This window comes from Dermochelys coriacea, chromosome 4 (assembly GCF_009764565.3).
Source record: "Dermochelys coriacea isolate rDerCor1 chromosome 4, rDerCor1.pri.v4, whole genome shotgun sequence".
In the NCBI taxonomy this organism is placed as follows: Eukaryota; Metazoa; Chordata; order Testudines; family Dermochelyidae; genus Dermochelys; species Dermochelys coriacea.
Window position 1 is genome coordinate 144958020 of NC_050071.1, and position 60948 is coordinate 145018967.

Sequence of the window (60948 nt, forward strand, 5' to 3'; positions counted from 1 at the left end):
GGAGAACTTGTGGCACCTTAGAGACTAACAAATTTATTTCAGCATAAGCTTTTGTGAGCTACAGCTCACTTCATCGGATGCATACTTGTGGCACTTTAGAGACTAGTACTCCTTTTCTTTTTTTCACTGAACATTAAATCCCACCAAATGAGGGTAAATCCATCCTCATCATCGTATCTACTCATTATACTCCACATCTGAACATAGCCATTATATGAACAACATACCCCCATATCTCAATGTCTGTACTTTGACCCGATAAACTTTTACCCCCAATCGGGGAGACTGCAGATTATGTATTCCTTACGCCACCCGTTCCTAAACCGAATTTCGCACTCCTTGATAATCTGTTCTTTATTCCCTGATAACCAGGAACTTCTATGCTTAAACTCTGTACTGTTTTCTTTTTACTTCAACGTCATCTTAATAAAATGATTAAATCTGTATGTTTGAGGTGTTAGGACAGCTGAAAGGACACCTACTTGTATGGCAAGGAAAGAGAGCAGCCAGGTAAAAGCTGAGCCAGCAATCTGACAGGTAAACAACTGGGTCAGCAAACTAACCTTAGTGCCAGGCAGAAAAAAGTGTTCATACAATATAATGAATACCTCTGTAACAGTGTATTTAAGGCGTGCGCCCAAATGTGGGGATGCACTTGCATTTAGCCCTATGCTGGGCCCCATTTTGGCAGACTGATCACTCACTGAATCAGCAAATAACATCCTTTTTCAGCTCAAGAGTCTGTCTGTGAATGCAGGCATTCTGGGTGGCGGAAAAGAACCGGTCTACAATAGGGAACAAAGAGGACCCAGAGAATTACAGACCAGTCAGCCCAACTTTGAAACCTGGAAAGATACTGGAACAAATTATTAACCAACCAATTTATAAGCACCTGAAGGATAATAAGTAACAGCCAACGTGCATTTATCAAGAATAAACTGTGCCAAACCAACCTAATTTCCTTCTTCGACAGGGTTATGGCCTAATGCAGGGGAAATCAGTAGACATGATGTTAGTAAGACTTTTGACATGCACACCTCTGGCATGGCTGCTTATCTTGTGCCGGTCTATCACCAAGGCCATGTCTCCCGAGTGAGCTCACAGGGGCCAACGCACCTGTGCTCCTGTAAATTCTCTCGTCTGGCCGTTCTATGCCGGCGGGAGAGAGCTCCCCCATCGACATAATTACTCCACTCCCAATGAGCGGCGGTGGCTATGTTGGTGGGAGCAGCTGTCCACACTGCCACTTGTGCCTATAACTTACCTTGCTCAGGAGGGTGGTTTTTTCACACCACTGAGCAGCATAAATTATACCCATCTAAGTGGTAGTGTAGACGGTATAGGGCTTTGCAGACCCCAACCGGCCGTGCTGAGGGCCAGCCGAGCCCTCCAGGTACAGTGGGCAGTTTCATGTTGTTGAACGATATGTGTCTGTTTTATCTATCGCCCTATGTTATATTTTGAACTTTTCTTCCAACTTTATTGGATCCCTGGTGCATTCGCTAACAGCACCAACTTTCCGGTGGGGGCTCTGCTGCAGTCTGGGGGAGCTCCATGATGTCCGACAACCAAACTCATATTGGAAGAATCAGTGGGACCCCAAACCTGCTTCCCTGGGGGCAGCACTGCCCTGCCACCCTTCCTCCCCCTGGCCACGCTGCCAGCATCCATAGGTGCCAGGCTTGGCAAACCCTGCTGCCTCTTCACTGCACACAACCCAGCCCCTGCCAGGACCCTGCCCCCTCGCCCCAATCCCCTCCCTCCCCTGGCCCCTGCCCCGACCCCAATCCTCTCTCCTGGCCCCTGCCCCAATCCCCTCCCTCCCCTGGCCCCTGCTTGACCCCAGTCCCCTCCCTCCCCTGGCCCCTGCCCCGACCCCAATCCTCTCTCCTGGCCCCTGCCCCAATCCCCTCCCTCCCCTGGCCCCTGCTTGACCCCAGTCCCCTCCCTCCCCTGGCCCCTGCCCCGACCCCAATCCTCTCTCCTGGCCCCGCCCCAGTCCCCTCCCTCCCCTGGCCCCTGCTTGACCCCAGTCCCCTCCCTCCCCTGGCCCCTGCCCCGACCCCAATCCTCTCTCCTGGCCCCTGCCCCAATCCCCTCCCTCCCCTGGCCCCTGCTTGACCCCAGTCCCCTCCCTCCCCTGGCCCCTGCCCCGACCCCAATCCTCTCTCCTGGCCCCTGCCCCAATCCCCTCCCTCCCCTGGCCCCTGCCCCGACCCCAATCCCCTCCCTCCCCCGGCCCCTGCCCAGACCCCAATCCTCTCCCCTGCCCCCTCTCCCCAATCCCCTCCCTCCCCTGGCCCCTGCCCCGACCCCAATCCTCTCTCCTGGCCCCTTGCCCCAATCCCCTCCCTCCCCTGGCCCCTGCCCTGACCCCAATCCCCTCCCTCCCCTGGCCCCTGCCTGACCCCAATCCCCTCCCTCCCCCGGCCCCTGCCCAGACCCCAATCCTCTCCCCTGCCCCCAATCCCCTCCCTCCCCTGGCCCCTGCCCCGACCCCAATCCCCTCCCTCCCCTGGCCCCTGCCCAGACCCCAATCCTCTCCCCTGCCCCCAATCCCCTCCCTCCCCTGGCCCCTGCCCCGACCCCAATCCTCTCTCCTGGCCCCTTGCCCCAATCCCCTCCCTCCCCTGGCCCCGCCCCTCTGGCCCCTCCCCATCTCACTCCTGGCCCCGCCCCCGGCTCTCGTTGCCTGGGTTGGCGCCCCGCCCCCTCCAGCCCTTCCCCTTCTGGGGGGGGCGGGCTGCCGGCGGGGGCGGGGCCGTGCGCGCTGCCCTCAGCTAAGATGGCGGCGGCTTCAGGCGCGGGGCGCTGAGGGCGGAAGCGCGGAGCGGCCGGGCCCAGCCGTGCGGGGATCGGGGCCGTCGGGCCGGGCCGGGGCCATGGCCTGTTACACGGCGAACTGGGACCCGCTGGGGGAGGAGGCGTTTTACCGGTCAGTGCCCCCCCCGATCCCCCTCCTCTGGGCCCCCCCGATCCCCCTCTCCGCACCCTCTTGGTTCCCCCTCTGCACCCCCCGATCCCCCCTTCTCTGGGTCCCCCCGATCCCCCTCCTCCAGGTCTCCCCTTCCACACCCCCTTGGTCCCCCCCTTTGAGACCCCCTGATCCCCCTCTGCACCCCCTTGGTCCCCCCGGATCCCCCTCCGCACCCCCCTGATCCCTCCCTCCTCTGGGCCCCCCGATCCCCGTCCTCTGGGCCCCCCTGCTCCCCGATCCCCCCCTCGCCCGCCCCCGTCTCCCCCACTGCCCCTGACCCCCCCCTCCTCTGGGCCCCATCGCCTGCCCCCCACTGCCTCCAATTCCCCTATTGCGCCAGGTCCCTTCCTTCATGCCCCCCGTTGCCTGCCCCTCCATTCCTCCGAACCCCCCCATCTCCCCAGACCTCTGCTCCGTCCCCCTGAGCTCCCCATTGCCCACTCTGGGCCCCAGGCCTCCCTGGGCCTCAGGGCCAGGCCTCCCCTTTTCTGCCCCCCATTGCCCACCCCCATCCTCTGGGTCTCCCCCATTGCTCCAGGCCCTCTCCTCCAGCCCCTGAATCCCCCCGTGCCCTAGGCCTCCCCTCCTGCCGCCCGAGCCCCCCATTGCCCCAGGCCTCCCATTGCTGTCTGAGCTTCACATCACCTGCGCCCCACAGGCTTCCCATTGCCCTAGGCCTGCCCTCGGAGCTCCACATCACCAGCCTCCCATTGCCCTAGGCTTTTCCTATTGCCTGCTCCCCCTCCCCCTGGTCTCCCCTTTCTGTTCCCAGAGCCCCCCCCATTGCCCCAGGCTTCTGCTTCCACCCCCAGAGCCCCTCTCTATCTTAGGGGGCCCCCTAACTCCCCCACCTTCCTTCTCCTGCTCCCTCCCCTTCTGGGTGCCCCATGCCGCTCTGCAAACACAGCTTGAGCCATCCCCTTGCCCACCCCATCTGTCCTCTGAAGTACCCCCAAAGTGCACCCTTGCCCAGCTTCCTTCCCTACAATGTGCCTCTTCCCTCTCAAACCCCAAAAGCTGTCCCACACCTTCGCCCAGCCCAGCTTTCTCTCCTAAAACTCTCCATCCTTTTAACACAAGCCTGCCAACCCCCTCTGCTCCCAGGCAGGGGAACAGGATCAGCGCTGTATAGATTTTTATCCCCTCCACCCCAAATTTCCTTTTGTGAGACCTTCCCAGCCACACCCTACCCTGCACTTCCGCCTTCCCCACATGGTCCTCAATTTTCCCCTAAACACCCTGCATTGCTGAGCTGGGAGCCCTGAAGGTGCTATTGCTGGTGCTGACCCTTTTCTGCAAGCAGTAGCCAGCGGTACCAGTCAGTGGTGGAGATACTGAAGTGGTTGGCCCACAGATCCAGTATGGCAATGCCTACGCCCCTAGGAGCGAGGCTGCACAGCAGTGGTTCTGCGTGTGTTTGTGTACCGCTCTCTCCATCTACAGTGACACCCACCACTTGGTTCCAGGTTTTCCCACCTTCTGTGGCAGCAGGGCCAGGAAATGTGTCCAGCACTTCAGACTAGTGCAGGGTTAATAAATGCCGCAAAAAGGAGAGGCATGTCCCTGTACACCCCCCACCCCCCAATCAGCCAGGATACCTTGGGTATTGTATTAGCTTTGCAAAGGTTTTTTTTCTGCTTTTAGCTTCAGGGAGACACTTGTGGGGTCAAAATAATGATCTATGTGGTGGTTTCTTGGGAATCTCTGCGAACTGTGGGGGAGGGATAGCTCAGTGGTTTGAGCATTAGCTTGTTAAACCCAGGGTTGTGAGTTCAATCCTTGAGGGGTCCATTTAGGGATTTGGGGCAAAAATTGGGGATTGGTCCTGCTTTGAGCAGGGGGTTGGACTAGATGATCTCCTGAGGTCCCTTCCAACCCTGATATTCTATGATTCTTCTATGAAATCTGTAGATTTTAAAACTTAAGGCCGGTAACCCTACCCTGTTGCAGTCAGAGGATTTTATAACTGTATGTACACAGGACTTATTTCACCACCAGTGAAATGCAGCCACCTCCGAGAGGGAACGTGACAGCTGATTAACAGCCCTGAGTAACACTACAGAGTAGCTCAGAGCCAGAAGTGAACACAACCCCATAGCCCAATGGCTCTCAAACTTTTTTTACTGGTGAACCCTTTCACATCGCAAGCCTCCGAGTGTGAGCGCCCCCCCCATTATAAATTAAAAACACTTTTTTATATGTTTAACACCATTATAAATGCTGGAGGCGAAGCAGGGTTTGGGATGGAAGTTGATAGTTCATGATCCCCCCATGTAATAACCTCGTGACCCCCTGAGGGGTCCAAACCCCCAGTTTGAGAACTCCTGCCATAGCCTGTTGAAACTGCAAAGAGAATTTAGGGAGGCCGAATGAAGTTACCCAGACTGGAATTTAATCATAACACTGGGTCTTAACCCTTTTACATCAGGTGTTGGATTTTCCTTGGATTATTTGTCTGCAGCTGATCAATAAGGTACTCTAATTATGGCAGGTTTCAGAGTAGCAGCCGTGTTAGTCTGTATTCGCAAAAAGAAAAGGAGGACTTGTGGCACCTTAGAGACTAACAAATTTATTTGAGCATAAGCTTTCGTGAGCTACAGCTCACTTCATCGGATGCAGTGAGCTGTAGCTCACGAAAGCTTATGCTCTAATAAATTTGTTAATCTCTAAGGTGCCACAAGTCCTCCTTTTCTTTTTGCTAATTATGGCAGTAACCACAGTTGTCAGCTGAGATAGAAAAGGAGGGAGAAGGTCTCCTGGCACTGAAATTGCAGGTTACTCCTAGAAGGAGCCAGGGAAGAGTTCCCAGCCACTGAACAGACTTGCATTATCAGACCAGGGTGCACCTTGTAGATCCCCTCCCTGAGATCCCCTCTGTCTCCTCACCCAAGCCCTGGAAGCTGTTTGCTTTTTGCTCGGGTGATAAGAAAGAGGTAAGAGAGGCCTGACTCAGACTGGGAAATACCATCCCTGACAGAGCAGCTGGTAAATAACGGATACCGAAAATATTCCAGGTAATGGTTTGAATCCTGAGTGTTGCGTGAACCCGCTGAGCTGGGCTGAAGGCAGGGTGCTGCTCTGTGGAACCCCATCTGTTTCTATTGTTAATTACCCTCCCGGCCTGTCATCCTGTGCCCTAGAGGTCAGTGGGGGACCCTGCGAGTGCCGGGGGCTGCTGGCATGGAGTTTATAGTAGGGTTGGGTCTTGCCGAAGGAATGGCTCTGGAGCTGACGGGGAAGGAAGAGTGAGTGATCACTCTTGGGTCCCTACATCTCTCGTTTGTTTGCTTTGCTGCAGGAAGTTTGAATTGTACAGCATGGTGTGGAACCTGAAGGAGGATCTGCGGGATTGCCTGGTGGCTGCTGCACCTTATGGGGGCCCCATTGGTACGGCCAAGACAAGCAACCTCTCCTAATGGAGAGAGGGTTGTGGTGTGTGTTGTGACACTTTTGGATGTTCTCATTTTCCAGAAGCTGCTAGCTCTGCTCCAGGCCAGGGTGGGGGCCCAGTTTGCAGCAGGTCCATTTAGATCCTGAGGTGCCAGTTTGCCTCCCTGACCACGTGTGTCCCTCTCCCCAGGGCAAATAGCTCCAGGACTAGAGCTTTAAAGCAGGATGCATTGATTTCAATCAAAGGGATCTAAATCACTGATTGTAATCATGGTTTAAATGAGTCAGCAGGAAACCTTCGTTTAAATCATCCATTTGAATCCTATTTTGCATTTGTACTTTCAAGTTATTTTCTTAAATAAATGTTGATTCTCATTGGTTGGTAACCATTTAAATATGTAGATTTCCAACTAAGTTTAGCTTTTACTCTAAACTTCATGCTTCTTTTTGCTAACCAAGAGGCGACACTGTATCTATATGCATTTAAATAAGCAATTACATTTATTCATATTCTTAATTTTAACATTTTTTATGATATTGGAAAATGATGAATGGTGCATTTCTTATTTACTAGAGGGTTAATTTTTTATTGTGATTTGGCTCAAGCTTGATTTGGATGGAAATTCAAATTCAATTAAAATGCACAAAACCAGCATTTAATTTTTATTTAATTAAGTTAAAAAATACCTTAAATGGGCTGGATACATAAGAAAAAAGTATCAAAGTTCATCAAAACATGTTTTGCATTTAAACGACATTTATTAAACAATAATAGGGATGGTGTCCATAGCATCTGTCTACCAGAAGCTAGCAATGGGTGATGGGATGAATCACTTGATGATTACCTGTTCTGTTCATTCTCCTTTGGGACACCTGCATTGATAACTGTTGGAAGACAGGATACTGGGCTAGATGGACCTTTGGTCTCACCCAATATGGCCGTTCTTATGTTCTTATTAAACAAAGGAAGTAAATATTATCTTAGTGAATTGAACTGCTTGTTTCTGGTTACCAACTCCTGTGGGATTTTAGAACTAGTAGATTTCATCCTCTCACACCTTGTTATCTTCATAGATTGGAAGAGGAAAACAAGCTTTCCTGATTTTTCAACATGCATTTGGTTTCTTCATTTTGAATGAACTAGTCACTGAACTGGACTAGTTGAATAAACTGAATTGAAGAAAGCATTCTCTGTACTTGCTGTCAAAAGCCGGTTTAGCACTTCAGCAAACACTGGTTCCCAGTGCTTAGCCAGTGACTATACCAGTTCCGTGCTTTGACTTTCTTAAAAATCTCAGCAGCAAACATACTACTTAATATTGTTTTTTGTATTTAATTTATTTTTATAGAGTGTAGTAAGTTTAGGCCTTGGTATAGGTTGTCAGTTTCAAATTTAAGATTAAATAGATTTAATTTTTAAAAATAACCTGCATTTAATTTCAGTAAAAAAAATTGATTTTTAATTTTTTTAAAGAAAATAATTGATTCCCCCCCCCCCCCCCCCCGCTTTAAAGTGACCCTCTGCTAGAGTCTCGGTAGGGAAGAGGTTATTCTATGCCAGCCTTTGTGCAGAGTGCATCTCAGCTAGACTTCTTACATCTTCCTCTGCAGCCAAACTCCACAGCACAGGGTCTAATGGGGAGAACCAGGAAGGAAAACTGAGCAAACTAGTGACACTGTCTGAGCGGAACTGAGGGGCCAGGAAGGATTATGTGAATTAGGTGTGTGAAATAGTGAGCTGCTCACCCATGATGCAGGGGAGGAGGCTGAGTCTTGTCCCGCTGCAGTCCTGGGGAGCACGGGGCCTTTTCACAGTCTCCTGAGAGCAGGGGGGTTTGGGTTTGGGTTCCCTGTTGTTGTTTCACAGCAGATTCTCTTGCAGCTTTGCTGAAGAATAACCTCAGGAAAGAGAAGTCACCCGGCTCCCGCCCGCTGCTGGAGATCTACTCAGCCTCGGGCGTTCCCTTGGCCAGTGTTCTGGTGAGTGCCTCGCTCGGTGTGGCCAGCTAGCGCCAACTCCCTGTGGGCCTGTCCTACTGGTAGCACCTGGATGCAAGCAATATCCTTTTAGCTCCACCATGTTCACTTTTATTTCCTTCCTGTGTGTCCCTCCGACGTGTCTTCAGGAGCTGGGACTGATTGGCTTGCGGTCTGGGGCGGGAAGTCTGGAGCACAGGGCTTTCTAGGCTGAACGAAAGCAGTGACGTATGTTGTGGTGTCCCGCCTCCAGCAGTGGGCAAGGCCTGGTGCTTCAGATGCCAGTCTTACAGTGGTGCATGGGAGACGGGGCTAGACACAGCCTGGCAGCAGTCAGGAGACGTCCTGAAGCAGGAGGATGGATTATCCAAATTCTAGCTATTTATTTCCACTGAAGCCCACAATGAACTCCATACTGAACAGACCTACAGGCAGGCTCGGACCCTGCCTCCAGGAGCTTGCAGCTGGGGTGGACTACGACTTATGAGATCTTCTCTTCCACTGCCTTCCTGTGAGGCCTTGGGCTGGTCATTTAGTGTCTCTGTGCCTCGCTTCCCCATCTGTCTGGTCTGTGTTGATTTTAATGCTCTGGGACAGGGGCTTTCTCTGACTGTGTGCACAGTGGGGCCCCAATCTCAACTCAGTTCTCAAATGGCTTCTGTAACAAGAAATGAATACCACAGCCTGGGGGAGCCAAAAATAGTGCCCAGGGTCTGAGTGTGAGCAGTGAGGGGGTAGTGGTACCAGCAGTGATGGAAGCGGTGAAGTGGGGATGTAATGGCCATGGGACGTTGATGTCCTGGAGGAGACTGACTAAGAGGCTGGGAAGGGAGGGACAGATCAGCAAGTCAGCAGCAGAAGGACAGCACTTGAAGCTGCACGGCGGGAAAATAGGGAGAAAAGGAGGGGGCCTGTGGGACCCCCTGGAGATGGGGATCAGCTGGAGGGAGAGGAGGAGAACCAGGGCAGGGTGGAGTCATGAAAGGCCAGGGACAGCCAGTTGCCAAGGAGGAGGGTATGATGGCTGGGGTTGGGGCAGCAGTGGCTGGAGGCCCACAGAGGTGGCTTGTGGCTCCAGCTCTGCTGTGCTGGCCTGGTGTGAATTCCAGCTTTCCTGTCACTGTATGAAAGTGACCCCTCCTGGCAGTGTGACTGATGTGCGGGGCATGGTTCTGTCCTTCCCCGCAGTGGAAGAGCGGCCAAGTGGTGCAGCTGGGTTGGACTGCCAGCGAGGACCTGCTCTGCATCCAGGAGGATGGCACTGTCCTCATCTACAACCTCTTCTGTGAATTCAAGCGACACTTCAGCATGGGCAACGTGAGTGCGGATGGCGCGGGCTGGGTGGCTTTGTTAGCAGAGGGAGGCTGGACTGGTATTTGGATCAAGAAAGTGAGAATCAGGACTCCTGAGTTCTGTTCTCTGCCCTAGAAGGGAGTTGGGGCTGGGAGCGGGGGTTCAGGAACCCCGGACTCCTGGGCTCTATTCCCATCTGTGGAAGAGATTGTAATCTTGTGGTTAGAGCATGGAGCTTTGAGCCAGGACTCCTGGGTTCTGTTTCATTATCTGCCATTACTTGCTGTATGACCTGGAACAAATTAGTTCCACTTGGGACTTCATTCTCCTTCATTCTCCCACGGGCTGGTGTGAGTCTGACTCGGTTGCTGTGTGTACTGAGCTTTAACTCCCAAAAGGTGCTAGAGGGGGCAGAGGGGCGGGTACTGTGTTCCGCTTGTCAACAAACTGGCACATTATACGCCTTTGATTCTGCGCTGTGGACGGTGAAGCTCCCAAATCCATCCTTCGCCTGGATCCGCACATGAGTCACTGTGTGGGCCCTGGGAGGGGGCAGGCAGGAAGCTGGGCACGGCTGTCACTAGGGTTGCGAACTGGCCTGAGGGACCCTGGAGGAGCTGTCAGCCGGTTAGGGCCCCGCTCATCTCGGAACATCCCTTTGAACAGAAGAGTGAGCTGTGTGTGATTTCAGGTTGGCTGGGATGGTGGGTGTCCCTTGGGCAGAGCTCCCACTGAGCCTTTCCTGAGGAGACAGGGTGGAGCTGGGCTCATGGTACGAGCTGGAAATACGATTGTGCAAATGGCATCTCTGCCATGCTTCTCGTGAGCCCTGCCAGTGCCAGGACACCAGGGTTCCTGCTGGTGCTGGGATCTCACCCGGGCGCTGTGCTCTCCCTGCCTCTTGCACCGTGACCTGCAGTACCATGGTTTAGCTGACAACCGCGGTGAAGAGGCTCACCCACCCCTAACAGGCTGGTCGGAGTGAGACCTAGCTAGCGGCAGTGCTGGCCATGGCTGTGACTTGGAGCTATGCGGTAGGGTGAGAAGGGGCTGCCCCAGTCCCTGATCCGGCTGTGTTGTAGTTCAGGGTCTCATTCTCTGGTCCCCTGCTAGCGATCCCATATTCTCCCTGGCGCTGAGCTCTCCCGCCTCCGTGGTGGTCCCTGGGCCATGCCTCTGTCTCTCTGTCTCGTGGCTCAGGAGGTCCTGCAGAACCACGTGCGGGAGGCAAAGGTTTTCCACACAGAGTACGGCACAGGTGTGGCCATTCTCACCGGAGCGCACCGCTTCTCCCTCACCACCAACATCGACAACCTCAAGTTGCGCAGGATGCCGGAGGTACCAGGTACGCTGCCCCCACCCCTGCCCTTTCCTTCGGGACTCAGCAAGGGGCCTGACCACCTGTGTCTGCCCTCTGGCAGGTTTGCAGAAGCTCCCCTCCTGCTGGGCCGTGCTGTCCCAGGACAGAGTGACCATCATCTTGTTAGCTGTTGGCCAGGACCTGTACCTCCTGGACAACACGTCCTGCTCCGTGGTGGTGAGTAAGCAACGGGGAAGCAATCACTGGTGGGAGGGGCCAGATCCAGAGCCCTGGAGACTGAAGGTCTCTACCTCCCCGCACAGCTGGTGCAGCTCCAGCGGTGCAGCACCCTCCCCAAGCTTGCCCTCCCCTTGTGTCCCTAGGGGTGGCCCTGCCGCTGCTCACACTCTCTGGGGCTCTGCCCTTTCACAAGCACTAGTGATGTGTTCGGGGCCAGTCCCTCCAGCCTGCACCCCGCTGAGCTGCCGCTCTGTCCATCTGTGCCTTCATCACCTCTGTCTTGTTCTCCCTGCTTTGTAGACTCCACCTGGAATCAGCCCCCATGCTGGCGCTTACGTGCAGATGGCAGTGTCCTTCAACTACTGCTACCTGGCCCTGTTCACCGACACTGGCTCTATCTGGATGGGGACGTCCTCCCTGAAGGTGGGTGATGCCCCTCAGGTGCTGCCTGTCTGTCACCTGCCGGCTGGGGGAGACTGTGGCTGCAGTCTGCTCTCCTGAGTCCCCCAGAGCCTGTGGTGCAAGCGGCTGGGTCTGAGACAGCCTCAGTAGTGCAGTGCTGGCTGGGGACTGCCCAGCTTCGGACTTGGGCCCAGCAGGCTTTGGGCTCTTGGCCAGGGCAGATGGAGCAGAGCCTTACCCTGGTCTCCGTGTGGACGTGGGGGCACAGACAGCACTGTGGTGCTAATGACCAGCTCAGTGTGGCACGTGCTGCCAGGGAGTTTCCTACAGCTGCCCCTGGCGGAAGACCCTGATGTCCCCTCTGAGCTGGGCTTGTGCCGTGTGGAGCAGAGCCTGCTCCCCTCTTATCCCGCAGCCATGCCTCCATGTAAACCGGATCTCTTCCCCGCAGGAGAAGCTGGGTGAATTCAGCTGCGATTTCCGAGCTCCGCCCCGACAGATGGTTTGGTAAGTGGGGCTCTTGTTTTGTTCTGGAATGGGGCATCTTCTGTGCCCCCTTCCTCCTCTGGGGTGCTGGCCCAGAGCAGTTACCTCGCCAGCGGCTGTGTGGCTCCAGGACTGTGCTGATGCTGCCATGGGCTGAGAGTGACTGCGGAGACTGGCTGGCTGGCGGGGAGGGTTTGGACCATCTGCGGAGCGGCAGGAACGGGCTTCAGCAGGCCGGGGAGTTTGGCTGAGAGGGGCTGTGGAGCTGGGCACAGCCGCACTCCAGTGTGTCCTAAGGGAACAGACATCTCGTTGCGACAGGTGCACGCGCCCACGGAGCAAGCAGCGGGCAGTGGTGGCGGTGTGGGATCGCCGGCTCCTGGTGGCTGGGAACTCCAAGGAGTGTATTCAGTATCCTTTGGAGCGGGGCAGCAGGGCAGATCCTGGGGTGTCGAGGCAGGAAGTGTTTGGGGGGCTGGGATCTGATGATTGAGAAGCACTTTGTGGCCTCAGGCCATTTCCCCAGGGGCTGCTGTTACGTTTTTGATGCTTTGCCATTTCCCTCCACCGCAGCGCCAGCCATCAGGATCCTTGTCCTGATCATCACGTTACTCACATTCCTCCTACCCCTGGATCTACCCTCTTGCCCCTCCCGGAACAGCCCCCCACCCCCGGTGCAGGGTTTAACTCCTCAGAGCTCCTAGATGGCATCACGTCCCCTTGGTCCCTGTTCAGCCCAGCTGGGTGAGACGGCAGAGGTGCCTTACTTGCCATCTTTGCTCGGGCATCAGCCACTCAGCTCCCCACTGCTCCCTCCCCTTTCTGAACGCTCCAGGCCTCGCTGTCTCTGCCAAGGACAGAACTGCCCTGCTAGGGATGGGCTGCTGCTCCCCCGTGTGATGTCTTTGCACAGACGCGCCAAATCCCATTGGCCCCTCTGCCACTGGCCCTCACTGCTAACTCCTATCTGGCCTGCCACTCTCTCGCTGGCTGGCATTGTGGGCTCCTCCCTTCCGCCATGCAGCTAGTCCCAGGGCAGCAGTTCACACTCCTCCAAGGCTGAATCTCTGCCATGGCTGCCCATGGTTCTAGCCTGACTCTCTCTCCCTCTCCTCCTTGGAAGTGACTCTGGCCCTTTGATTGGCCTTGGGTCAGGCTCTTAGTCGTCCCTGAACTGCAGTGCCTGTTCCGAGTCAGAGACGTGAGTCGCGGGACCCCCGGGGAGGAGCAGCCGGGCAGTCAGAGCGTGGGATTGCGATCCAGGAGACCTGGGTTTGTGCCTGCCTCTACCGCTGACTGGGGCTTGTCGGAACGTAGGAGCTGCCAGACGGGCTCAGCCCCAGGGCCTGATGCGCCCCCCACAACCCGCTGCCCTAGAGGAAGGTATAAGAACCCTGCCGTAGCCAATGGGGGTAATCGGGGGGGCCCCCACGAAAGTCTCCTCCTGCTCCCTAATAGGTGGAGATCGCTTGATCTCCTGTCCCAGCGTGTTCGCACTAGCGAGTACCACTCCGCAGGGACTCGGTCTCTGCCCTGGGCCTCCATTTGCCCCTCTCCCGAGCAGAGATGCCGCCCCAGCCTTGTGACGGGCTGTGGGGCAGGGCTGGCTCAGCGGGCTCCTGGAGGCATGCTGCGGAGCTGTGGATCCTTAGTGGAGAGCGTAGGTTTGTTCTGGACGAGGATTCCTACCTGGTGCCGGAGCTGGACGGGGTGCGGATCTTCTCTCGTACCACGCACGAGTTCCTGCACGAAATCCCCGGTGAGCCTGCGGGGGTGGGGATTCGTTTGCTGTTGGACGCGGATCTCTGAATTTCGAAACCCGATTGAGATCCAGGGAGGGAGGCAGCCTGAATGACACGGGGTCTGCTGGATGCTGGATTGAATGCCCTCCTTGTCCTTAGGCGGCCGCCAGCGCGGGCTCTGGAGGCGAGGGAGCTGATAACCTGGGGTAGAATGTCCAAAAATGCCTTTCTGCCTGACACCCCCACCCCCGTGCATGCAGCAACCCCTGTTTCTGGCTACTCTGGTCCTGGGCTTCTACGCAGCCCTGCCCACGCCCCTGAGTCCCAACCCCTCCGCCCGGCTATTCCAGGCCTGGTGCCCCTTCCCTTCCCTGCCCAGCCCCGCCCATGCCCCGAGTCCCAGCCCCTCCCCCCGGCTATTCCAGGCCTGGTGCCCCTGCCCCCCCCAGCCCAGCCCAGCCCAGCCCTGCCCGCGCCCCTCAGTCCCAACCCCTCCCCCCAGCTATTCCAGGCCTGGTGACCCTGCCCCCCCCTTCCCCGCCCCGCCCTGCCCACGCCCCTCAGTCCCAACCCCTCCCTCTCACTATTCCAGGCCTAGTGCCCCTTCTCCGCCCAGCCCTGGACTTGGTGGGTGGCCTTGGGCAAGTCACTTCCTTGGTCCATGCCTCAGTTTTCCCATCTGTGAAATGGGGCTATTGGTTCCCAGGTTCCTCCTTAGATCTGCGTGTGTGTGTGGGAAGGCCTGTGGAAGGTGCATGTGGGGGTGGCTCACCCCGGTCTGGGGCAGTGTATGAGGATGTTTCGTCCTTGTTTCAGAGGCCAGTGAGGAGATCTTTAAAATCGCTTCCATGGCGCCTGGGGCTCTCCTGCTGGAAGCACAGAGAGAGTATGAGGTAAGGGACGCTTCTGCGATGGCATCCTGCCATCTCCCAGCCCCGTCCCTGCCTTCCCCTTTGAAATCAGCTGGGGCAAAGGGACAACCAGTGACCCAACAGAGGAGCCAGGGAGTGTCACAGCAGCCAGTGGGTCCCACAGAAATCGCATCCAGAGCTATCCCAGCCCCTCCGTAGCCCAGTAACTTGCAGGGACCAATGGCCAAGCCAGAGGGGAGCCTGGCTCCAGATAGGGTGGTCCCTTCTCTTAGGGATCTCTCAGATACAGATAAATCTATAGATCATTAGTGGTTTGGTCTTAGCCAGCAACAATAAAATAGCAAGACAGGAGCCAGTCAAGCTTGATTGCCTTTATTAATAAAGTTGCCTTTGTTACTTAAGAATAGCACATACTAACAATGGAAATACAGTACCCAGTCCTTGCGGAACCAAACTTGCGCCGATGGCTGTGAGATCCCAGGCCTGCCTGGTTCGCCCAGTAACTCAGCGTTGCATTCTTTTACCAATAGGCTGGTGACAAGCCATAGCTGCCTTTCGTACACACATGGCAGTTGCACGTTCCCTTTGTCTGTCACGTGTTGCAAATTTCCAAGCATGTTGCACTATCTGGATGTCCCATGCTAATGGGGTCAGTGCATTGGTGGTTGTGATCAACAGGATATTATACTGAGCATCTAAACTTTCCACTCTCAGGAAAGGTTACACCCCTTATTGCAAACGATGCGGAAAGCTCGCTAGAGGTTGGCTCACTTAATAATAGACCTTTTCTTAGCCATTAAGCCAAAGGGCCAACAGCTGACATCCGTGAAGGGGCTGCGCAGAGACAGAGCAGCATGTCTCATACTCCTTGCTCCAGCCTCACTCCTGTCCACTCCTGCCCTGCTCCAAGGTGCTGGTGTTAATCGGCTGGGGCCGGGCTCGCTCTGCAGTCCCTGCAACTCCAGTCCGTGCAGACACCAAGGTGGTTCGAGTTCAGGGTGGGGGTGGGTGTTCTCGATGGAAGGCCTCTGTGGAATTCAGAGCCTGGGGGAGCCAGCTTTGTCCCCTGAGGATGGGATTTTAGACCAGTCTGTTGGCACAAATCTTGCTCTCCAGCTCTCAGCAGTGCCTGGTGATGTGCTTGAACTACTGCTTAACCAGTGTGGGGCTGAGGGGCCCAGCCCTTGTTCTGGAGTAGGTGGCACTGAGATGGCCTGGTGATGGCCAGACCCTGCTGCTTGGTGCAGGTCCCACAGTGTGAGGCACCAGATTGAGGGAGGCTGGAGAGCATGCTGGAACAGACTCTACTCAGTTAAACGTGGCTCTTGGGGGTGCTGAAAACCCAGCCCCCGCCCCCTTTTATTTTTAAACTAAACTCTGAAAATGACTCATTGAGCTGCATGGGGAGGTGGATTCCCAGCCTGACCCCACCGTGCCAGGGTCAGAAGCACCATGGCTCTTGAGTTCTGCCCAGGCTCAGGTACCCACTCCCAGCTCTTCCTAACCAGGCAGCGTCCCCAGCAGGGAATCCCTGTGTCTGCCAGCTCATCCCTGAGAGATCCCAGAGAAACAGTGCTGCCTCTGCCCTGCACCCAGTGCCTGACCCCCTGGAGCATGGCCTGGGTTTGCTGTGTGTTGCTGGGGCCGGGAGGGAACAGGAGGCCCCTGCGTTCCCGCCTTAGCAACCGGGCGCTTTGAGCCCTGGGCAGAGCATGAAGAACCTGCTCTGCAAACAGCCTGGAGGCAGAAGCGATGCAAGGGACAGGAGCCTGGTAGGGCTCCAGCCGCGCTGGCCCCTCTGCAAGCCCATGCTGGTCGTGGCTCCTCTCCCCATCGGGCGAAGGTTGCTGTCGCAGAGATGTCCCTGGCCTGACGCGAAGGGTTCTCTCGTCCCCACCCAGAAAGAGAGCCAGAAGGCGGACGAGTACCTGCGGGAGATCAAGGATCAGAATCTGCTCTCGGAGGCAGCGCGGCAGTGCATCGAGGCGGCTGGCTATGAGCATGAGCCGGAAACCCAGAAGTCTCTGCTCCGGGTAAGTGGGGAGGCAGGAGGTGGGAGGACCTGGGGTGAGGGCGTCTCATGGCCCGTTCCCTGAGCACCGGCATGTCTCCGTCCACAGGCCGCCTCGTTCGGAAAGTGCTTCCTCGACAAGTTCCCCCCGGAGAGCTTTGTGCGGACATGCCGGGACCTGCGTGTGCTGAATGCCATCCGGGACTATCAGATCGGCATCCCCCTGACCTTCGCCCAGTATCCTCCACTGGCTGAGGGGTGGCGCTGCCATGGATCAGGCTGGATCTGCTGGGGGAGGGAGTGGTGTCTGTAGCTTGCAGGGACAAGGGCCCAAAGGCCCCACCCCAGTGTAACTCCATGGAAATCAGCAGTTACACCACAGATGAGTTTGGCCCTGGGAATCAGGATTCCTGGGGTTCATTCCACTGCCTGTGCTGTGCAGGAGGTCAGACTAGGGGATCTGGGGACCCCTTCTGGCCTTTGCACTGTGAGAAGAACATGCAAGCTGAGGGGAGAGATGCTGTGACTGCCCAGGGGGTTGTTCCGCATGATGGGAGCCAGAGCTCGCCAGCACAGCTCAGCCCCCGCTGTTCCCTCTCCCTGCTGCTCCTTAACAGGTGCTGTAGATACAAACAGCTCACCATTGAAGTCCTGCTGGACAGGTAACTGCCCCCCTCCTGGCTGCACATGGGACCACTGCATCCCAAATATCCCCTCAGGCCAGGGCCAGGGTCACTTGTGTTACTGCATCTGAAGCCCCTGCTCTGACGTTCGGCTCAGACTGGCCCTGCCTGGTTACTCAGCCCCCTTCCTGTCCCCATCTGTCCATCCATCCAGGTGCCGGTGGCATTTGGGGCACAACCGTATCCAGCTTTGCTCTGAGCTCTGCTGGGCCAGGGCTGCTGCCACCTGGCCCACCTGCCCCATGACGGTCACTGTGCAGCTGTGACCTGCCTTTGCAGAGCTCCCTTTAAGGGACCATCCCCCCCACAGGCACTGATGTCCTGGGCTCTGTGTTGGCTGCCCATGCTGTCATCTCTGCTTGGCAGCTTGTGTCCCGTTGGTCTCCCTCCTCTCTGCACAGTCTCGTAGAAGTGCGGGGAGCGTTGCTGTCTGCAGCGTCCAGCAGCCAGGGGTCTCTTGACAAACCTCCACGACACGCACCAGCCTCTGCCAGTGTGGTGTGCGGCAGGCAGCCCCATCAGAGGACTGTAACTAGCTTCAGTCGCCCTGGCTCATTCCGGCCCTGTGCCTGCTGGAACTGGGAACAAGGGGCCCAGGTGCCATGGCATCCTGCTACGGTCACTTGCCACTGGGAAGAACCGGCCTTGTTCCACAGAGGCCATCGATCAGTCACTGAGTGGAGATGGCTGAGTGCCCTGCCGGCATGACTCTGGGCCGGGCACGTGCAGGTGGAAGCCTATGTCTCACTCACTCCCTGCTGGGCGCCACAGGCTGAATGGACGGGAGATGTCCCGGGCTGCTTTCTGCGGGGCCAGCTGGATGACCCCACCTGCTTTCCGGCAGGGGAAGGGGTCTGTGCGGCCCTGCGCATCACTGACAGCTGCTTAAAAATAAATAAAATTAAAATCTGCAAGCTCCCCCAGGTTACTGTTGGCATTTGACCCCCCACTTCCCTGGGCTCCCTCACTGCATTTACCCCCTTCCCGTTCACTCCCCTGGGCTTGCTTCCCTTCTCCCCGGCAGCGATCGCTCTTTTACCCGCCTCGCCAGGTCAGCTGCTGGGGGACCTTTCACCCCGAGCGTTACAGCTGGGTCCTCTTACAGGGGCACTGCCCTAAATATTTCTCCCTGTCCCCTATGGGGAAGTGGGAACTAGTGTCACCCCATCATGGCCCTTTACGTGCTGCCCTGGCCAATGCTTAGGGCGGTGCCTAGCAGAGGCGGGTGGGGCATGGCAGGGAAGGGCCTCTCTGGGGAGCTCCGAGGGCTCTGGGGAGCTCCGAGGGCTCTGGGGAGCTGCTGGCGCTCTCGTCTGGGGGCATTTGACGTTCCCTTTGCCTGTGTCTCAGGTTAGTTCTGCGAAGGCTGTACCCCCTCGCCATCAAAATCTGCGAGTACCTGCGCCTGTCGGAGTTCCAGGGCGTCAGCAGGATTCTGGCCCACTGGGCCTGCTACAAGGTAGGTGGGGAAGCCAGAGGGGGGCAGTTCTTGGAGTGCTCCCTCTGGGTGCCAAGAGCTGGGCCCAGACCTCCCCTCCCGCCCCTCCAGGTGCAGCAGAAGGACAAGTCTGATGAGGAGGTTGCACACGCCGTCAATCAGAAGCTGGGTGACACCCCTGGCATTTCGTACTCTGAGATCGCTGCCCGGGCATACGACTGTGGCCGGACGGAGCTGGCCATTAAGGTGGGTGGGGTGGGGCGGGAGCATGGCATTTGGCAGGGTGGCTGGTGATACCACCTGGCCCCGTGTGCCCCTGTTTAACTCTGCTCGCGGTGCTAGAGCAGAACGCGGGTACCTCTCCCGGCAGTGCCCACTTGCCCAGGGAACGGCCCTGCTGAAGAAATGGAGCCTGCTGGCCCAGCATCCCTACCAGCACGTGGGGCTGGGGTCTGGCTTCATGCTGACCCCAGAGGCCTGTGCACTGAATGGGCTTCTCTCTTGGGGGCAGTTGCTGGAGTACGAACCCAGGTCCGGGGAGCAGGTCCCACTGTTGCTGAAGATGAAAAAGAGCCAGCTGGCCCTGAACAAAGCCATTGAGAGCGGAGACACAGACCTAGGTACAGCCGTGCGAGGATGGGCTCCCTGCGGCTCCGGCGGCCAGGACACGCTAGAGCCTTTCTGCTCCACCAGGCCCAGGTCTCTGGTGTTTGAGCCATTCTGGGCTGGCTGCAGCGGCCTCTGGGGAATGATATTGGGTCTTGGGCCCATTCGCACCCCAAACCAAGTGGCCAAGAACTGAATGGGCCAGTGCCCCCCGCGACCTGCCCTGAGGAATCCCTGCTGGCACTCCCCCACCCAGACCAGCTCAGGGCCAGGCTGAGCTTTATAAGCTACAAATGATGATGCCTCACAGCCCCTGGGCAGAGGGGAAGCTTCTCCACTCCCACCCACCCCACCTCTCTGAGCTCAGCAAATCCTTTTCCCCACCCCCCAGCTTTTGCACCCCACATTCTGGGCCCTGCTGAGGGCTGGCTGGCTGAACCTCCCTTCGTTGCTGTATGTTGCTCAGCTGCCCTGGCCACGGGGGGCAGAGGTGTCTCTCTGCACCCGTTGCCCCTCTAACGCGGTGTCTCTGCCCCAGTTTACACCGTTGTGTTGCACCTGAAGAATGAACTGAATCGTGGCACTTTCTTCATGACTCTGCAGAAGCAGCCAGTTGCTCTGAGTCTCTACCGCCAGGTGAGAGGCTGTAAGCGGGTGGGGCTTGTGGGCATGTTAAGCTGCCAGGGCACTTACAGGGCTGTGCTGCCTGCTGTCGCCCTCCACTGGTGCTGTGAGAGAGGACCTGTGCTGTGCTGGGGCGGGGGGGCTGAGTGAGCAGGGCCTCCCGGGACCGTGTCTCTGTAACAAGCCCATTGACTCTCATGGGGCGAGGGGGTGTCGGCTGTAATCCTGTGTATCATGTCCCAGTTCTGCAAGCACCAGGAGCTGGAGACACTCAAGGACCTGTACAACCAGGACGACGATCACCAGGAGCTTGGGAACTTCCATGTCCACTCCAGCTATTCCAGTGAGAAGGTGGGTCTTCCCGGAGCTGGCGGGGCCTTGCGGAGTGGAGGAGGGGGCTGCCAGACTCCGCTGGTGTTTGCTGGAGGATCCACCCATCTGAGACAGGCTTGCTGGCCTCCGAGGAGGGTGGACGAACTGGTGCAGAGGAATAAAGATGTGCTGAGATGGGAGATGCCTCTGTGGCGCCGGCCTCCCTGTGGTGCAGGGGAGGACTCGGGGCCCGACACTAAGGGGGCGCCGGCCTCCCTGTGGTGCAGGTCTAGGGGGAGGGGGGAGAAGGCTGCTCATGTGAGGAAACAAAAGGATCAGTGGGAAGATTGGAAAGTGCTTTCTCCTTAACCCCAGCCTTGGGGTGCCGGGACAGGAGTTGGGTGGCTCCTGATGTGCGATGTGGAGTTCTCCTTCCCCTGAGCCTGGACAGGCTCAGCCTGGGCTGGCCCCAGCCCTTCGGGGCAGGCACAGCTGAATTGCCTACTGGGCAAGGGTATGCCCTGCCTGGCACAGAGCCCGAGCGCTCAGCCTATGGGCTCCCTGCGCAGGGTGCACGTCCCTCCTCTCCCGTTCCCTGGGAAGACCCTAGTTTGCTGAGGAGGGGTGCACAAGAGCAGCCTTGCCCTTCTCTTCCCATGGTGCAGGCTGCACAAAGACAGGGGGACTTGGGGAGGGAACTGGGCTGGGTGGGCGAATCCCTCGGGACTGGGGTTCTGTCGGGTTGGTCGGTGCCTCTGCAGCAATCTCTGCCTGTTGCTTTGAGCACAGTGAAGTCTCCATGATGCACGAGGGGTGGGTGTAACTGCCTGCCCACTCCCCAAGTCTGTTCAGTCTCCTAGCTGGTGGCGTTTGCCAGGAGGTTGGGGCCACTGGGGGTGAGTTTCCCTTGTCTGGGCTCCCAGGAGTTCCCAAACTTGTCTGGCTCCGCTGGGGAGGCTGGAAGGAGAATTAGCTGCCCAGGGATACTGGACAATAAGGAGCTTTTTGACCGTTGAATGAATAGCAGGAAGATCTCAGGTCCCAGAGCCCAGGCTACAGCTCCCACCCCATTGGTAGGTGGAACCGTGCCTGGGGAGCCAGCTGCCAGCCCTGTTCCTGTCTCATGGGAGGTGGGCGAGTACTGCAGAGTTGGGACCGTCTCTTGACCGTTTGTCACAAGTCCTGACCCACAGGCACCTCCACCTAGAAATGCTGGCTGGCTCACATGGCCGCCCCACCTAGTGATGGTAGGGAGGCTGTGACGAGCCTGGGGGTTGCTGTGTCCCTTCCAGCGGATCGAGGGGCGTGTAGCAGCGCTGCAGAATGCAGTGGACGAGTACTACAAGGCCAAGAACGAGTTTGCTGCCAAGGTGAGCATGGCTGGGGGCGTGGGGCCAGCTGGTGCTGCCTCTGGCCAGGCCTGGCTGCAGAGGGCCTTCCTGCTGTAGTTAGGGGCTTGGGGCTCGGCTGGGAGCAGTGCTTGGCACTGCCAGGTGGGGACCCGGGCAGCAGGGGCTCAGGAGGCAGTGTGCTCTGCTGAGGGGGTCCTGGAATAGGGCGGGGGGAGGAACTCCCCTTGGTGCTGGGCTGTGTAAATCCCCTTGGGAGCCCTTCATGTCTCTGGGGATGCCCTGGGGTGGTAATCGCCAGGGGCGGGGTAGCCTGGCTCCTGGAGAGAGACGCCCCCAGGGAGAGGCCCAGCCCCTCTGAGGAGCCCAGCCCTGGTGTCTGCTTCCCAGGCCACAGAGGATCAGATCAAACTGTTGCGGATGCAGCGTCGCCTGCAGGACGACCTGGACAAACCCTACGTAGATTACTCCCTGCATGACACCGTCTACGGCCTCATCTTGGACGGCAACCACAAGCGGGCGGAGCAGCTGTACCGCGACTTCCGAATCCCCGACAAGAGGTCAGTGCGGGGGGAGCGGGCGGGCGCTGCTCCCAGGAGGCCTTCTGGCACCAGATGAGCCATTCCAAGTACACGCAACTCATCCGGAAAGCCCCTGGTCAGAGGCTGGGGCAGGAATCTGTGCTAGGGCAGGGTGCCGTGGGAGAGCGTGTACCTGTGATGAGCTTCCACTGCTGCTCTCTCACCCGGCTTGGGGAGCAGCACTTCTCCGTCCTCTGGCCCCTGCAGCCCTTGGTGCCCTAGCCAGCCCAGGGGAGTAAATACCAGGTGGGTGGGGGGGAGGGTTTGTTGGGCAATTGGACCTATCATTATTTATCTGTACTGCCACAGTGCCCAGGGGCCTAGTCATAGGCCAGGACCCTGTTGTGCTAGGCGCTGCACAAACACAGCACAAAAAGACAGTCCGTTGGGGCTTACAACCGAAGAGGAAGATGACAGGCGGCTACAGACTGAGGGTGCGGGTACAGGGGAACAATGAAACCCTGTTGGTCAGCATGAGAGGCATCCATTTGCGTAGGGCGCAGAGCTGCCTAGATGGGATGACGGGCTGGATGCACGCAGAGCCCTAGGCTGTCTGTCCCATTGTCGCCCTCTGTTGTTGGGGTCTTTCTCCCCTCGCTCCTGAATGTCAGCTTTGGGTGTGGCAGCTGCCCAGCATTGCTGGCAAGGCAGGGTGGGGTTTGCTTTGAGGAGATATGGGGCTGGGCTGGTGATTGATGTACTGCCAGCCCCTTGGGAATTGGACCCAGCAGTCCTCGGAGGCTGGGTGTTGGGGTTAAACTAGTTGATCTGATTGCCCCAGTAAGAGCCGCGAGGTGTCTGCTCCCCAGGTTCTGGTGGCTGAAGATCGGCGCCCTGGCCGAGCGGGAGGACTGGGAGGAGATGGAGAAGTTTTCCAAGAGTAAGAAGTCGCCCATTGGGTACCTGGTAAGAGATTCTCTTCACCATAAGGGACCCCCTGGTTGGGAGTGTCCTGCCCCGGCTCACTCCCAGCTGTCTGCCTTTAGAATGGGTCCCACAGACAGAGAGCCAGGCCTTTGGTCTCCCCCAGCTGAGTACTGAGCTCAGGCTGGCAGAGAATGCAGGCCTAGGGATGCAGCCCCCTCTGGCCAGCTCAGATGCGGCACTGGCAGATCCCTGAGGGGGGCTCGGGTCGACCCTGGAAGCTCACCTGTCCTCCAGCTCCCAGTAGAATTCCACCAGTCCAGGGGCTGGGAGCATGGGGTTCCAAGCACAGGCACTGGGGCACTAAAGAACACCCCAAAGCCAATGGCAGAAGTAGATGCAGCAGGTGGGGTGAGGCCAGGCTTGAGATAAACAAGGTTGGGGTCAGCAAACAAGAAGAGCAGCCCCATGAGCCGAGCCTGCTGCCTTCACTGATTCCGGTCTCCCTTGTTCTCTATACCAGCCCTTTGTCGAAATCTGCATGAAACATCACAACCGCCACGAGGCCAAGAAGTACACTGCCCGTGTGACCCCGGAACAGAGGGTCAAGGCCCACATCCTGGTGGGGTATGTCTGCTGGAGAGTTAACGGGGAGCAGCCCCTGGCTAAGGCAGAGCACTGAGTGCTCCAGCTCCCCAGGAGAGCCTGCATGGGTGGTGTGTCTGAGCGTGGGGGTGGGAGGGGTTAGAATCATAGAATCATAGAATCATAGAATATCAGGGTTGGAAGGGACCCCAGAAGGTCATCTAGTCCAACCCCCTGCTCAAAGCAGGACCAAGTCCCAGTTAAATCATCCCAGCTAGGGCTTTGTCAAGCCTGACCTTAAAAACCTCTAAGGAAGGAGATTCTACCACCTCCCTAGGTAACGCATTCCAGTGTTTCACCACCCTCTTAGTGAAAAAGTTTTTCCTAATATCCAATCTAAACCTCCCCCATTGCAACTTGAGACCATTACTCCTCGTTCTGTCATCTGCTACCATTGAGAACAGTCTAGAGCCATCCTCTTTGAAACCCCCTTTCAGGTAGTTGAAAGCAGCTATCAAATCCCCCCTCATTCTTCTCTTCTGCAGACTAAACAATCCCAGCTCCCTCAGCCTCTCCTCATAAGTCATGTGCTCTAGACCCCTAATCATTTTCGTTGCCCTTCGTTGTACTCTTTCCAATTTATCCACATCCTTCCTGTAGTGTGGGGCCCAAAACTGGACACAGTACTCCAGATGAGGCCTCACCAGTGTCGAATAGAGGGGAACGATCACGTCCCTCGATCTGCTCGCTATGCCCCTACTTATACAACCCAAAATGCCATTGGCCTTCTTGGCAACAAGGGCACACTGCTGACTCATATCCAGCTTCTCGTCCACTGTCACCCCTAGGTCCTTTTCCGCAGAACTGCTGCCGAGCCATTCGGTCCCTAGTCTGTAGCGGTGCATTGGATTCTTCCATCCTAAGTGCAGGACCCTGCATTTATCCTTATTGAACCTCATTAGATTTCTTTTGGCCCAATCCTCCAATTTGTCTAGGTCCTTCTGTATCCTATCCCTCCCCTCCAGCGTATCTACCACTCCTCCCAGTTTGGTATCATCCGCAAATTTGCTGAGAGTGCAATCCACACCATCCTCCAGATCATTTATGAAGATATTGAACAAAACGGGCCCCAGGACCGACCCCTGGGGCACTCCACTTGACACCGGCTGCCAACTAGACATGGAGCCATTGATCACTACCCGTTGAGCCCGACAATCTAGCCAGCTTTCTACCCACCTTATAGTGCATTCATCCAGCCCATACTTCCTTAACTTGCTGACAAGAATGCTGTGGGAGACCGTGTCAAAAGCTTTGCTAAAGTCAAGAAACAATACATCCACTGCTTTCCCTTCATCCACAGAACCAGTAATCTCATCATAAAAGGCGATTAGATTAGTCAGGCATGACCTTCCCTTGGTGAATCCATGCTGACTGTTCCTGATCACTTTCCTCTCCTCTAAGTGCTTCAGGATTGATTCTTTGAGGACCTGCTCCATGATTTGTCCAGGGACTGAGGTGAGGCTGACCGGCCTGTAGTTCCCAGGATCCTCCTTCTTCCCTTTTTTAAAGATGGGCACTACATTAGCCTTTTTCCAGTCATCCGGGACTTCCCCCGTTCGCCACGAGTTTTCAAAGATAATGGCCAAGGGCTCTGCAATCACAGCCGCCAATTCCTTCAGCACTCTCGGATGCAATTCGTCCGGCCCCATGGACTTGTGCACGTCCAGCTTTTCTAAATAGTCCCTAACCACCTCTATCTCTACAGAGGGCTGGCCATCTCTTCCCCATTTTGTGTTGCCCAGCACAGCAGTCTGGGAGCTGACCTTGTTAGTGAAAACAGAGGCAAAAAAAGCATTGAGTACATTAGCTTTTTCCACATCCTCTGTCACTAGCTTGCCTCCCTCATTCAGTAAGGGGCCCACACTTTCCTTGGCTTTCTTCTTGTTGCCAACATACCTGAAGAAACCCTTCTTGTTACTCTTGACATCTCTTGCTAGCTGCAGCTCCAGGTGCGATTTGGCCCTCCTGATATCTTTCCTACATGCCCGAGCAATATTTTTATACTCTTCCCTGGTCATATGTCCAACCTTCCACTTCTTGTAAGCTTCTTTTTTATGTTTAAGATCCGCTAGGATTTCACCATTAAGCCAAGCTGGTCGCCTGCCATATTTACTATTCTTTCGACTCATCGGGATGGTTTGTCCCTGTAACCTCAACAGGGATTCCTTGAAATACAGCCAGCTCTCCTGGACTCCCTTCCCTTTCATGTTAGTCCCCCAGGGGATCCTGGCCATCTGTTCCCTGAGGGAGTCAAAGTCTGCTTTCCTGAAGTCCAGGGTCCGTATCCTGCTGCTTACCTTTCTTCCCTGCGTCAGGATCCTGAACTCAACCAACTCATGGTCACTGCCTCCCAGATTCCCATCCACTTTTGCTTCCCCCACTAATTCTACCCGGTTTGTGAGCAGCAGGTCAAGAAAAGCGCTCCCCCTAGTTGGCTCCCCTAGCACTTGCACCAGGAAATTGTCCCCTACGCTTTCCAAAAACTTCCTGGATTGTCTATGCACCGCTGTATTGCTCTCCCAGCAGATATCAGGAAAATTAAAGTCACCCATGAGAATCAGGGCATGCGATCTAGTAGCTTCCGTGAGTTGCCGGAAGAAAGCCTCATCCACCTCATCCCCCTGGTCCGGTGGTCTATAGCAGACTCCCACCATGACATCACTCTTGTTGCACACACTTCTAAACTTAATCCAGAGACACTCAGGTTTTTCCACAGTTTCGTACCGGAGCTCTGAGCAGTCATACTGCTCCCTTACATACAGTGCTACTCCCCCACCTTTTCTGCCCTGCCTGTCCTTCCTGAACAGTTTATAACCATCCATGACTGTACTCCAGTCATGTGAGTTATCCCACCAAGTCTCTGTTATTCCAATCACGTCATAATTCCTTGACATCACCAGGACCTCCAGTTCTCCCTGCTTGTTTCCAAGGCTTTGTGCATTTGTATATAAGCACTTGAGATAACCTGTTGATCGCCCCTCATTCCCAGTATGAGGCAGGAGCCCTCCCCTCACAGACATTCCTGCCTGTGCTTCCTCCCGGTATCCCGCTTTCCCACTTACCTCAGGGCTTTGGTCTCCTTCCCCCGGTGAACCTAGTTTAAAGCCCTCCTCACTAGGTTAGCCAGCCTGCTGGCAAAGATGTTCTTCCCTCTCTTCGTAAGATGGAGCCCGTCTCTGCCCAGCACTCCTCCTTCATGGAACACCATCCCATGGTCAAAGAATCCAAAGCCTTCTCTCCGACACCACCTGCGTAGCCATTCGTTGACCTCCACGATTCGACGGTCCCTACCCAGGCCTTTTCCTTCCACGGGGAGGATGGACGAGAACACCACTTGCGCCTCCAACTCCTTTATCCTTCTTCCCAGAGCCACATAGTCCGCAGTGATCCGCTCAAGGTCATTCTTGGCAGTATCATTGGTGCCCACGTGGAGAAGCAGGAAGGGGTAGCGATCCGAGGGCTTGATGAGTCTCGGCAGTCTCTCCGTCACATCACGAATCTTAGCCCCTGGCAAGCAGCAGACTTCTCGGTTTTTCCCGGTCAGGGCGGCAGATAGATGACTCAGTCCCCCGGAGGAGAGAGTCCCCGACCACCACCACCCGCCTTCTCCTCTTGGGAGTGGTGGTCGTGGAACCTCCAACCTCAGGACATCGCATCTCATGCCTCCCAACCAGCGGAGTCTCCTTCTGCTTTCTCCCCCCAGACATATCATCTGGTCCACTCTCCGCATTGGTACCTGTGGAGAGAACATGAAAGCGGTTAGTTACCTGTGTCTGTGTTACTGGAACCCGGACATTCCGCTTTCCTCTTCTGGAGGTCACATGTTGCCAAGCTTCTTCACTGGCCTCTTGGCTCCTCTGTGTAACCTGCTCTACATCTTTAGAGCTTTGTGCCCCTAGAAGGCTATCCTGAGTTTGGTCCAGAAAATCCTCAGTCTCTCGTATACAACGCAGGGTCGTTACCTGTTGCTCCAGACCTTCAATCTTCTCTTCCAATATGGAGACCAGCTTGCACTTTGTACAGACAAAGTCGCTTCTGTCCTGTGGAAGAAAGACAAACATGGCACATCCAGTGCAGGTCACAACAGCTGAATTCCCCCCTTCCATATCACCTACCTACTACGGAGCTTCCTCAGAGACGTTGGCAAGATGTAAGCCTCACTGGGCTCACTCCAGGCGAACTCCCAGGCAAACTCCTGCTGTGAGCTGCTCTGCTGTCCCCGCTGCTCCGCTGCTCCGCTGCCGCTCAGCTGGTTCGCGAGGCTCCGGCTATTTTTAAACAGCCAGGCTTCCCTGACGCAAACACACAGACACCCTAATGCCCGCCCCCTGCAGGCTAGCAGCCAATCAGACACTCACTCAGGCTCCCTCCCAGCAAACACACGCTCGGATACTTCCTCAGCAAGCAAACACACACACTCGGATACTTACCAGTCCCAGGCAAACTCCTGCTGTGAGCTGCTCTGCTGTCCCCGCTGCTCCGCTGGTTCGCTCCGCTGGTTGGCTGGGTTCTGAGTGTAGGGTAGGTTGCAGATGCCACCTGGGATGCATGGGCGTTTCCTGTTTGGCCCCTGTCCCTTCCTGTTCTGTCAAATGCCACGACTCCTCTCAGGGAAGGGGGCGTTGGTCTCCGCAGGGAAGGAGCTCCTTTCGATGTGCTGGCGTCTGGCTCTGTACTGTGACTTGCACCTCATCCTGTGGTTCAGAGAGAGAGGAGATCGCACCCCAGGGTGGGAGGAGTGTCACAGTGAGATGGGGAGCAGGTGGGCAGTTAAGCCAGGGTGCCAGGGTTTTGTGAGCAGGAAAAAAAAACCACCCCTTGAGGAGGAAGTGGGGCTGACCTCTCTCTTGCACTTGGGGCACCGAGGTCTGAGTGTGGTCAGTGTGTATCAGATCCTGGGCTGCCATGATTATTGCAGGGCCCTAGGCCCGGAGCTAACGGAGACTCAATGAGCTATTAACTCCATGGCTGAATCATTCTGGTTCTGTGCACTAACGGGCAGTGGTGCACATCTGCTCATCTTCCCCCCCACGCTGTCCTGTGCATTTCAAGGAACCATCCTGACGCTGTCTGCACGCAGCCAGGTGTGGCGTGTGCCTGCCTGCAAGGAATGAGTTTCCTCTCCCTGAGCGCTCAGGCTTCTGTGTGTGCTGCATGTGGCTGTCTGTGTCCCTGTTGGATGGTGCATGCTCACAGCAGCATGCATCTTGGCAGGGGTGGGGGTGTGCACATCCCTGTGGCAGTGTGTGCCCTAAAGGGGGGGTTTGGCCAAACATCCCTGAACCAGCTGTGAGCTCGCCAAATAAGGCAGGGTGGTGTTGGTGGGTGAAATGGGGTGGTCCCACAGCAGAGGTAACCAGGGGGAGACAAAACCGACCTCTCTGACTGCCCCTGCATGACGCTGACTCTCCCATCATTTACTGGCAGAGAGTTGGACCAAGCTGCTGATGCTGCCATCGAGCACAAGAATGAGAATGAGATGAACTTTGTCCTGTCCAAGTGCACCGCGGCCACCAACTCTTCCGTCGGGGAGAAGATCAACCGCGCCAAAGCACAGATCCTGAAAAAATAACCCCTCCCTGTGGCCGGATCCTCGTAGCCTGCTGGGAGCCGGCCTTCTGGATATTTCCGGGGTGGGTAGGGGACACAGTCTTGGTGCTGATGTTATAAGAACAAGAGGCATGGAGCTTCTCACACATGCAGGTCCAGCCCAGGCGCCCGCCAGCATGACCTGGGGCCCTGTATTGGGGAATCTTAGGTGGCAGCGATCCCTGTACCTGGGGTGGGGTGGACTCCGGCCCCCTGGAGTTCAGGGTGCTTGGCTGGAGGCGGGAGCAGAAGGCATGTGCCGTGTTACTGTGCAGCTGGCCCCCCTGCTCACATGAGTGATGACCTATCCTGATCAGCCCCCTCAAGGAAGCTTTATCCCTGCCCTGTGCAGGTGCATGTACCATCTTCCTCCCCGAGCCAGCCCCTCTCTTCCCCCCTGGTCTCCCCAGCAGTTCTGCTTCTCGCTCTGCCGGCATCACCCTCCTCCCTGCAGCAGCTCCTCTGAGCACAGAAGTTGGTGAAGGAGCCACTGGTCAGGTTGCAGTGGGGGCTCGGGAAGGAGCAGCTGCCACTCCAGCATAGCCCCAGTTCCAGCAGGCACAGCCTCCCCCATCCTGGGGGTGGGGGGAGAGCGGGTGAGCAAGGGAGGGGTTGTGGTGCCCAGCAGGGCTGTTAGGGGCAGTAAAGTCTGAAGCTTAGTGACATTAGAATAGTGAAGCTCTGGTGCCTGGATTTGTGGGGGGAGGGGGAAGGATGGCCTGTCCCAGTGTAACCTTCACTAGGGTAAATAAATGGCTGAGACCCCCCCGTGCACACGCTGTGTCTGATTGCTGCTGCCCCTGGGGGCGAAGCTGGGATTTCCTAGGGATTTCCAGGTGTCTCTCAGCTGCCAGCTTTCCAAGGGGGCAGGAGGCCTCGTCCTGCCACACTGCGGGCAGAAAGTGGTGCCCTGCTCGCAGCCACTCCAGGAGCTGGGCAGGGCGAGCTGCAGCCAGGCTCTGCGCAGGGTTTCTTCTAGGGGCGGGGGGCAGCGCTGTCTCCCCCTTGCAGACCTGCTGCGTTCACAGAGCTAAGAGCTGGGGGGGCAGGAGCCATTGTCGCCTAATAAATGCGTTAGTCTCTAAGGTGCCACAAGTCCTCCTTTTCTTTTTGCGAATACAGACTAACAGGGCTGCTGCTCTGAAGCCTCTCCTTCCTGTGTCCTGGCATTAGGGCCAGGCCGGTCAGGGGAGCCCTGCATGAGTGCACGGGGAGGGGTAGAGCCAGCCCCCTTCCCCCCAGCCCCGGCCCATGGGGCTTGGTCCCTCCGCCGCGCCCCAGAGCGCAGCTGGCCGGGGGAGCTGCCCATGGCCAGGGCTTCCTGCCCCCGGCCCCGGGCAGCGGAGATCGCAGCCTGGCGGGGGGCTCGCGGGAGCCATGGGCTGCCCCCGCCCTGCCGGCCCCGCAACGCCGACCCCGGGCTGCGACCTGGCGGGAGCCTCAGGCCCGGGGGCCGTGGGGGCGGGGGGGGGCAAAAGCCAGAAGCACGTGGCCAGGGAGCCCCGCCCCCGCGCTCACGCTGCCCCCCGCGACGACCGACGCCGCGGAGGCGGAAATCGGACGTGACGTCTCCGCGCTGGGGCCGCCGTGTCGTCATTTCCGGAGCTGCTCGGGCTTGTGGGATTGCAAGATGGCGGCGATCAGCGGCGTCCGGGCGGTTGCCGGGGTGAGAGCCGCGCGGGGGCCGGCGGGGCGGGCCTGGGCTCCTCCCGAGGCGGGGGCCGCGTCGCCCTGGACTGGGGAGCGGGAGCGGCCCGAGGGGAGAGGGGTCAGGCCGAGAGCAGGGCTCAGGCCGGGGGCGGGGGGGTACGGGCCGGGGGCGGCCCGAGGGGAGAGGGGGCCGGGCCGAGAGCAGGGTTTAGGCCGGGGGCAGGGGCGCGGGGGGGTACGGGCCGGGGGCGGCCCAAGGGGAGAGGGGGCCGGGCCGAGAGCAGGGCTCAGGCCGGGGGCGGGGGGGTACGGGCCGGGGGCGGCCCGGGCCGGGGGGAGAGGGGTCAGGTCGAGAGCAGGGTTCAGGCCGGGGGCGCGGGGGGTACGGGCCGGGGGCGGCCCGAGGGGAGAGGGGGCCGGGCCGAGAGCAGGGTTCAGGCCGGGGGCGGGGGCGGGGGGGTTCGGGCCGGGGGCAGCCCGAGGGGAGAGGGGGCGGCCCGGGCCGGGGGGAGAGGGGTCAGGCCGAGAGCAGGGCTTAGGCCGGCGGCGGGCCCGAGGGGGGCGGGGGGGGTACGGGCCGGGGGCGGCCCGAGGGGAGAGGGGGCCGGGCCGGGGGGAGAGGGGTCAGGCCGAGAGCAGGGTTCAGGCCGGGGGCGGGGGGGTACGGGCCGGGGGCGGCCCGAGGGGAGAGGGGGCCGGGCCGAGAGCAGGGTTTAGGCCGGGGGCAGGGGCGCGGGGGGGTACGGGCCGGGGGCGGCCCAAGGGGAGAGGGGGCCGGGCCGAGAGCAGGGCTCAGGCCGGGGGTGGGGGGGTACGGGCCGGGGGCGGCCCGAGGGGAGAGGGGGCCGGGCCGAGAGCAGGGTTCAGGCCGGGGGCGGGGGCGGGGGGGTACGGGCCGGGGGCAGCCCGAGGGGAGAGGGGGCGGCCCGGGCCGGGGGGAGAGGGGTCAGGCCGAGAGCAGGGCTTAGGCCGGGGGCGGGCCCGAGGGGGGCGGGGGGGTACGGGCCGGGGGCGGCCCGAGGGGAGAGGGGGCCGGGCCGGGGGGAGAGGGGTCAGGCCGAGAGCAGGCTTCAGGCCGGGGGCGGGGGGGGGTACGGGCCGGGGGCGGCCCGAGGGGAGAGGGGGCGGGCCGGGGTTGGGCCCAGGGGAGGGGGCTCTAGGCTGCAGGTTTCTCATTCTCTGCCTCCTTCCCTCGCAGGCTCTCCTGCGCACCCAGGGCCATGGGGCCTGGAGGACCCTCAGCGCCTCCGCCGCCCCCCAGCAGACTATGAGACGCCAGGTGAGGGACCCCCGCGTGCCCCAGCTTGGAGCGGGGAGATGGCGCCTCCTCAGGGCCTCCCATCCTTACCCGCTCCCCTGGGGACACTGTGGGAGCAGGCACCGGGGGAGACGCAGCCCCTATCTCAGGGGGGCCAGGTGCTGCTGGGGAGGGTTTCTCTGGTTCACTGCAGCTCTGCTGCCAAGTCTCGCTATTCTGTCCTTATGCTCTATAGGCCCCTCTTCCGTGCTCATCACCCTAGTACCTAAGTGCCTCCCAGTCACTCACAGAGCGATGTGCTCACCTATCCCGCATGTGGTGTTTGATCTCCCACGTGCTCACACATGGGCTCTTCCGTGGATTTGGTTTTCAGAGGGCTGAGTCTTTCTCCAGCACAGAGTCAGATGGGGAAGGTAGTGGGTAGATGGGTATTTCTTCCCTATTCAAGGAGCAAAGATGCAGTGACCACAACAGAAGAAATGAAGTCCTGAGGATGCATTAAAAAGCCATAGGAACTAACATGGACAACACTGTGTGGGATAATGTGGACTCATCTAGAGAAAGATGAGGCAGGGGCTGAGAGAGCCATTTAGTGGCTGCTTTGTGAAATGAAAGGGTAGCCATTGGTGACTGCATCTTGAGACTAGAGCTGTGATTGTGAAGGTCCCAATGTTGCCAACTCATCATTGTACTGTGATTCTGATCTGGTGGTGGTCTTAAAGCCCCAGCACCTGATGTCAAATGTTAGGAGCTCTCATGGTGCAGAGTAGAATTTAAAATTGTGAACCCAAAATGCTCAAAATCCAAAAGGCAAAGAAAGAACCCCACGCTATTATTTACATGTTAAAAGACCTATTTTTTAACCCATGACTTTTTGGAGCTTTGCCCTGAATTTTTGAATGCTTTAGCTTGGCAGTATAGAGGCCCAGAGAGGATAATTACAAGTCATAGATTCATAGATACTAAGGTCAGAAGGGACCACTCTGATCATCTAGTCCGACCTCCTGCACAGCGCAGGCCACAGAATCTCACCCACCCACTCCTGCGAAAAACCTCACCCATGTCTGAGCTATTGAAGTCCTTAAATCATGGTTCAAAACTTCAAGGAGCAGAGAAGCCTCCCTCCAGTCAACCATGCCCCATGCTACAGAGGAAGGCGAAAAAACCTCCAGGGCCTCTCCAATCTGCCCGGAGGAAAACTCCCTCCCGACCCCAAACATGGCAATCAGCTAAACCCTGAGCACATGGGCAAGATTCACCAGCCAGATACCCAGGAAAGAGTTTTCTATAGTAAATCAGATCCCATCCATCTAATATCCCATCTCAGGGGATTTGGCCTATTTACCTTGAATATTTAAAGATCAATTACTTACCAAAATCCCATTATCCCATCATACCATCTCCTCCATAAACTTAACGAGTAGAAGCATAAAACCAGATAGATCTTTTGCCCCCACTGCTTCCCTTGGAAGTCCTGGGATGGGGTTTACATATGGAGAGAGATTGCAAAATCCAAGGCTGTTTAGCCTTGGAAGGAAAAGATCTATCACTTGATTGATGGGATTTATGATTTCTTGTGGAAGTTGCCTTTTTTATTTTTTTTATTTTGTCTCATGGGTCATTGAATATTAATGACAGGTAAATTTAGAACAAATAAAAAGACATTTTTTATACAGAACGTGGCTAAATAATTTATAGACACATAGGGTCAAGGTCAAATACTAAGGTCAGATTTGTAAAAGAGCTGGCTAAGTTTGTAACTAAGACCATTCTATAGAAGTTTGTGCTGAAATGGAGTAATAAAACCCCATGCTTCAGGACATCAGCTGATCACTACAGTTATTAGGAAGGGATATATTGCCCTATATACAACGGTGACCAGGTGTACTAAGATTTTTCATCTTCCTTTGATGTATCAGGTGTTGGCCAATGCAGGAGTGGATGAACTAATGGTGTCCTATGTTAAATATGGGTGCCCTGGTAGTCTTTGTCTCTTTCTCCATCGTGGGATGAGGAAAAGTTTATGCAAAATCTCCATCTCAAGTGCTTGTTCTCTGACTCTTTAGCTTGTGATGCCTGTTGATTGACATTAACTGTAACTCTTATATATAAAGGTTTCAGAGTGGTAGCCGTGTTAGTCTGTTTCAGTAAAAACAACGAGGCGTATTTGTGACACCTGAGAGACTAACAGATTTATTTGGGCATAAGCTTTCGTGGTGGGTTTTAGCCCAGGAAAGCTTCTGCCCAAATAAATCTGTTAGTCTCTCTGGTGCCACAAGTCCTCCTCGTTCTTTTTGTTATATATAAAGACACCCATTAATTTTTTATGTGAGTGAACATCATGTGGTTTAGATTAAAGATAAAGCTGTCTCCTGGGTACAGGGAACAAATACCATGCAACCTCTGACCCTCTGTGCTCTACTTTCAAGTAGCAAGCTTTGCCCTGCACATTGGGTCTTATTTGATTTAATCCATCAGAGAGAGTTTCATGGGGGAACTGAATGTTGCTACAGTGAGTCTTGGGTCAGTTCCTTCTGGAAGATTCCTGTATTCTCCTACATCAGAGGCCAGGTGTTTCCCAGAGACACTGACCATCAGAGAGGGTCTTAGCAGCTTCCATTCACCCTTTGAAAGTTGTAAGGACTCAAATCCTGGTACCAGCTCCACCAAGGGGATTGTCCCTGCGCATACCTGTGAGACCTAGAGAAGTAGGTAAAGGCATTGATGACCCCCAACATTTTGAGAATGACAGTTCTCGTCTTGCTGTTTCTGGCAGTAGCATGTGAGAGCCACCTCTGACTGGGGTTGCTCTTTCAGAAGAGGGGGGTGCAGTATTGCAGATAGGGTATGTGCTGTCCCACTCTTGTTGAGTGATATTGTGAAGGATGGTGACAGGAGAATTAACCCCTCTCGATTTCCTGTTCCAGACAGAGAAACCTGAAGGGGTGTTCAAGGTCACCATGCTGCCTGGAGATGGGGTTGGCCCGGAGCTTATGCATTCTGTCAAAGAGGTGTTCAAGGTAGTAGCCACTTACTCCTCATTGAGACTGTGGGGAAGAGAGAGAAATAACATAATGGCAGGAGTTGTCTTGCAAGGCAGTTGGATTGTGTATGTGCTCCTGCCATATCCAGGTGGGACTGTTATCTTCCCCCTGCTCCCAGACAGCTGTGGATGGATAAAACCATTCTATTTCTTAAACCCTTTTCTGTACGTTAATTGAAGCGCAACTCACTTCTCTTTAGTGCTGAGGAAGGGTGCTAGACTGAGAATCCTGGAGGATGTCCCCTGTTCTCCCCAGAACAGGTTCAACATGGGTAGCAACCATGCTAAGCTTCCCACATATACCCGAGTGTGCACCGACCCTAACTACGAGGGCCCATTTCAAAGAGGGAGAAGACAAGTTCAGTTTCTGTGGCCCAGTCAATCCTTGTGTGTCTGATGTGACTGCCAAAAAAATCTTGTACCAGCTGTGGCGGTGGTTTTGATGTGGATGTTTGCGTCATCTACACAAGTTGTGTTAGGGGTTACAATGCTGTTGTTGTTCAAACTGTTTGGAACCCTCTTAACTGTGTTTTAACCATACCCCCAAGCCAGCCTACAGCCCTGCTCTGACCAAGGGAGTAGCGCAGTTTGGGGACAAATTTAAAACGCAATTAGACACTGGCTTTGTTACAAGACAAACCTGCTTTTAACTGTGGTGTAAATGACTCTCCTGACATGGAGGTAGTTGTATAAAGTCTCGTCTGCGCTATCCTAAGAGACTGGACTGACATCTGGGACCCAAGTAATCATCGGATGGCAGAAACTTTTGTTCTGAAAAATAATTTAAAATATTTCAAGATTGGACATACAAAAAGAAATGACTTAATCTCTCATAGTAGCTGTTAGGTTACTGATCTCCTCTCTTTGGAAAAAGAATCCAACTCCGGAGGTATGGCTCAAAAAATACAGGAGGTGGTTGTTACAGAAAAATTAATATACCAGTTATGTACCCAGAAAAATAACCAGAGGACAACTCTGGTATTTGGTTACCATTTATTAAATACTCAAAATACATTCACTTTCTAAAAACCAGCACACCTCTCCAATTTTTTTGAATGTTAACATTTGATAGACATGCCTGGTTTGTTAAATATGCCTAATCAGAGAGTTCATTCAATTTAATAAAATCACTGAAAATGACACGTCCTAAGTAGCGTCAAGATGCTCTCTCTGTAACACAGTAACACCCTGTTAGAGAGACCCATTGTTTATATTTCTGTTTAATGTTTATCTAAACCAAAGTTCAGTGTTGTGATGATTATTGTGTGTCTCTGATAGTTACATGCCTAGGATTTGTAAATTGGTTAAAACTTCCTAAACACAGACATAGTTTAAAAAACAACAGCATTTCGTTATGAATCTGGAGCTGGATTGAATAAGTGACCTAGAGATCAGAGGCTCTGATCCCAATCCTAATCCCTAAAACCATACAGTCCCCTCCTTCTCCCGATGCACACCATCCTCAGCCTATGCTCAGAGAGAAACCAGAGACTTGAAGGTGAAAGGCTCCATATCCCAATCTCTTGATCCACCCAGTCACCAAGCTCATTTTGGCTAATACATATAAAGTGATGTAATGAACAGCCTCTGAACTGTGACCCAGCAAAGTCCCATCTTTACATCTGTGTCTGTATTGGGCAGGCTGCTGGCGTCCCTGTGGAGTTTGACGAGCACCACCTGAGCGAAGTGCAGAACATGGCGTCAGAGTTAAAACTGGATGAGGTTGTTGACTCTATGAAGGAGAGTAAAGTGGCCATTATAGGTATGGGATGGTGGCAGCTCATTGACTGCATCTGTCAGGTGTACATGGATCTTTGTCCACTCCATGCTACGGCAATCTCCCCCAGCCTCCAAACCACGCTTTCAGACTGCCGGGCTTTTTGTGGGCTGACGATTGGAGAAGGAAACCTGATGCCAGTTTTCCTGATTTCTATCTCCTGCTCTGTCACTGAGTTACTCTGTGACCTGGAGAGGCTCACTTAACTTCTGTGCCTCAGTTTCTCCTCTGTAAAATGAGACTGGTACTTATCATCTGACCAGCTGGGGAGTCTTAAGACCTTTCTGACCCTTGGCTGGAAAGTGATTGGCATGTTTAGTAATAAAAAGGGGGCACTGAGGGTTTGTGACACTTTGGTGCAGGTAGATGAGGTGCTTCTAGGGTCATTTTACTGCCTCCCTACACAAGGGGGGGGTCATACTGCTGTCGCTTGTCAAGATGGGAAGGAGCAGAACAGCTTTTAACTTTCTCTGGTCTGACGTGTTTCATACACCAAGAATCCCAAAGCACTTTGCCCAGTGCCAGATCCGCTGTGGTAGTGCAAGATCTGTGTAAAGCAGACTCAGCAGCCATAATGCACTTAGCAGTGGCTCATACAGTGCAGGACCTCTTTATCTTACATAGTATCTTCTGTAAAAACTGTAGCCCATGTTGGCTTACAGATCTAATACAAGGATACTGCACCTTGGAATGTTAGAACCTGCTGAGGGAATATCGGGCAGGACACTGTAATTGTGCCAGACTCTTAAAAAAACGTGCCTGGGGGATTTCAGTCTTCATCCCAGAAGTTGCCATAGCTGGGTAGTAGTTTTAGTAGTCTGGGTAGTCTTGTCTCCTCCAGCCAGTACTCCTAGTAGCATGTCGTCCTAGATTTTAAGTCCTACAGGACCATTGTGACGATTTAGGCTGACTCGTTCATGATGCAGGGCAAAGTCCTTCACCCAGTGATTCTTACATAGAGCACCTTACACAAACCTCTTAGAATGAGAGCCAATCTCTACGTAAAGACTTCAAGTGATGGAAGATTTACCAAGTCCGTTGGTGAGCTGTTCCAAAGGGTAATTACTCTGACTGCTAAAAAATTGCATCCTATTTCTAACTTGAATTTGTTTAGTTCCAACTTCCAGGCATTAGATCTTGTTCTACCTTCATTTGCTAGATAAAGAGCCCCCTAATATCTGATGTATTTTCAATGTATAAGTACTTATAGAAGGAGATCTGTTTGTCTCTTAATCTTGTCTTCAGTAAGTCAAATAGATTGAGCTTCTAAATATTCTGTGCAACTCTTTGCCAGAGGATGTCGTGAAGGTCAAGATCATAACAGGGTTCAAAAAAGAACTAGATAAATTCATGGAGGATAGGTCCATCAATGGCGATTAGCCAGGCTGGGCAGGGATGGTGTCCCTAGCCTCTGTTTGCCAGAAGCTGGAACTGAGTGACAGGGGATGTATGACTTGATGATTCCCTGTTCTGTTCATTCCCTCTGGGGCACCTGGCATTGGCCACTGTCTGAAGACAGGATCCTGGGCGAGATGGACCTTTGGTCTGACCCAGTGTGGCCGTTCTTATGTTATCCTGACTGGGCATAAGTTCAGATTCTGCTGTGAGACTGGATCACATAATATGTGGTCCAGAGGTACCAAGGGGCTGGACCCTATTGAGCTCTCAGATGTTGTGCAGCACCGTAAACTCCTTACGCAAGGTTAAAAACAAAATCGCCTTTCATCCCCCCTGTCCCATGCTGTGGGGTTCTGAGGGTTTATAGTAGCTGGTAGTTGATTTTGTACTTGTGCTTTCTTACCAGTTCTGCTGACTTTTCTGTCATTACAGGAAAGATCCACACTCCCATGGAATACAAAGGAGAGCTGGCCTCCTATGACATGAGGCTCAGGTATGTTTCTGTCGTGCATGTTCAGAGGCCCTGTGCATCAACAAACATCAGTAAAAATCTCCTACTGCAAATGAGCTATTCAGGGTGTTCTGGACACCTCATTTATGAATGGCATTTAGGCACTAGGTCCAGGGCAGGAGTGAAGTTCATGGGTTATTGGAACACAAACAGGTATCTGCAAAATCTTCACTGGCCAGACACTTTATTGTTTTTCTTACTTATGATCCGTTGACTCTGCTTCTTGCTGTGTCTGGGAGATCCCCCAGGAACAGTCGGTAGGTGGGGTTCAGGGTGGCAGTTTATGGACACATCCCACAGAGGGCCAAAGAGGCCTCAATGGAGGAAGGAAATGGGATTAGCAAGTGGTCAGCAATGGGGGCTAGGCTTGTACGGAAGAGTCTCTTTTTTTAAAATTCTGATCAAGACGGGTCTGTACCATCACACGGGATTTATTACTGGCCTGGAGGTGGGAAGAATTCTCCTGATCCTGATATTCCTCTCACAGGCGCAAGTTAGACCTGTTTGCCAACGTTGTCCATGTGAACAGTTTACCTGGCTATAAAACACGACACAACAACTTGGATCTTGTGATCATCCGGGAGCAGACAGAGGGGGAGTACAGCTCTCTGGAACATGAGGTAGGGAAGGCTCTGTCCTGCACCCAATCCTTTTCTGTGCCATACGGGGAAGCCAGTTCCAGGCCTTGTATGTGGTACTTCCCTGATGGCACTGCATTAGACCTTGGTGAGTTTCGCTGCCCTTCTGGCCTCATCCTTGCAGAGTTTGGCTCAGACCCTTCTTGAGTGGCGGTGCTAGGAGCGTGGGGATGCGGGGAAGAGCTTTCCTGTGTGACGTGGGTATTTGGAGGGACAGGCAGAAGAGGAGATGATGTTTGTAACTAGACTGTGTGACAGCCAAGGGGGTGAAGGGGAGCTTGAACTATCTACAAGTACTGGAAGCGTGTAAAGCCCAAAGAGGAAGCTGAATCAGTGTGGAGTCAGGAGCTGTAACCAGGAGTGGTGGTGTGACTCCAGGCAAAGAAAAAGGCCAGGGGCTGGGAGAAGCTTCCTGCCAGCGTTTGGCTGGAGAATGATCTCCCAAGGAGAAGTGGTGCTTTGGGGGACATACTAGCCTGGTCAGAGCCATGGAGCAAAGACTCTCGGGGCCAATTCCACAGTGACGCCTGAAGAGATGGGCTGTCTTGAGTTCCTCAGGGGCTTCTCCCTATAGTGTCACGTGTTTGCTTGAAGGGATGCTCTACATCTCTTCCTCTCCTTTCCCCAAAGGAATCAGATGGGGAGTTAAACTCCGCTTCCCTTGGAGCCTGAGCCCAGTGTCAGTCCGGGGGTGATAGCTGGCAGGGCTGAGTGGGATCTCCTCGTTGGGTGTGCACTGCCGGCTGGGGCAGAGCACAGGGTTGTGTGGCACCTGGTGCAGCACAGCCAGAGCCACTAACGTGTGTCCATCAATGTTCAGAGCGTGAGGGGAGTCATTGAGTGCTTGAAGATCATCACCCGGGACAAGTCGCAGCGCATCGCCAAATTTGCCTTTGACTACGCCACCAAGAAAGGGCGTTCAAAGGTCACAGCAGTGCACAAAGCCAACATCATGTGAGTGTGATGAGACGGGTCTGATAGCACGGGGACCAAAGTGGGGTGTCTAGCAGTTATGGGATACGCAGCAGCTGCCACCAGTGCCCTGGGTGTAGGTCTTTGAAATCCCCTCTGTCTGGAAGAGCCTTTCAGCGCAACTCGGAGTTGAGTGATGTTGACGCTTTCTTGGCGTTAGTGCCCTTTCTCTGCACATGCTTAAAACACCAACATGGGTGTAACAAAGCCCAGCAGTGTGAGATTGTGAGACAGTCAGCCCTGGCTGTGTGTCTGCAGGGTGTTTGATGGGGAGGGTGAGAAGCTTGTTCACTTGCTGGGTGAAATTCTGGCCTCATTGAATTCAGTGGCAGAACTCCCACCGACTTCCGTGGGGCCAGGATTTCACCTCTGTCTATCATATGCACACCTATGTCGGTGGGGTGCAGTGGGACCTGCCCGTCTCTGAGCTATTGTGGGTTCAGTTCACAGACAGCATTTTGAAAGGAACTCTCAGAAAGCTTGTTGGGTGGCTGAGTCCATCGTCGGGCCCCTGCTCTCCCTGCAGGGGATGCTGGGGCAGCGTGGAGTCTGTTAATATGAATGTCTGTCGCTCTCTTTCCTCAGGAAGTTGGGGGATGGGCTCTTCCTCCAGTGCTGTGAAGAGGTGGCAGAATTGTATCCCAAGATCAAATTCGACACCATGATCATTGACAATTGCTGTATGCAGGTGAGAATGGCTTGCAGTCCCATGCATGTGCACATCCATGCTGCACCCTCTGATGCTGATAATCTGCATGAGCAAAGCAGGTGAAGAACCTAGCATGGTAGGCAGCCACGTCAGGTGCCCTTGGAATGCTGTCCGTGATGTGCTTTGCGAAGGATGCAGTGTTAACTGGGCTGTCACATCGCGTTGTGTCACGTCCTGTGTAAGGCACATGGACACGTAGCACCTTCCTTTCAGGGCTGCACAGTTGAGGATGACAGGAGCTGTAGGTGCCCAGCACCTCTGGTAATCGGTCCCTAGGTAATAATTCCAGATAATTCTGTCTTGCAGAATTCTGCTTGCCTGCAGGAATGATTCTGACATGAATAAATTCTCTGTTTCACCATCAGTCCCCCCAGGAAAGCTTGGAGATACCCAGGGTTTCCGGGCTGATACTTCTCAATGACAATTTTGCCAGGTTTCTCTGATTTTCTTTCTGAGAGCGCATAGGATCTCAGCCCTGTCGGTGGGATGTATGGCTGGGTGGCTTTATTTCAGTAATATTCCCGGTGCCTGTTGGTCCTTGGCTGCTGGGGCTCCGGGAGCAGCCACCCATCTTGTTTCTGTCCTAGGGATTCTTGAGGCAGCTATGTTGTCATCTCGGGTCTCCTCTCAGCCCGGTGCTGCTGCCGAACCTGGGTGCATCCGAAGAAGATCGTTTGCCTATTAATACCTAGGCACTAATCTATGAATGTCATTGCTTGGGCCCTTTGTTGGCCAGTCTAGGGCATGGTGAGATGTGGCCCTTTGGGTGATCCCATCAGCACTGGTGTGCCTAGAAGTGCTGCAGAGTACATTAGACCATGCTGATCTGTAGCAGGGGAGGGAATGGTGTGGAGGGTCTCATGCACGTCTGCTTCTGTTCCCCTCTGTGCAGCTGGTGCAGGACCCCCACCAGTTCGATGTCCTTGTCATGCCAAACCTGTATGGAAACATCATTGATAACCTGGCTGCTGGCTTGGTGGGAGGCGCCGGTGTGGTTCCTGGGGAGAGTTACAGTGCTGAGTACGCGGTGTTTGAGATGGTAAGTGACCCAGTTGTGCCACGGCTTCTGTGTTCCACTTGAGTGACTTCCCTTGCTCATCCCCTCTGTCACACAGCTGCTTGTTCCCTAGCTTCTGTCATCTTCCCTGTCTCCTGCCACGGGGCCAGTGGATCCAGAGAGCCCCTCCCAGGATGGGGCTGGACACCCCCCCCCCCACACACACACACCCCTCCCACAGCAGCAGTGTAGAACACGGTCTGATTGTGGTTCTCTTCACACAGGGTGCCCGCCATCCATTTGCCCAGGCCGTGGGCAGAAACATTGCCAATCCCACTGCCATGCTGCTCTCCGCTGCCAACATGCTGCGGCATCTCAAGTAGGTGCTTGTTCTCGGGCGTATGCGCATGCTGCACTACATGTGGGTGGGGGGCAGGGCATGCCAGCCTTTCAGGTGGGCAAGCCAGGGGATGGGTGTGAATTCCATTGGCATACATAGGCCTGGAGCTGAAATGTTGGTTTTTTGCTAGCTTGGAACATCACTCCAATATGATCTCCGATGCGGTGAAGAGGGTGATAAAAGTCGGTAAAGTGAGTACCTGGCAGCTCTGAGCCCTTTCACTGCTGCTTACCTCTTGCCTGTCCTGGTCCAGAGCTCCTGAGTACCTGCTTCCTTTCTGGAGCCTGTTGGCTGGGACTTCTCTCTAGCTCCTGTCCCCAAGAGGGGGAAGCAGTGCAGTGTTTGCCACTCGGTGAGACTAGGGGAATTCCTTAGCATGGGGACTTCCTGCACCATAACAGACTGATTCTCAGGCCTTGTTGCACTCATGTCTGCATCTTTCTTACCTGTACCCGACTGATTTCCTGTTGTGACAGCTGTGGAAACGTTTGGGCCCCTCCCCAGGGAGTTCTTGGTAGAGTTCACTTTCCTTGGGAGAAATCAGATCCCCAGGCAGAGGTCACTGTCTTGCCATCTCCATGGCCACGTTATCGAAGCTTCCACTGAGCCAGACCGGCCAACTAGTTTGAGCTGTCTATGTTCGTAGAACGGGACGCAGTTTGTCGATGTTGCTGTGTTTGCTTGTCTCCAGACCTGAGGCTGCTACTCCCTGCTGGCTGTGGGGGGCTTGGTGCACTTTAGTGTCTATTCTTCCAGTTTGCAGCAGAGCTGTGGGAGGAGCTCGGGGGGGTTTCAGAAAGGGGTTCAGGAGCTCGGGGAAGTTGCTTTGCTGTCATCATGTTTCCTGTCCCATCTTGTGTTCGTTTCCCTGGGTTTACATCCACATTTCTCCATTTTTGTTTCTCCCCCTCCCTGTGTTGGATTTTTAGGTTCGGACGCGGGACATGGGCGGTTACTCCACCACCTCGGACTTCATCAAGTCTGTGATTGACAACCTGCACCCACACTATGGTGTCTAGGTCCCCACCTGCATGTGGGAGTTGCTTGGACTTGACTCTGTCTCCAGCACCCATTTCTAGTGTACAAACCAAATGGACCTTTCTCACCCTGCTCCCACCCCTAGGAAAGAACCTGTATCATGTCTCACTCCCCCCTCCCCCTGCTTGGGCTGCTGGAGCCAGCCCGCCTGAAACCGCAACCCAAAGGGAGAAGGGACTCACCTCTCCCCCAGCCCAGTTATCTGTTACCAACCTCAATCGTGATCAATGGTCACCAGAAAGAGGCGCGGTCTGAGTGCAGGATTGGGAGCCTGGGGTCTAATCCTGGCTCTCCCACTGGTTCGTCACCTGTCTCAGCTTCCCTCTCTGTGCAGTAGGGATCGTGCTGACCTCCCTACATTGCACGGGAGTTCAGGGTCAGCTAGTTCACATTGTACCGTGCTTTGAGGCTGAGAAAGGACTAAGCCTAAATATTCGACTGCTGCTCCAGCTAAGGCCTCCCTGCAGTGTGGCTGACCGGGGCTGTCACATCCACATGGTCTTGTCTAGTTCCTGGTTGCTGCTGCAGCAGCATCTGCCTGTTCCAGAGGGGCTTAGCTGTAGCTTGGGACCATCCAGGGTGGAGACCCCCGTCCACAAAGTGACAAAAGAAGTCGAGTATTGGCTTGGAGTGAAGTAAAATTTCATCCCAGTTAATCTGAACAGATGGAAAGTAGGAAATTTCAGTCTCTCCTCCTGTGTGTGTGTGTGTGTGTGTGTGTGTGTGTGTAAAAGAGGGGGGTGGGAGGATAACTCCCTATGTCATCCTCCTAACTTCATCCCCCTCCCAAGGGAAGATTGCGGGAGGATCCTTTTCCGTTAGCAATACAATTCAACACTGACCTCGGAAAGAAGTGTTAGCCACTGAGCAGAGCTAGAGGGCAGGAGGCCTAGCACGCTCCTCCCAGATCAGAATGTCACCGCACAGGTAGGATGGCACTCCAGGACGTGTTGATCTTTGCAGCTGACGCAGATCATCCTTGGGGGCCCATCTGTACCTACAGGTGCTTTCCTCCTTAAGTCCTGCCAACCAGCCTCCCTGATGAAACTCAGGCCCTTCCCTCAGGCTGGGTGCTGGGCTGGGCTCTAGGCTGGTTCGCGCACCCCTGTCTGGTGCACTACAGAGCAGAGTGCAGTCCTGATTACTGTAGCATTGTCCTGCCTGTCGCTCACCCTGCCCTGCATCGTTGTTCACTGCAACTCGGTCTGTGCCAGGCCTGTCTAAGGAAGAAGAGGCCAGACTATGCATGGCTGTGTGCACGTCCGAGGGGAGGCGCTGCCTGGGCTGCACGTTGAAAATGTGGCGTGAGTCATGCGCTTGCTGCTTTGCCTGCATGGGGTGCACTGGTGTCATTGACACGCCGGATGCCAGCACCTCCCTGCGTGGGCAGTCACGCTCAGAAAACACGTACACCACAAGTGCATGTGCACCAGTGGGAGCTTCTGAAACGTTGGTCCTATCAGTGAAGTCCTGACTCCGGCTCTGAAGGGTTAAGGAGACCAAGACCTTTTCATTGGTAGAATTCCAGATGGGCCAGGGTGGGGTCTGGCCTAAAGGACCCAAACAGCAAGGCTGCAGTTAGCTTGTAGATGATGGATTAGGAAAGCAGGTCTGGGCCAGGCATGCACCTCCGGCTCTCAGGCCCCTATTGCAGTGCTGGGCCACTGCCGTGTGGGCTGGGAGCACTCCTCAGGAAATGCAGAATGTATTTATTGGGCTTTGTACTATCACTCATGAATAAATTGTCAAACTCTCCCCTCCCTCCCTGCTTCTTCTCAGGCACTGCGTATCTCCATGAGTCCTAGTTCCAGCTCTGCCTTAGCACTGCATGCGGGTCTCTCCCCAGCAAACATTGCTGAGCCTGACAAGAGCACCCTTGGCCCTTCCCTGGTAGGCCAGTGCAGGAGCCAGATCGCTCCAGAGTGGGAACTTGGCTGTGCTGAGCCTTGAGCCGGGCGCAGGAGGGAGTCAGCCCCAGAAAGAGGGGCACTCCACAAGCCTGCTTTTCCCCTGGTGGCTGGAGCAGTGGAGGCTAAAACTCTGCCTCAGGGAGCCAGCCCAAGGTGGAGCATGCCTGGCGCTCTGCATGGATCACAGGCCAGTCATTCAGGGCCAATCCCTAATACCTCTGCTAGCATGTAGGGATTCCTTCCGAGAGCCTGTGGGAGGCCGGCCTTTGGGCGCAGGAGAGCTCCGTCCCTGGAGTTCGCTGCCTGCTGTTCAGTGTGTGTGACAGGCACCTAAACCCACTCACAGACCAGGACCCCAGGGTGCCTGGTGCTGTACACAGAACAAAAAGATGGCTCCTGCCCATCTAAGACCAGGTAGGTGGGGAATACAAGGAACCAGAGTGATAGTATTGACAGGCAGGCAGAGGTATCAGCGCCCCAGCAGCCTAACCCGTGTCATGGGATTTCTTTTGTTGGTGTCCCATTGAAGGAGAGACTGGGAGGAGGATAAGGAGATTATGGGGAACCTCCTAAAGGTGAGGGCAGCAGAAGAGAAAGCAGGCCGGGGCTCCTTTGAAAATGAAGCCCCGTGTGATGGAGGCTGAGATCATGGGCTGACTGGCGGCAGGAGCTGTTATGAGAAGTCAGCTGGGGACAGGCAGGGAAGAGCCTTGATGTGCCAGAGGAGCCAGCGGAGGGCTGGGAAGAGAGGTATACACCAGGCTAGGAAAATGAGCCCCAGCAGCACTCAGCCTGGGTCTAGGTAGGGCAAGAGGGCATGGCAGTGAGCCAAGGGTGGATTTGGGTGGACAGCAGTGGCAGCAGCAGTGAGGAGAGAAGAGGCAGGAGCAGGAGAGAGGCCCAGCACCCCCACCACAGTCTGCCCCAGGTCCAGGAGTGTGAGGCCAGCAGCAGAGGCTGCATCAGCCAGAGGGACCCAGGTGTCCTCTGCGCTGGGCCTGCTTGCAGCAGGAGCCTGGTGTTTCTGTCTGCTGCCCACTCAACAGCTTTGCATGGGGAGGGGGGGCAAGATGAGCCTGTGCAGACACTGGGGAGGGCAGAGCTCCTGTCAGTCAAAGCAGGGGCCACCAGCTGCACAAGCCACTGCCCACCTGGGCCTAGCTGCTGGGATCCCCTCCTCTCCGTTCCTTTATTTAGCCTGGTGAAGGTGGACATCCGCCTGCCAAGACCCGCACTTCCCCTGCTACAGAGCTGGGGCAGTGCAGGTGGGGCAGCAGGGGGGGGAATTGCCGAGTCGCTGGAACTGATCTTGCTACAATTTGAAAGTGTTCGTACCCACCCCTCCTTGCAGGTCCTCGGGGGGCAGCTCAGCCACCAAGCTGGTGCCCATAGATGGGGTGAGGTAGCATAAGGTTGAGTGAGCAGAGACTGGCACACCCCTAGGCCTGCCTGCGCATCCTCCCAGGGCCAGTGGGCTTCTGTCCAGTCTGGTTTCCAGTCTCCAGCAATGAGACTTGTCTCTTCGTGTGCCCATGGGCAGGAAGAGTTACTCCTCAACTCTCCCCTTCATCCAATCCCAGTCTTCTCCCGTGGGGGTACTTCATCTCCCTGCCCCAAGCGTGGGGTCCCCTTCCCGGGTCAGTGAGCACCCAGGCCTGGTGTGGTCGGTGTGACTACATTGCTCAGGGGCATGTGAAATCCACGCTCCCTGCCCGAGGCAGTTACACTGACCTAAGCCAGGGTGTAGCCAGCACGCACTCACCGGGAAAACTCCCCCATCTGCCTAGTGACTGCCTTGCAGGGAGGGGTTGTACCGAGGCTGCTGGGAGAACCCCTCCTGCAGGCCTAGGTCGTATCTACTCTGAAGTGCTGTAGCGGTGCCAGTGTAGACGAGGTGTTATTAAAGCTGGATCTAGATCTTGGATTTCTCTAGCCAACGTCTCCCAGTCTCTCCCTGCGCTCCCCTGCCCCTGGAGCAAGGAATGACCATGTCCTTGCTCTCTACCATGGCGCTTGGGAGATGCAGCTCACAAGTATGTCACATTTCTTTGCTCCTGTTTCTAGAGTGCCTGAGAGTGGGGTGAGGTTTAAATGCTTGATGGTGGGGAGGGGCAAGGGCTAGAAGCTGAGAATTGGTGTGTGATGGGAAGGGAGGAGAGATGGTGTCTGCCGGGGGCAGGGATTAGCATGGCAACTGGCAAGCAGGTGTTTGTAAATGCCAAACTGAACACTTGCCTGTGGGGGGGGGGGGGGGATCCTGGTTTCCATAGCGGGTGGAGGAGTCAGAGGCGCTGGGTTTACCTGCATGGGCCCAGCTTAATCGTGTTTCTCTGCTCGTTCCTATTCACTCTTGGGCTGCTGGGCTCATGGCTGTCCTCACAGGTGTTTGCAGGTCCTGCCCATTTAGTCTCCTCTGAGAGTGTCATTAATAGGTTGCGTTCTTCCCCTGCAGGCAGTGTCCTACAGCAGCTGTGAGCCAGGCTCTGATGCTGAGCCTTCATGCTGCACTGGCCCTTTCCCCTCCTCAATAGGGCTTTTTATTAAACTGTCTGGCAGGGGCAGTAGTGGCTCAGCCCTGGTGGCCTAGCCTTGGCCCAGCCCGCTGCTGCTGGGAATGGTTTTGCAGCTGGGCAGGCCGCTGACAGGCTAAGGGGCTATTTCTAAACTGATCAAGGAACAGCCCGGAGCTGCAGCCTTCTCCTAGCAGCCACCAGTGTGGGGGAAAGGCCTTGGAGCTAGCTGGGGCTCTTTGGTGCCTTTTAGCCTGGCCGTCAGGGTTTCCTGTTTTGAAAGGCCTGGCCCCAGGGCAGGGCTCACTGCAGAGGCGAACGGTGCAGAATTCACAGAGGGCTCCTGCAATGTACCTGTCTGTGCCATGCTAACGGGCCCCACCTCTCTTTTTGCAGGTGCGCACCGCAGACATGGGTGGATACGCCACATCCATTGACTTCACCCAGGCTGTGATAGCAGCCCTGGCTGACTAGGCCCTGCAGAGGCTACTGTTCCTCCTGGGCTCCTGCTTGCAAATCCTCACTGCTTTGACTCCAGCTGCCTGGTAATTTATTGCCTTCAAGAGGGAGCATCCCCACACACAGGCCTGTCTCTGTTGTGCACAATAAAGCAGCCTCCTGGCCACATCTTTTGCAGTGGGTTTCTGCCAGGAGGGGGCACTGTTTGATCTTAGCTGTGGTCCTCCCTGCACCTAACCCTGTGGTGGAGCCAGAGCAGATACTAGCTGCCAGATGTGGGGAGATAGAGGGGGCTGTATGCCCAGCTCCTGTGCCCCTGGGGGGGAGGGGCTTAAAACCAGTACACCCTCCACTTCCTGCTTTCGCAGAGGCCCAGCTGCATGGGGACATCATGCCCCAGGCTGCTCGTTGTAAAAGGGTCACTCCAGTAGTGCCAGGGACGGAGGGAAAGCTGCCACCCTTGCTGGCGTGGACTCAGTGGCCTACACCTGCCCCCCAGCTCGAGGAAAGCATTCTATGCCTGCAGGGGCCCCTCTCTCAGCAGGAGGGAGAGTCAGCCCCCTCCTTGCTCTGACCCAACCCAGGGCTCTTACCTTGCCCCTGAGCCAACTGGGCATAGAATATCAGGGTTGGAAGGGATCTCAAGAGGTTCTAGTCCAACCCCCTGCTCAAAGCAGGACCAACCCCAACTAAATCCCTGGGGGGAGCAGAGCTCAGGCAGCTGGCCAGGGGCTCTCATCAGCACTGGTTGTAACATCTGCTCTGCATTTTGTCAAAGCCTCACCAGGCCTGGCTCAAAGCTACAAATTGAAACAAGCATGATATGTGTGGCCCCAGAGCCTCAAGTGCTGTCTGATTTCCCCCCTTCCCCACCCCAAAAAAACCACCCCTTCATCCCTCTTTGAGTGGTAGTGACCTGAACAGCAGCAGTTACACAGTCAGCTCTGATCACATATGACATAGGCCCAAGCTGGGGATAGATTCAGATGGGAAACCAGCAGGCATGAGAGTGGCTATAAGATGAATGCCTGGCGGCAGGTAAGGCTAAAAGGGCCCATGAGCTCAGCCAGTCTGGGCTCCTGTTTTCACAGTATTAAATGGTACTTGGCTACACTGCTACTGAACCCAGCTGTTTTAGTTATGCTCAGATTGGTTCTCAGGTGACTAGACTGTTCTGGGGGACAGGTAGAGACTGAGGTGCAACCAGGGACAGAGACCCCAGCAACTGCAGGGGATAAAGGTGTTTGAAAACCTGGCCACCCCCCCATGGCATTTGTCTGTAACACAGCAACTGGTGGAGGCCACTTCTGATCAACTCCACCATTTCAGGGGGTGTTCCAGGCAGCCATGGCTAGAACCCAGATGTTGGGGAAAACAACACAGGAAACCCCTGCCTGTGCTTTAGCACATCTCCAACCTCAAAGCCATCTTGAAATTGTCTACAGCTCAAACTGGGTGCAAGAGCCATTAACACCTGCTCATCCTCCCTGCGAGGGAGAAAGCAGGTCTAGTCTTCTGCCCTCCTGGCTCGGGATGAGAGAAAGCAGCACTGGGGCCATGGGGAGGAGAATTGAAGAGTTAAACCAAGGGACCTGTCTCTGCTGTTAACTCAAACATGGGCAAAACTGAACTAATCAGTTCCAGCTTCTGGTCATCTTTGAATCCCCGCCCCAATCCTAGGGAGGTTTTATCCTCTCCCCCTTGCTTGGGTTTTAGGACAAGGGTTGTAAAGGCCCCGTTGGGTAATCTAGCACAGGGAGGCAACAGAGCCAGGACTAGGTGAATTGACCAGTCACCACAGGAAGAGCACACAAGGGTTAGCGTAGGCGTACACACACACCCAGCTTCACAATGCACACCATTGCTGGGGTCCTGCCCATGACAAGGGCTCAGCACTGTAGCCTGAAGGAGGGTCTCACAACTGGACACAACCTGCCCTATTTTAAATCTTTACCCAAGAAGATGAAGCCCTCTGGCCTTGAGCAACTGTCTTCCTCTGGCTCAGGGCAGCTGCAAACCTGCAGAGATAGAAGCCAGAGGCTGGGCTGAGCCGAGTGTTACAACAAAGGGAAGTCTTGCTCTTAAAAATAAACAGAGAAGAGGCTTGAAAAGCTTGAGACGTTTATTGTTACTGGAAGTTTGTTTCAGTCACAGGTAGGGCCAGGCGGTGGTTCCACTCCCTCTGCTTCCGCAGTAACACCCTGAGCAGAGGACGGAGCTCAAGCGATATCAGAAATACAAGCACTCGTCGCTGGCCCAGCCATCCCTTCCACCTGCAGTGCAGGGCTCCCCCACGGCCCAGCACTCGGCTGCCCTCTGGACACAGCTGCAGGCTGCAGCATGGAGGGAAGGCAGCAGATGAGCAGCCTCGGCCAGGTTAAACCAGTGGCTAGGCACAGCCCCACGTGCTGCAAATCGAGCCTCTGCCAGAGCGAGGCGAGCCCACGGCACTAGTTCTGCCGAGACTCACATGAGACACCAGATACCAACACGCATTTAATGCGGGCTGCTCCGGGCTGGGTACATTCTTCCACACAGCTGCCTCGAAATGCTGGACAAGCAGCAACAGGTTTATACAGCTGGGAAAGGCAAGTGTCCTGCCACTGCCTGCGGGTGCTGGTCAGTCTGTACTGCTGTAGCGCAGGTCCCCCGGCTGTCCCGCAAGCAAGACCTGGTAACCTCCCACCCTGCTTAATCCTCCTCTTTGACCTTTTTCTTTTTCTTCTTCTTGTCTGGCTGGGGGGGCTCCTCCTGGGCCAGTTTCTTTTGCTTCTTGGGCAAGGGCTCTTCTGCCAGCCCATTCTCCTCCAGTGAGGTCTCCTGCTTCTTCTTCTTCTTCTTCTTGGGCTCTGTGTTGTTTTCCTGAAGCAGAGTGGGGGTTAGAGGGGCCCTTTGAACCCCCCTGGGGTGTAGCGGAGCACGGCCTGTACTCACAGGCCTATGCCCTGCTGGTACTGGAGGGCCCTGTGGAGCAGCTCAGGCCATACCTGGACTAGAGTGCAACCTTCTGGAAAGGCTGATGCCTCTGTTGCGTGGACACATGGTTTGCTAGGCCAGATCCCCAAGCAAGTCCCCTTAGAGCCACAGACCAACATGGACAGCAGCAGCTGAGAGGAGAGCTCCACCCAAGGGGCCACTTGTGGAGGCTGGCCAGGACTAGGACCAGCCCATTTCACCCAGCCCCAGGAGAGCGGTCACACATCAGGGAGGCTGAGCAAGGTCTGGTGGTCCCAGCCCACTGTTCCCTTTGATTTCTCCTCACTCCCTGCCAGTTCAGGACCCCCGCTGCCTTGCTTGAGGGCAACTCTGCAATTTGGTATTTCATCCAAAGCCAGTCATCTAGGAGGATCTGAAACTTGGCAGACAGTGGCTACTCCCACACTGCTCCTGCCATTCAATCACAGGATAGCCCAAAGCACTGGCCTGCAGTGGCAGCATGGGGACATCCTGGCTGTAGGGGATGATTTGGGACCTCCAAGAGCTTCAGTTATTGGAGGAAGATGTGCACATTCCCTGTGGAGGCAGGACACGGACCCATAAGCAGGCTCTGCTAGCCCACTGGGGCTCCAGCTGCATTCTCTCTCGTCCCTACCAGTGACATCAATCCGAGTCTGCAGGCAGCTGGGAACAATAAACTCCAAGATGTAGGAGCTATATTCCACCAAGAGCTGAATGCTCTGGAGGATCATTACACCCACTGACCGGTTAGCCATTGCACGGATTAAAGCATGCAGGCAAGGAGCATGTAACCAGGTCAGTGCAGTCGGAGGCATTGCTCAGAGTGTCATGGGGGCGCAGAGCATCTGTCTGAGCTGCAGGCCAACTGAGACACTCAGTGGCCCCACTTGCACCGGCTCAGCAATTCCCAGAGCCAGCTGCCTCTGTCCCCATCCACTGCCTTTTGCTGATGTACACAGGAGCAGAAATGAGGAGTCAGGAACCTGCATCATTCCGAGCTCCCTAGGCAGGTGGTGGACATGCCCCGCACTCACCACCCGAGCCCCCTCCTCTCCCTCTGGACAGGACCTGTCTGCACCACACAAGTCGTGATGGAAATGCCAGGTCCAGGCCTGCCCTGCCCTTTCAGCCCCCCTCCTCCCCATCAGTGAGGGCCTCTGCAGCCAGCCTAGACCCTAGGGCAGATTCCCGGTTCTTTACCTCTACCTCCATGGTTGTCTCTAGCACAGAGTTCTCTGTTTCCTCAGCAGCTGCTGCCACTGCCAAGGCTTCCAGCCGCTTCTTCTCCCGCTTCTTCTTTTTCTTCTCTTTCTTCTTGATTTCAGCGGCCACCTCAGTAGCCTGGCAAAAGGGCAATGGAGGCTCCATCAGCACTGGCAATACAGACCATGGTGACGGGCTCCCCGCTCCCCAGGTGTCAGATCAGCCTCATTAAATCAGTTTTTGCCTCCAGCAGATGGTCAGGCAGGAGATTTCACATCACATCTGGCACCCGCCCAGGAGTCCTGCAGCACTGCAGACCCACTCCCAGCCCCCTCACCTCCACCATGGCCTCCTTCATGACATCAAGATTCTTGCGGGGAGGCTCTCCTGTCTCGTAGAAGGCCAGGCGCTCCTCTACCTGCTCCCGGAGCTTGTCACCAAAGACGCTCGTCGGGACATCTGCAGAGGGGGGGCAGTGTGAATGACAGGCTGCTAGCTACAGCAAAGCCCACTCCCCATCAACCCCCAGCCCCTGCCACCCAGCTGGCAGCCCCCCGTTTCCCAGCCCTAGAGCCGGCTTTGCTCAGAAAACAGGTGTCACCATTCACTACGTGAAATGCTGTTGACGAAAAATATTCCCATCATTGCAGAAGCCGCTGGGTTTGCGTGACTGACACTCCACTGGCCTCCAGCTCGGCCAGGCAGGCCCCTCCCCCAGCCGGGGCTCGGGTGAAAGTGGCACCTGAGAAGCAGTCTATCCTGGAGGCGATGGTGCACTTGTTGGCCAGGTAGCGGGAGATGCGCCCCTTGTTGCGGGTAGCCGCTCGCCCGATGAAGGTGGAGTGGAATATCAGCCCGTACTTCGGGGTGTTGCCACGAGTCTTCAAGGCCCTGGAACAAGTATGGGAGTGAAGGTCGCTCTGGAGCCCTGACCCTGCTGGGCTGGCGACCGACCACTCAGAGTGGCCTCTGGCCAGACACTGCCAACCCAATCCGACCTGCTTGGCCTGGTACAATGCAGCAGCCCAGCCCTCAGGGGGTTGAACACACCTAGGTGGCTGCCGCTGTACTGCGGGTCTGAAGGCCAGCCCTCCCCGGCCACCCAGCTCTGCTCCTTCCTGCACCCCCAGAGAAGCAGAACTGCAGCTAACGCACTAGCTATGCCAAATGCTAAGAGCCAGAAGTTGTCATGCTCCTCCTCACACAGACTGGCAGACGACGGGAAGTGAGGAGAGCAGCTTTCCCTGTGATCAGAAGGCAGCTGGCACAGAACTGAATATGGATGCCTGGGGGAGCCACAGTCCACCAATACCCAACATCCCAGCTGCACAGCAGAAGCTGCCTGGCCCTTCTCCTTCCCAGGAGTCAGATACATGTGACAGCCAGGCCAGGTACTGGTCACATCCTGGCTAGCCCTGCATGGCTGGCACTAGTGTCTATCAGACTCTGCCCATCAATCAGAATAGCTAACCTGCCGCATGGGTCCCCTGACAGACCCAGCACCAGGCACCAAACAGTTCAGCAAGAGCGAAGGAAAAGCCTCGGTGGTCGCTCAGAGACTGGGGCTGGTTTATCACTGAAGCATGCAGCCGTGTCTGGCCAACGTGTCAAGCCCAGCAGCCCAGGAGCCTGCCATCACCACGACCACCCTGCAGCTGTACCTGAAGAGGGCCTTCTCTGCCCCCAGGATCTGCACCGTTGAGGCTGGGTACTTGGCCAGGTTTGTCAGGCTGCCGGCGTGGGAGATAAGACGGGCGCCCACCTGCAGAGATGCAAAGGAGACGAGCAGGGTAGCGAGAGAGCTGAGGCTCTACAATCCAGCTGCAGCTCTACAATCCAGCTGCTTAGACTACAGGCCCAGCATGCAATGCTGCATTCTGTGCCACCTGGGCCCAGCCCTTGCTGGCCGGTTTGGGCCCTTCAGCTACTATGGGTAGGCTCCCCAGGGCACAGATCAGCAGTGACCGCGTCTCAGCACAGAGCTCAGTGGATTGACAGATTCACACCAGAACATCATTTCTGTGGCCTGGGAGAGCACAGATCACCCCTGCTCCTAGCCCGAGGGCACTCACATAAGTGATCTCTCCTGCAATTCAGCTCCACCCTCGGACAAACAGAGGCTAGGGACACCATTCCTTACCCATCCAGGCTAATAGCCATTAATGGACTTAACCTCCATGAATTCATCCAGTTCTCTTTTAAACCCTGTTATAGTCCTAGCCTTCACAACCTCCTCAGGCAAGGAGTTCCACAGGTTGACTGTGCGCTGTGTGAAAAAGAACTTCCTTTTATTTGTTTTAAACCTGCTGCCCATTAATTTCATTTGGTGGCCCCTAGTTCTTATCTTATGGGAACAAGTCAATAACTTTTCCTTATTAACTTTCTCCAGTGTGAAAAAAGTCCTAGCCTCTAATCTCTCCTCATATGGGACCCGTTCCAAACCCCTAATCATTTTAGTTGCCCTTTTCTAATGCCGGTATATCTTTTTTGAGATGAGGGGACCACATCTGTATGCAGTATTCAAGTTGTGGGCGCACCATGGATTTATATAAGGGCAATAAGATAGTCTCAGTCTTATTTTCTATCCCTTTTTTAACGATTCCTAACATCCGGTTTGCTTTTTTGACTGCCACTGCACACTGCGTGGACGTCTTCAGAGAACTCTCCATGATGACTCCAAGATCTTTCTCCTGATTAGTTGTAGCTAAATTAGCCTCCATCATATTGTATGTATAGTTGGGGTTATTTTTTCCAATGTGCATTACTTTACATTTATCCACATTACATTTAATTTGCCATTTTGTTGCCCAATCACTTAGTTTTGTGAGATCTTTTTGAAGTTCTTCACTGTCTGCTTTGGTCTTAACTATCTTGAGCAGTTTAATATCGTCTGCAAACTTTGCCACCTCACTGTTTACCCCTTTCTCCAGATCATTTATGAATAGGTTGAATAGGATTGGTCCTAGGACTGACCCTTGGGGAACACCACTAGTTACCCCTCTCCATTCTGAAAATTGACCATTTATTCCTATCCTTTGCTCCGTCTTTTAACCAGTTCTCAAACCATGAAAGGATCTTCCCTCTTATCCCATTACAACTTAAATTTACATAAGAGCCTTTGGTGAGGGACCTTGTCAAAGGCTTTCTGGAATCTAAGTCCACTATGTCCACGGGATCCCCCTTGTTCACGTGTTTGTTGACCCCCTCAAAGAACTCTAATAGATCAGTAAGACACGATTGCCCTTTACAGAAACTATGTTGACTTTTACCCAACAATTTATGCCCTTCTCTGTGTCTAATGACTATTTTATTCTTTACGATTGTTTCAACTAATTTGCCCGGTACAGACGTTAGACTTACTGGTATCACCTCGAGCCCTTTTTAAATATTGGCGTTACATTAGCTGTCTTCCAGTCATTGGGTACAGAAGGTGATTTAAAGGACAGCTTACAAACCATAGTTAATAGTTCCGCAATTTCACATTTGAGTTCTTTCAGAGCTCTTGGGTGAATGCCATCTGGTCCCGGTGACTTGTTATTGTTAAGTTTCTCAATTAATTCCAAAACCATCTCTAATGACACTTCAATCTGTGACAGTTCCTCAGATTTGTCACCTACAAAAGACAGCTCAGGTTTGGGAATCTCCCCAACATCCTCAGCCATGAAGACTGAAGCAAAGAATTCATTTTGTTTCTCTGCGATGACTTTATCATCCTTAAGTGCTCCTTGTGTATGTCGATCATCCAGGAGCCCCACTGATTGTTTAGCGGGGTACCTGCTTCTGATGTACTTAAACATTGTTATTACCTTTTTGAGTTTTTGGCTAGCTGTTCTTCAAAATCCTTTTTGCCTTTTCTTATTACATTTTTACATTTAATTTGGCAGTGTTTATGCTCACCACTTCCCCAATGAGGGCAGAGAGACTGGGAGCCACCTGGCTCATCTTGGAGCGGAGATACTCCTGCAGGTCCTTGCGGTACTCGGACAGCGAGATCACCCGGCTGGAGAAGCTCTCAATGTTGATGAGGTCAATGGGGGAGATATCCATCCCTGCAGAGAGCAGATGTCAGCACTCTACAAGAACTGCCACTAGGCCAGGGCAACCCCCAGAAGGGGCTGCAACCAAGGAACAGCCACTCCCTAGAGAAGCAGCAAGTCAGAGTCCTGACCCTCCCCGTTAACAGCACTCAGTACTAGCCTATTGGAGTGGGGAGGGAATTCCCCCCCACCCCACATCAGCCTCTGGCCAGTTTATGTCCTAATCAAGAAGGAACAGGTCAGATGATATGGGGAGCCAAGATCAGCTGTACCCCTGCCCCGGCAAACCAGAGCCATTGGCAACATATTCATGAGCCCTTAGACCCCGGTGCCAGCACTACTGATCTGCCCCCCCCCATCCCATGAGCCCTAGACTCCGGTGCCAGCAGTGGAGACCCCCCGCCCCCCCAACCATGGTCAAGAAGTGCCGCTAACCCATGGATGAACGAGAGGCGTCCAGAATGGCGTGGGCCTTGGCGCTGTCCATCACAATCTCCTCCAGCCCCTCCAGACACTCCTCGCTCAGCTCCTTGCGGTTCCCGATGCACTTGGCCAGGCGGCAGTAGGTGTAGTTGTCACTCACAATCTTGATGAGCTCTGGGAAGTGATACCCGTACCACTCTCTGCAGGAGGCCCGAGGGGAGCAGTCAGGGAGGGGAGCCGATGGACCTGCCATCTCCTCCCAGCCCACCCTTCCCCCGCAGCAGACGTGTCTCCCTGCTAACAAGACAGCCCAGGTCACAGGCTCCCTGGCTGGGGTGTACGCAGGGCAGATGCTCTTCCTCCCCTTCCTGTGCAGTCAGCGCTGGGAGTTACGCTGCCTGCGGTAAGCACGGGGAGAGACAATGCACGGGCTCCATACTAGCCCTCAACCCCCCATGCAGGCCTTGCAGTCCAGGGCAGAAGTGCTCTCTGCAGACAGGCTACATTCCCGATGCCGTCACTGCGGCCCCTCGCGGTTGATGCTGCTCAGAGAGCCCTCACCTGACGCGCATGGAGAAGGTGTTGATGTCCTTGTCCAGCTGGTCCAGCAGGCTGATGGACTGGATGATCATGTTGTCAACTCTGTTGACGTTGAATTTCACTTTGGCCCGTGAGTAGCTGTGCCCCAGGCCGAGCTGTGCCTTTGAGGCCGACTGGGCAGTGAGGCCCTTCACCAGGGTGTGGAAGTGCAGACGGATCCCTGCGGACACAGAATGTCTGGTGAGCACTGGGGTCCCCCTTAATATCCCCGCACCTCACCTCCAAAGCAAACAGGGATAAGCCACACACACAGGCAGGGCACTGGGGGACAGACCCAGGTGTATCACCCCGCAGGGGGTCTGCTAGCATCTCCATGCCTCACTACGGTACCCCGTCTCTTCTCACCTCGTGTGAGCTCTGCCACGACCCCTCCAGTCTGGCACTGGTAACCCAGCTCCTCTTGGACGGCAGCCCCAATTTTGGCATCACTGACTCCCAGCAATGCTTTCTTCTTCTTGGCCGGCAGGTTGGTCTCCAGGAGCAGCCGGAGGTCCTCGTGGAGAATCCCTGCCCCAGGAAGAGGGAGAAGTTAATGGGCTGTGCAGCTACATGGCACCAATGGGAGCAAAGGGGGCAACACAGAGCAGCGAGAGAGAAGCCGGGCAACGAGCTTCCAAGGCCATTGCAGGCCCAAAGGTCAGCAGTCGCCAGCCCAGCCTCACCTTCTGAGATGGCATTGACATTCTCCAAGGCACTCTGGGCGGATTTGAATGGGGAGAAGGCCACCAGTCTGACGATGCTGTGGAACTTGCCGATGTTCAGGATGCTCTCCTCCACCTGGAATGGGCCACAGGGAAATGAGTAAGTATCACACAGGGCAACCTGGGATACCAACCCCGCCTGGCTGGGCAGCGGGAGACCTGCGCAAGAGCAGGCGCCCGAGTGCTCAGAGACGCGTGACATCACTGCTTTCAGTGGATTGACAGATCTAGGACGTTCATCACTGCACTCAGCAGGAGCCGAGATTGCGGCCTGCCTGCCTTACAGAACAGAGGCTCGGCCCTATTGGCTGGGTTCTCACGCAGCCCAGAACCACCCACCTTCCTAGTAGAGTCCGGGTCCTACCGCCATGGGACAATCCCACTCCCGGCAACCCGCCACGCTACACTCCTCCACGCACCTGGGCTTCAGCAGGAGGCGATGGGACAGCGCATCTCTGCCCCCCTGCAAGGGCCCGTCTCAGCTGGTTACCCTCCTCCACCCCACAGATGGGGGAACCTCCCATTGTGCCACAAACCAAGGTCAGCTCAGGGAGCAAATGTTCCCCAAGCTCAGTGACAAGCCTAGGATGGGGCCCCCCAAGGAGACCCTGACGCCTCTCGGGGCCTGTTCAGCTGACAGAGCCGGCCCCCGCCATGCACGTGGGCACCCGCTGGCCCTGCTTTAGGGAGAACTGACAGGCGGCTCCAACGCCCCAGGGCGACAGAGCGGGGGAGCAGGATAACCCACAATTCCCCCACCCCCGGGGCAGAGGGGCGCAGCCTGGGGCCAGGGCCCCGCACCTGGGGCAGCAGCAGGCTGATCTCCTCCACCTCCCGCACGGCGAACAGCGCATAGCCCGCCGCGTGCTCGAACAGCACGTGCAGCAGCACCTGCGAGAGGGAGAGTTAGAGCGCGCGCCCGGCCAGCCAGCCTCCCCCCCCCAAATCCATCCCATCCCCCCCGGCCGGCCAGCCGGCCTCCCCCCCCGCCCCCAAATCCATCCCATCCCCCCCCGGCCGGCCGGCCGGCCGGCCTCCCCCCCCGCCCCCAAATCCATCCCATCCCCCCCCGGCCGGCCTCCCCGCGATCGTCGCCCCCGGCCGCTCCGGTCTCGGATTCCCCGCGAGCGAGCGAGCGAATTCCCGGCGGCCCCGGTCCAAGCCTTAGTCCCGCCTCCCCCGCCGGGCCTAGGGCCCGAACCGACCCGCCGCGGGGCCGATGGGCTCGGATGGGCTCCGCGGGCCGCTCACCATCCTGCTGCCCCCTCGCTCCACAGGGCCGCCGAGAGAGCCGCCGGAACCGGAAACTGAGCTCTCCGCCAATCAGAGCCCGTTCCTTCCCCTCATCCGCCAATGGGGTAGCGAGAGCGCCCTCAGGATCCGCCCCTTCCCCTCATCCGCCAATGGGGTAGCGAGAGCGCCCTCAGGATCCGCCCCTTCCCCTCATCCGCCAATGGGGTAGCGAGAGCCTCAGGGTCGGTCCTGTCTCCGCGGAGCGCAGTCACTGTAGCGCGCGGGGCCGAGTTCCCGGGGCTCGGCCTGAGGGCGCAGGCGCGGGGCCGCGTCCACCCACCGTAACGGCAGCCTGGGCCCCGCCCCTTCTGCGCGCGGGGCGAGACTCCTGCGGCTCGAACCCCCCAGACCCTCCCCGGGCGAGGGGCGGGGACCCCCCGGGCGAGGGGGAGGGGCGGGGACCCCCAGGAGAGGGGCGGGGACCCCCCGGGCGAGGGGGAGGGGCGGGGACCCCCCCTGGCGAGGGGGAGGGGCGGGGAACCCATGAAACCCCCCAGCCCCCCACCACCCTCGGCCCAGCCTGCGAAGCCGCCTTGGCGCCGGTCCCCCCACCCCAGGGGAGGCTCCCGCGCGCCCCCGCAGCCGAAACGCTCCGACCCCGGCCCGGGCGCTCAGCAGGACCGAGGGGCGGCGCCGGGCCGGGGCGCGCACCTGTGGGAAGGGAGCCGAGCCGCCCCTCGCAGCCGTTCCTGGAGGATGGTCCATCAATGGCTACGAGCCAGGCTGGCAGGGATGGTGGCCGGAGCCTCTGGCTGCCAGAAGCTGGGAACGGGCGAGGGGATGGAGCACTCGGTGATGCCCTGTCCTCTTGACGCCCGCTGGGCCCTGGCCCCGGCCTCGGCCGGCAGACAGGACCCAGGGCTGGCTGGACCTTTGGCCGGACCCAGGCTGGCCGTTCTTACCTTCTGAAGTGCAACAGCTTAACCCAGGCTATCGCAAAGGGGCTGGCTCGGGCCTGCAGACCCCTCAGCGCTGTAAACGACAGGCCTAAGAGATGTTATTCAAATTGCATCTTCTATTCAGTCATACCGCCGGCCCCTTGCAGCGGGAGTACAGGACCTGCCTCACACCGAGAAGACTAG

General features: G+C 55.9%; 3 protein-coding genes and 3 non-coding genes across 6 annotated transcripts; 2 read left to right on the top strand and 4 right to left on the bottom strand.

Annotated features, from left to right (window-relative positions):
* The first annotated feature begins 2760 nt into the window (after nt 1-2760).
* Nucleotides 2761-30148, top strand: VPS16 (VPS16 core subunit of CORVET and HOPS complexes). Its single transcript, XM_038400101.2, has 24 exons — nt 2761-2935; nt 6276-6364; nt 8250-8347; nt 9533-9661; nt 10838-10982; nt 11059-11174; nt 11478-11600; nt 12031-12086; nt 12387-12476; nt 13730-13824; nt 14624-14700; nt 16581-16712; nt 16800-16927; nt 17317-17352; nt 18724-18832; nt 18923-19057; nt 19323-19431; nt 19956-20053; nt 20285-20392; nt 21646-21723; nt 22093-22262; nt 23093-23189; nt 23671-23774; nt 29220-30148. Exons 1-24 carry the CDS (start codon nt 2883-2885, stop codon nt 29362-29364), a joined length of 2520 nt encoding a protein of 839 aa, XP_038256029.1. The 5' UTR covers nt 2761-2882; the 3' UTR covers nt 29365-30148.
* Nucleotides 30149-30886: 738 nt separating this feature from the next.
* Nucleotides 30887-45527, top strand: IDH3B (isocitrate dehydrogenase (NAD(+)) 3 non-catalytic subunit beta). The gene is made up of 12 exons (XM_038399006.2): nt 30887-31047; nt 32230-32310; nt 35217-35309; nt 36974-37094; nt 38940-39000; nt 39506-39638; nt 40477-40610; nt 41214-41316; nt 42230-42376; nt 42619-42713; nt 42865-42925; nt 43664-45527. Exons 1-12 carry the CDS (start codon nt 31012-31014, stop codon nt 43751-43753), a joined length of 1155 nt encoding a protein of 384 aa, XP_038254934.1. The 5' UTR covers nt 30887-31011; the 3' UTR covers nt 43754-45527.
* Nucleotides 45528-50755: 5228 nt separating this feature from the next.
* On the bottom strand, nt 50756-60001 carry NOP56 (NOP56 ribonucleoprotein). Its single transcript, XM_038399005.2, has 12 exons — nt 59825-60001; nt 59375-59464; nt 58535-58649; nt 58218-58379; nt 57834-58032; nt 57285-57472; nt 56710-56861; nt 54474-54574; nt 53555-53703; nt 53150-53271; nt 52810-52950; nt 50756-51513 (listed from the first exon to the last, which is right to left on the bottom strand). Exons 1-12 carry the CDS (start codon nt 59825-59827, stop codon nt 51343-51345), a joined length of 1593 nt encoding a protein of 530 aa, XP_038254933.1. The 5' UTR covers nt 59828-60001; the 3' UTR covers nt 50756-51342.
* On the bottom strand, nt 53029-53097 carry LOC119855336. The gene has a single exon (XR_005292838.1). It is a non-coding gene; the product is annotated as a small nucleolar RNA SNORD57 (small nucleolar RNA).
* Nucleotides 53392-53462, bottom strand: LOC119855337. Its single transcript, XR_005292839.1, has one exon. It is a non-coding gene; the product is annotated as a small nucleolar RNA SNORD56 (small nucleolar RNA).
* LOC119855340 lies at nt 57557-57692 on the bottom strand. Its single transcript, XR_005292841.1, has one exon. It is a non-coding gene; the product is annotated as a small nucleolar RNA SNORA51 (small nucleolar RNA).
* Nucleotides 60002-60948: the final 947 nt, after the last annotated feature.

Bases quoted from the DNA above. Each gene is read 5' to 3' on its own strand.
- VPS16 (XM_038400101.2), top strand. From the start codon at position 2,883: ATGGCCTGTTACACGGCGAACTGGGACCCGCTGGGGGAGGAGGCGTTT. The intron at 8,348-9,532 runs GTGAGTGCCTCG...CCTTCCCCGCAG, and splicing joins TTCCCTTGGCCAGTGTTCTG to TGGAAGAGCGGCCAAGTGGT. The intron at 9,662-10,837 runs GTGAGTGCGGAT...CTCGTGGCTCAG, and splicing joins GACACTTCAGCATGGGCAAC to GAGGTCCTGCAGAACCACGT.
- IDH3B (XM_038399006.2), top strand. From the start codon at position 31,012: ATGGCGGCGATCAGCGGCGTCCGGGCGGTTGCCGGG. The intron at 39,639-40,476 runs GTAGGGAAGGCT...ATCAATGTTCAG, and splicing joins ACAGCTCTCTGGAACATGAG to AGCGTGAGGGGAGTCATTGA. The intron at 41,317-42,229 runs GTGAGAATGGCT...CCCTCTGTGCAG, and splicing joins TTGACAATTGCTGTATGCAG to CTGGTGCAGGACCCCCACCA.
- NOP56 (XM_038399005.2), bottom strand. The intron at 58,650-59,374 runs GTGCGGGGCCCT...GGCCCATTCCAG, and splicing joins TCAGCCTGCTGCTGCCCCAG to GTGGAGGAGAGCATCCTGAA. The intron at 56,862-57,284 runs GTTAGCGGCACT...TGCTCTCTGCAG, and splicing joins CGCCTCTCGTTCATCCATGG to GGATGGATATCTCCCCCATT.